The following is a 66,986-nucleotide window of genomic DNA, read 5'->3' as shown; positions in this document are numbered from 1 at the left end:
GTCTAACATAGAAAAATGTCGTTAGTTTTAATAGATTAAGTATTTTCAAAAACATTTTATCGTAATAAACTAAAACAATGTATGAAAAAATTAATATTTCTTCAAGTTCTTTTTTTTCTTTATTGCGTTTAGATGTTAATATATTAATTTTTTTTTTACAATATGTAATGTAAAAGAAAAGAGTTCCATTAAATTATTTATTGGCTATCAAGTATTGCAATTCGTTAATAAAAAATCTGTATCAGTAACCTCATACAACCAAAAAAGTTTAACTTTAAATAAAATAAAAAAAAAGCACCTGGCTAAATAAAGTAAACAAATATTAATATAAACATTTACAATAATAATTACCATTTTTTAACCTGCACACTTTAGTTTTCGACAAAACTTAACTTTATTGATTTTTTTAGGTTATCATTACAGGTAAATAATAAATATGTTATACAGTAAAATTTATTACATACAAATTCAACAAGACTGAGTCATTAATTTAAATTTAACTTTTTGCCTAGCCTAATTACATTTTGAAAAATGAAAATCTAACATAACTAACAATAGCAACTGAACTTTTCTTAGTAAAATAATAAAAGTTTGCCTGCAGTAAACACTTATGTGTAAAACTAGCGACACTTTTTTTCTTTGACAAATTTAAAACTTTTATTATTCATAATAATATTTTCTCTAAATAACTTTTGTAAATAATTTATGTTTATACAAAATCACTTAATGTAAAGCATACTCCTTATATATTAATCTATAATTACTTTCCATTATAAATTGTTATCATAGCTTAATTAGGAGCAATAAAAACAAAATACTATTAATTAATACAAAAATGTACTAATTAAATGATAAATAACTTGTTTTGTTTAAGTAATTAAGACTTAAATAAACAATAAGTTATTATTTTAAATTTTTTGTTTGATTTAACAAACAATGTATCTACTAACAATTTTATAAAAACTAACATTATGTTCTAACTTTATAACAATTTAAAACCATAGAGCTAGCTTATAAGTATAATAAAGTAATTAAAATAACATATCAAGTGAAATTAAACTTTAAAAAAATACTCAGAAATTAAAATAGTCAATAGTTAAAACTCGGATTAAAAAATCCACATAAACTATTTTATATTATACTTTACATAAACGGTTACTGAACTTCTATTTTAACAGTTATCAAAAATAATTATTTTTTGAATAAAATTAGTCAAATGTACAAAATAACACATGTATAAAAATAATTTAGTTTTAGGTTGAAATGGTGCTTAACTAATCTATATATGTAATTGGTTTACTCAATAAATGTCTTAATAAAATTGTTAATAGTAATTTTCAAAAAGGTATATTTTTAATACAAGTTATCAAAATGATATAGGGTTATGCGTAATAAAAATATTAGTCAAATAACTTAAGTAAAGATACCAAACACATGTTTTAAGTAAAGCATTAATAATTTGAGATTATTATGAGTTTCCCAAATCATTGGATTATAATAAGTTAAACTACTTTTTTAATTTAAGCAGCAACAGAAGCTAATGTTTAAACATAAACATAATTGAAGCAGGTTTAGATGGAAAGTATGTAGTTATCAAAAAATCTTAATTCCGTAAGCTTTTATATGTACTAAACATGTGTCGTACACATAGTGACAACAACAATAATTGGGTATAGTTTTTAAGTAGACTAAACTTTTTTAGACAATCAGAGAAAGGATTAGTATTTCAGAAACTTATCTGATGAAACAGATTATTTAATTCTTTAAATTAAAGAAACCACAAAAATAGTAGTATTAATAATTCTTATAGTATTTGCATTTAAATGTTTTTGTATATTCTCAAGTTAAGCATTTAATAACAATACTTAAAACAAATTTAACGGAAAGAAGAGATGGATGGCTTTAATGAAAAAAAGTATAAGACAGAACTAAAATATACCTAGTTATAAAAAGTTTAGGAAAAAATTGTAAAAAAAATGTTTAACTTTAGAACAAAACTTAAACATATATGTAATGTAAATATTAGTAACAAGTAATAAAAAACAAACGAAAATATTTCTTCTTTACTTTTTAGCACTTGCTTTTTAAAATCTATAGTAGTTATATATAAGACTTGTTGAATAGTAATTGATGTAACACAACGTACAACTTTGAAAAAATTATAAATTATAATAAATTTTTATTCCTAGTTTTACTCCACAAAAGTTTTGTGATAGTTTAAATTTTTATTTTCTAAAAAGATCTTTAAGCTGAAAGGTAACTTAATATTTTAAAATGTACAAAGTGTCTTTTTTACCAAGTCATAACTGGTTTTTAAAATGTATAGGGTATCGACTAAACTAAATTTAAAACCAAATTGAACTAATATGTTTTTTTTTTCTTTGACTTGAGCTATAGACACTTACAAAAAAACAAACCACAAAAGTAAGTTTTACTGCACTTAATGAAATAAACTGTTTTGTAAGCATGTTGACAAATAAGACTTCTTAATTAACAGTTTTAGAGTTATGTCTAACTTTTTAGTGTTTTAATAAGTATACGATTACTCTTTTTTTAAAAGAATTATAAAGTTTAATAATATTAAACTTCTGAAAAAAAAACTAAAAATAGATTACAGTACTTAAAAATATTCATCAAAACTAATCTAAAGACTCCAGGAGTATCAATTAAAACACTTCTAATGTAAAAAAAATTAGCTAATAAGTAAGCATACTTTTCAATATTCATACCTGTTAGTTAGTCAAAAGCAACTAAAAACTTTCTCTATTTGTATATTATTTTATTTTGTTTATAGTACTTTGAAAATAGGTATGTATAACTTAAGGTTGCAATAAAAAGGAGCTTAAAATTTAACTTGAAGTGTTGTTAAACATTATTAAATTTAAGAAACTAACTAATTGAGTGATTAAGCTTTTACTATTTATAGATTAAGTTTAATTTGTGTTGTTCATTTTACTAGTTATAGCATAAGTTTTATTTGTTAAACAGTAAAAAAAAACAGTTAGTATGTTTAAAAAAACACAAAAAATTATTCAAACAATTTGTTTAGATTTAACCGATTATCTCAACTGGCATTAAGTACTTTAGTTAAGGTTTTATAAATGTAGCTTTTATCTTAACAACGTTAAACGAATTATGTTTTTGTAAACAGTGTCGATAATTTAGAAGACTTTATGTTTTAAATTTTTTATAATCTTTTACCAATGGTGGTTGATTTTAAAAGGAGAATTCATTTAATATAGTAATGGTTATTATGATTAATTTTTACCGAATCTTAGTCTATAATACTTGTTCGTCAAAAACTTATAAACTAATATAGTTTTTGAACTAATAATTTACATATTAAAAGGTATCTTGAGCTTAAATGTTAATATTCTAAAAACAATAATAGTTAAATATAATAATGATAAAACATCACTCTTAATATAATTGTGTTAAGTATTTCAATGAAAATTTAATAATTTTGTTTTGAATTAGCAGCTTTTTTTTTTAATAAATTGTTAATCAAGCTAAAACTTATATTTTTTGATCGAAAATAAAAACACTATTTTGTTATTTGAGGCTGAACTAACTGATATTGTTGTAAAAAAAAGTATTTCTGAAAAACATCTTAAATTTACGTGTAATACTTTCAAACAACTTGATAATTAAATTGAAGAATAAAAAAAGCTTTTGTTTTAGCAACATTTTATAAATAATAATTTAAAACTAAAAAAATAAATGTTGAACAATGCTGTTTATATTTTTTCAGTATTTATAATATCTTTTATTCAACAAACTTGTAAGTATAATATTAACAAGTTTTATATAATTTTATTAAAGTTAGCTAATATGCTTTAAAAAATTCAAAGTTTGTAAATCGTTATTTATCAGTAATAAAGTTACAACGAATTATATCTCGAAGATTCAAAAAACATAACTCGATCGAAAACCAAATCAATAACTTTTGTATGAATATACATTGTTTACTAACTTAATTTAATGCAAATAAACAAAGTATTAACACCACTATCAGGTGTACATCCAAAACAATGGGACAAAAAATAAAATAAAATGTAATTGAGTCAAAGACCTGTTCTGGACATGAAATCTAATTGTATCCGTGATGTACGACCCAAAAACCAAAAAGTTTTGTTGGTACACCATGTCATTAAACCAAAACTTTTTGTGAATTTTTTGTCTCTCATAATTAAACAAATTTAAAATCTTTATTTAACTATGAAAAATCTAAAGTTAGAACTGTTAATAACTTTCTTTAAAATTTATAGAAAAATTATTACGTAAATATGGCTTTTGTTTCTACAAGAGTTATTGAAAAAACTGTATATTAAAGTTATTGAACGACAAAAAAACGTTTAAAATATTTGGTCCTAGGACCTTATGCAAGAAGAACCTTTCGGTTATTGGGTCGCATACTACATGGATACCTTTTAACGTCTTGTTTATGACATCTACTATTTTTTATATGTACATAAAATGTGGATTATATTTTTATACTTAGGCGTTGCTGACTAATAAATTCACTAATGCAATGGTTGGTTTTTAAGATACAATATTGTCTAATTTGACATGTAGCCAATTAGTTTATTTAAAGAACCATAATATAATTCAAAGTCAATAAAACAAAGTTAACATCGATTGGTTTTTTTTTGTTGAATTCGTGTGATTAAAATTAGCTTGAAAACACAATTTTGTTCTTTAAATTTAGCTAACATATTCTCACAATGCTAATAAAATGTGATAAAGTATTAAAGCTCTTAAAAATTTTAGTTATTAGAAGAAGCGAAACTAATATGCTTTTAGAGATTCTTTTTACTTTGTACGAATAAATTTTTAAAAAAGTTAATAAAAACTACAGCCCATTTGTATGTCAGCATATTATACTTGTGACTGTCTTAGTGAGCAATTTTTAGTCGGCGGGCTAGACTTAGCTGGTATTTGTACATACAGGACAGGATAGATTTAACAATCAGGAGGGCTGCCGTTTTTTTAAACTTATATCTTTTTATGTATAAATTCCAAGTTATAACAAAATAAAATTGAAGTAAGCATCACAGGTAATCGAAAAAAAATGTATAATATAAATAAATTGTTCCTGAAAAGATATTTCTTAAAATTAATTATTTAAATTATTAATAATTAAAGATTAACTATTTTATTTAATCTTTAATTGTTTAGTTTTTAGAAGTCTTTCTATAAGTAACGCGTCGGATAAAACTTCTTGACAGGGGCATCATACCAACAAACCGTATGTTTCCACTTCTGATATAGATACAGTTGTATTAAACTAAATTAGTAATTTTTCGGTTATTTGAGTCGTACCTTTTTTACATTATATGCAACGATTGGTGTAATGTTATAAAGTAAACTTAAGTTATACTTTTACCTTTAATAAAACCGTATTATAATAACTGTTTAAAATAGTTTAAGACAAAACAACAAGTTATCATGTATAAAATGTAACTTTAATGATGTAAAAATTTTGAACACTTTTTGACTAAACCTTGTAACTTAATTCAAAAGTCGACTATAATGTTTAGATAATTGTGTAAAGTATAAAAGAAATTGCTAAAATAAGATAACATTTCTGCAAAAAATACTACTAGTTCTTTTATACAACACATATTACATGGAAGAGAAAAAAAACTATTATAAATGACGATCCAAAATAGATAAAATAAGAAAATAATTAGTGCTTAGTAAAACTTCGTATTAAATTTTTTTGATTTGTTTAATTTTTATCTGTGATTATGGTCCTGCTAATAACAGGGTTGCCGAAGGTTTTTGAGAAATTTCTTCCAGATTTTTTAACCTACAAGTTTTTGGATCTATTTTTAGTATAAAATTAAGTTTTAGGTACAAATTGTCTTAAATAGTATAAAAACAATATAAAGATACTATAAAGCCACTTTAAATGTTGTTTTCAATTAAAAAATATCAATATGATCTAATTTTTGTGTCAAATCAAAGTTACATTACTTAACATATAAAAATTGTTTAGAATACTAGGTTTATATTGATTTTTGTTCAAAACTTCAGATTTTTTCAGCATAAAATGTCAAGTTCCAGGTTTTTTGACAACGTAAATAAGATAAACAGTTTCTGGTCTATTTACCGTTGTAAAAAAAGGATTGACGAAAAAGGGTTTGCGGAAAGAATCTAGGCCAGATTTTATCATTTATTAAATAATATTGTACTAAACCATGAAAAGTTTGAATAAAAACTTTAAGTATGATATACATCAAGTAAACTGTGATACTAATTTCTTGCTTATGTTGCTAGAACTTGAATTTAATACAAAAACAGTTTTAAAAAGTAAAGCGGCCCGCGAACGTCTATGTCGAACATTTACAAAATAATTTTTTGCTAACGGACTAGAGGAGTTGTCTAACCCTTTTATTCTACATAAAAATAATAATTCAAAGAAAAATAAGAATTGAAATATATAACATTGAACTGGTACAAAAAACATTTTGATGCACTATAAAATGAAGTAGGCAAAATTAGTATGAATCAATGACATACTTTTAAGTATTCAATTAAGGAAAAAAATTATAGTAAAGTTTAAAATGAACTTTTTATGTATATGCGTGGACTAGTGGGCTTCAATATTACAACGTTCAGTTACAAGAGTTTTAAATGATGTTCTTAACACCTCTATGCAAAGCACAACTTAACTATTTATTAAACATTTTTGTAACTTCTATAGCAACGCAAAAAGATTTATAAAACTACGATATATCAACAACAATCTCTTAAAAGTATCGAATACTATGGATTTGCTTATGCTTTATAGTTTATTTTGTATTTTCAGGAAAAAATTTATTAAAAATAAATAGTGATTGTTTTTTTAATGTATAGACGCTTTGTTTCACACAAAATATTTTCAATTATTTTATTCCGGTCGGGTTCATTCTCAAAAACAGGTTTAGCTAAAAAACCAAACCAGGTAGATCACTTTCATATCACTAAGTAACACGACACATTATTAGTTTTTTATTGATCTAAAACATTTTTCTTTCATTCATAGCGCTGAAGTATAAATCATGCTTAAAAATAGTGTTTGTATTTGTTTAAACTTATAAGTTTTATGCAAACTTTATTTTTTATTACTACTAACACCTTTTAATCTTTTTATTAATTTCAACGAACCCTATTGAACTTTTTGTCACCTAAAACATGGCTAAAGTAAAAAATAAGTATTTAAACTTTATAAAAATTATAGTTGAATATGGTTTAAATAACTTATTTGAACGTTATATAATTTTAAAACGAAAAACAAAATAGGGTATCAACATTGAAAAATAAACAAACAATAACAGCTTATCTACAGAGTATAAAATAAATTAACAGTAGTGAAGTAACTAATTATAGACAATTAAAAGCACAGTATAACAAGGTTTTATAAAAGAAAACTGGAGGTACTGCTTACAAAACAGGCTGAAATTTAACACAGTTTTAAAATTTCAAAAAACAATTTGTGTTGAATTAAACGGTGAAATAAATAAATATTGCAAATAAAACATAATATGTTTATTCTAATAAGAACTAAAATCAATAAAAAAATGCAAACTTACTCATAAAATTAAAACACAAAAACTTAAATATAACTCTAAAACTAATACAAAAAAAAAAAAAGAAAAGATGCAGAGTATGAACTAAAGTTGAATAGGAAGATTGGACAAGATGTGAAGTTGAGGACCAGTAGCGCAGCTGATTGTAGTCACGTCATGTGGTCCTATGTTGGCATGATCGTAATCCAAACTGTAGACACCAGTCTTCAAATTTGATACCAACCCAGATGTCTGTTCAAAATAATATTTATTTTAATCGTAGTTTTGATAAAAAAAATCAACTTTAATAGAGGTATATTCTACTGGTTAAATTCAAGTAATTATTAGTTGTACTAGAATCTACTTAAATTATTATTAATTAACACATCTAAAAGTTTTTATAAAATGTAGGTAATTATTAAAGCAAACCAGCTGTTTTTTAAAGATAAAAGTAATAAAAAATGTAACCTCTAAAGTTTGTTTATTTAATATTTTTAGCATATTTTGATCGCTCCCAGCACTCATTATGTGATGGTTTCCAAGAAACTTGCTACAGTAAAGCTGTAAATAAAATACATACTAAATAAAAAGTTTCAGTAATTTTTTAAAATTATGCTTTAACAACTAGTAAATTAACATTTATTACTACCGTTTTTTCCTTTTTTATTCAGCTTTTTTATTTAATTTGTGTATACTATGATGATTATTCTTTTAAAAAATATGCAAAAACAAGTATAGAACGTAGTCGAAACTAAATTGTAGAGTAAGAAAATAGTTGCTAGGTTGGTATATAGTAATAAAAATATTTATCTACATTTAAGTTTCTTTAAAGGAAAATAAAAAGTATTAAACAAACCAATAGTTTTTTTAATAAAACAATACATGTGACGTCATGGCCTAGGGGTTCTAATTACGTAGAAAACTTAAAAGTTGTAAGCATCAGACACATATACAAAATATGTATAGTAGTTTTATATAGTCTTAAATAACTTAAAGTAAGCAAACTTTGTTAATTTTGATTAATTGATTTACTTAAATTTCCAAGAGACAAAAGTCTGTCTTTATCAAACTACAACAAATTACATAAATTCACTTTTTTACAACTGTTAAATAAACAAATAAGCTAAACAAAAAAGGGGAATAGGTCACTTTTGCACAAGCGTAACTTTTCCACGAGGGAACACTTTTGCACGAGCGTCACTTAAGCACGAGGGGACGCTTTTGCATGGCGACACTTTTGCACAAGTGGACAATTTGCACGGCGACTCTTTTGCACGAGCGTCATTTTAGCACGAGGGGACACTTTTGAACGGCGTCACTTTTGCACGGAGGGTCATTTTTGCACGAGAGTACAAAAAGTATATTAAAAAAAAAAAGTTCTACAAAAAAGTAAAAATAGTTAATATTAAAAACAAAAAAAAAAGTTACCGACCGAGGGTAAGGGTTAGTGGTAACAGTGATAGTAAAAAATATAAAGAAATTATAATACAAAAATAAATAATAAAGCTAGAAAAAAATACGAAAAAAAAAGTTATCGACCGATGGTAAGGGGTGACAGTTATAGAAAAAAAATACCTTATAAAAGTTATAAATCAAAAAAAAAACTGGAAAATAAAAAAGTATTTAAAAAATAAAGTATACAACAACAAAATAATAAAATAAAAATTTACCGACTGACGGTGAGGGTTAGGGGTAATAGTGAAAGCAAAAAAAAAAAGTTTTTTTTTTCAATTTGTGCAAAAGTGTCACCTCGTGCAAAAAGTGACACCCACCCACAAAAAAGGCATACTTAAGACGCTGGTTTTTAGTTACCTTTTTTTTGAAGACAATGGACCAAACTTGTCATTTTTACTTGCCTTTTAGACCTACAATCAGTACATATAAGTTATTATTTTAAACATAGCTTATTTAAGTTCTTAATGGTTTGCATCCTATAATCAAAAGCTGGCACAAATGAATAGGTCATAATTTTATAATTATACGTTTTACACTTTCTTTGCCGGAATGAGCTTTTAGAGATTATTAAGCCCAAGATAGTTTATTTCGATTTCCTAAAAACGAAAAAAACTTTCAACTATTAACTATGTAAATATTTATTCACAAAAGGTTATTGTTATTATAAAATTGTTAATATTGAAAAAAGATGTTAGCAGTGATCAACAAAAACAATCAGTAATGGAGATGGGTTTGGAAAAGTTTAATTTAAAACAAATGAAACGCTGACCGTTTAGTGACATAAATTTTCAAAGTGAAACCACTAGCCCGACTAACAACAAACTGACTAAGTCACTGCAACCTAGAATGATTTATAATAGCTAAAGAAATAAGCAAATATATAAATTAAAAAGTGATTTCTTAAATTTTAAAACAATCAAGCTGAGTGATCTTGAATAAAAAGCGGCTTTACTGACAATGGTAGTTATATTTTACCTATACCACAGTTTTTACAGAGATAAACATCAGCAAAAAATACGTAAGTATCTGAAATGTTTCAATACTAACTTGTACTTTTTATATTTATTTCTTAAAAACATTCAACCATTTAGCAGTATTAAAATATCATACAATTACATTTAATGACTTACATAAGAAGAGCCGTGATAGTCAGTTCTAATAGACTCAATTAAACTTCCAGACTTGTAGTCCCAAACCTAAAACAATACAGTAGTAAATGAAAAGCATAATATACTAAAATTTTTATTTGTAGTACTCAATTTTTTACAGAAACTATTCAACTTAAAATTCAATAAGACAGTTAAACATTTCTGACAAGGTAAATATGTGCTTGATGGTTTAAGTTGAACAAATAAAATTTTACAGCATGTTTAAATATTATAAACAACCAACTTGCAGTGTGTCATTCTGTCGCCATGATGCAGTTAAAATGTGATCATGTTTCGGATCAATATCAATCCCATCCCCACCACAAATATGCGGGCCGTAAATATGCCTGAACATGTTTGAAGAAATTATTTTTACAGTTAATGAAATGCATAACTTAAGTTCAAATGCCTTTTTAGACTGCTAATTAAAGAAGAAGTTTAAAGGTAGCACTTATAGAAGTCACTAGTAAAACTAAGACAAAACACAATTAATTTCATTTTAAATATCTTACTTATAGAAAACAGTGCAGAGTTGGTTTACTTTTGCACTCACGTATTTAGAACTTTTCAAAAGTTAAAGAACTACTTGTGTAGACAATTAAACAACTTTTTTGTGGTCCTTAATCTCAACAACAGGTTTATAAAAAATCAAAACATTCAAACAAACTATTATAATCACTTTTGACAAAGTCTCATAATTAAAAAGCAACTGCAACAGCAGAGTAAAATAACAAGTATTTTAGAGTTAATATTTATAAAATTTTACAAACAGTTTAAATATGTATACATTACTTAAACTAAAGAAACAACCAAATTTATAAAGCACAACACAATAGGACAGGTACTTAAACAAACAATACAACATGGTCACTGGTCATGCAAGGAAAAGTGAAGAATCAAACCTGACAGAATGGTGTTCACGGACATCCCACATGTGGACAGTGTTGTCCCAACCTCCCGATATGAAGTTACCATGGTGACTAGGATGCCACTTGACTGATAACACGTTCAAACGATGACCATCCATTACATCCTTATTTAGCCTTGAAATTTAATAACTTTTTAATTATTATAAAAGTCCTTAGGAAAACCTTCTATTAGAATATATGCATACGTAAATATATTCAAAAGTAGTATATTTGTTTGGAGCAAGTTTAAAAATTCAAATTACACTTGCTAGAATTATTCTAATTTTAAAAATGATACATTTTTTAAACATAAAAAACGAGATTTTGGATCACATTATCATGAGCTTTTAAAAACTAGCTAGAGTTACAGTCTTTTTTTTTTTTGAACCTCTTGTACAAGTTGTATATAATCTTAAGTAAGTTTTAATTAACTTTATATAAGTCTAAGTACAGCACGGGTATTATATGTTTTCAGTATTTCAAAAGTTTTTAATGGGTAAGGTGTTTGACAAGCGAAAAAAATGATGGCGTGCAAAACATCTCAAATTTATTTGACATTTAATTAATGGAATAAAGTAATTAAATAAATCTGCTTATATCTTGTCTTGCATATAATTATCATACAGTTTATATAACTATTTTAATTAAACTCAAAAGTCAACTTGAAATAATGAAAAGTTAGCTATATTTGCTACAAACCAAAAAAAATAAATGTTGCTATATATTAAAGCTCGCGAAAAGATCTCTAAAACAAACTACTAATAATAAAATTTAAACTTAGAATATATGTTTGTTTTTCTTAAGTTTGAGTTATTATATTGTGTTGATCATCTAAACTACGATTAGATTTAAGAAAAAAATCCCTTACTAATAATCTTACAAAGTTAGGCATCAATTATAAAACTTCAATTTATTTTCACGCATGAAAGATTTTTTAAACTTATATATGTCATAAAAGTCTAAAATATAGTATCTTGTTATAACAGGGTTGTCACTGGTTTCTGATAAATTTCTTCCAGGTTTTTAAAACTACACGTTTTGGGGTCTATTTTTAGTTTAAAATTAAGTTTAAAAACTGTGTTTTGTAGTATAACAACAATAAATAAGTACTGTTAAGCTACTTTAAATGTGATTTTTAATGAAAAAAAATTCTGATGATGACATTTATTTTTAAATCTATATCATTATCATTATATTGTTTATTGTGCAATGTTGGACTCAGGCATCAAAACCTGAGCCGCTTAAACAGGACACACAAGAATAAAAAAATATATATATATTTAACAAAAAATAAACACTAACAAAAAATTAAAAAAAACTCATTAATAAGTTTAAACTTATTTGTTTAATACAAAAGGCTATAACTTGATACACACAAAAAAGAAAAAGTTAATGCACATCCATAAGAAAGTATAACCAAATAAATGACCTCCAAGAAGCATTGTTTATAAGACATAACACATTTGTACAAAATTAGTAAAAGTAAACTAATAGTCTGTTAGGGGGGAGCGTAGGGAAATAAAATAATTAAATTTACAAATAGAACAAAGAAAGAATCATTAGTTAATTTGAATGAGATAAATGTAATATATATACTTTTTTCTATTGTTTTTAATGGAAAGTTATTGAATTCTACTGATATTAATAGTATCTAAATTAAATCGTTTTCGTTTTATGCGAAAATGTTCCACCCTCTCACACGATACCACATCCTGTGGTAACTTGTTCCACATAGTCTTTGCTCTGTGAAAAATTAACCTTACCATTGACTGTAGTTAAAATTATGTATACATTTTATTTTTCTATTATTTCCTCTTAACTGATACTTATTATGGGAAAAACTGAAAAAACCTTATATTTGCCATAAATAATTTTATAAAGAGTTAACAAACTCAATTCCCATTATCTATATTCTAGGAATTTAATCCAAGTTTAACCAATCTATCATCATATGATGTATTGGATATGTTACAACGAACACATATAAAACGGGTAAAATTTTATTAAATTCTTTTTTAAATAGGGTGACCAAATTTGTGTATTGTATTCAAGCTTAGGACGAACGTATATTTAAATAGTTTTGTCAGAATAGTAGCTGAATAAGTTTAATTTTTTTTTTGATTTTTTATAGGATGAAATTTGGGTAGTTTCATATAAATAATTTATGTGTTCATTTCATTTATATGTATTCCTAAATCCTTAAAAACACTTATTGTTGGTATCTTAGTGTTTCAGGGTTGCCACTTGTTTTTTCAAAAAAATTTCCATGTTTTCAAAATTTCTTCCAGGTTTTTAAAAGTACACATTTTTGAGTCTATTTTTAGTTTAAAATTTAGTCTAGGGTAAGATGATGATGACAAAAATTTTTTATTTATGTGATAGATTTTTTGAGACAAATTGAAACTTTACTACTGAACATGTGAAAATTGTTAAAATTCCAGGTTTTTTCAGGTTTTTTTAGTGATTTTTGTTTAAAATTCCAGGTTTTTCAAGGTTTTTTCAAAAATTTCTGAAATTCCAGATTTTTCCAGGTTATTTTTGCCTAAATTATCGAATTCCAGGTTTTTCAAGGTTTTTCCAGGTAAAGTGGCAACCCTTTGTTATTGATAAAAAGTCTTTTTTATTTTACAAAAAATCTAAAAATTATAAGTACTCGTTACATTGCCTAAAGTACTTTCAAAAAAATTCGTCTTCAGTAGGCAATTATATTAGAACTGAATTAATTCAAAATTTTCTTGCATACAAAAAGTTTTAAAAAAGTATATTATGACGTAGTAATTATAAATCAAGTTTTAAAGTAAACTTTGTTTTAAAATGCCTGGCTTTAAAAATTTGAAAAGTTTTTCAAATTGTAAATCTTATTAATATCTCTAGTTTAAACTCGCAAAACTAAATGAAATAAATTTAAAAAAATTTGAAATAAAATCAAAGACAAAGGACTAAATGAAATTAGATTGTTAAACTTTGATGTGTTTGATTTAATTTGTTAAAATACTTTAAAATGTAAAAAGAAAATAAAAGTACTAATAAAAATAGTAATCGAGCTTATTGTTGGTTAAAGTTAAAAAATCAAAAATAAATAGAGTAAATAATCATAATAAATAAGTCGAAAAAAGTAGTAGTGCGTATTATCTTAACTTGTTAAGATATTTAGAAATGTATAATCAAAAACTTTATAAACATTAAAACATGTTAAATAATAGTATTCAACAGGGTTGCCACTCGTTTTAAAAAAAATTTTTCCAGGTTTTTCAAATTTCTTCCAGGTTTTTAAAAGTACACATTTTTGGGTCTATTTTTATTGCAAAGTTAAATTTAAGGTAAGAAACTGTGTTCAATAGCATAAAAAGATTGAAAAGTAACTGTTAAGCTACTTAAAATGTATTTTTTAATAAACAAATTTTTGGTGATGACAAATTTTTTTTATCTATATGATAAATTTTTTGAGTCAAACCAAAATTTTACTACTGAACATGTTAAAATTCTTAAAAATTCCAGGTTTTTTGTTCAAAGTTCCAGATTTTTCCAGGATTGCAGGTAAAGTGGCAACCCTGATTCAAATCAATTATCTGTAAAGTGGTAATATAGTTTTGTTTATATTTATTGTTGCTTCGAGTTTTATTGATCCATTTACTTTCCAAAAAATCTAAGTCTGAATAATTATTAGTGGTGTCTACAAAGATAATTAAAAAGCTTCTTTTAATTATTTTTTTGATGTTTTGTGTTTTTTGGCGTAATGTAGTTTAAGTGCTGCTCTATCACTAACATCATCTGTGATTCTACTCTTCCAGATGCGTTTAAAACTTATTTTTAGAAAAATTTCTCACCAAAGTAAAAACAAAGAGTTGGAGTTTTTAGATGTCAATCACATCATAGATGAAGAAGAAAAAGGTGGGTTTTATGTAAGAAATTACAAAAGCCTAACGCTATCAATAGGGTTTACATCAATGGAAGATCTTATCATCCTCGCTTAATTAACAAATCTATTGTATTTAGCGAATATATAAGATTATGAAAGTTGTGTGAACGGGATTGTGACTATTTGGAAGCTTTGAAACTATTGAAAGATAAGTGCATAAAATCATACTTTTGCGAGAATTTAATTGTAGAGATGCTGAAAAAAACAGAAAAATGGAAAGATCGGTTCACACCACCAACAAAAAGAACGAAGAAAGTAATAAAAACATAAGCATTTGGACGACAATCTTTTCAAACTTGCTTAAATTAACAGAAAGAGAAAAACAATTGAATCAAAACGTGATGATAACATACAAACGACCGCAGACTATTGCAACTTTACTAACTAACTACAAGACATTACCTCATGAGGTTAATAATGAAGAAGGAATTTCATCCCCTTGTGGTAAATTTTTGCTTTGCAAAGATACAATGGTAAAGAAAACTAGCTTAGTAAAGTTTAAAAACAAAAAAAAAACGATAAAATTGAAAAAAACTTAAATTGCAAAAACTTTGGGATATATGCGGCGAAATGTAGTGAATGCGAAGAGTTCTATGTCGGCCAGACAATCACGTCCTTTTCGCAAAGATGGTTTCACAAGATGGATTCACAGACACATCTGGAAGAGTAGAATCACAGATGATGTTAGTGATAGAGCAGCACTTAAACTACATTACGCCAAAAAACACAAAACATCAAAAAAATAATCAAAAGAAGCTTTTTCAATTATCTTTGTAGACACCACTAATAATTATTCAGACTTAGATTTTTTGGAAAGTAAATGGATCAATAAACTCGAAGCAACAATAAATATAAACAAAACTATATTACTACTTTACAGATAATTGACTTGAATACTATTATTTAACATGTTTTAATGTTTATAAAATTTTTGATTATACATTTCTAAATATCTTAACAAGTTAAGATAATACGCACTACTACTTTTTTCGACTTATTTATTATGATTATTTACTCTATTTATTTTTGATTTTTTAACTTTAACCAACAATAAGCTCGATTACTATTTTTATTAGTACTTTTATTTTCTTTTTACATTTTAAAGTATTATAACAAATTAAATCAAACACATCAAAGTTTAACAATCTAATTTCATTTAGTCCTTTGTCTTTGATTTTATTTCAAATTTAAAAAAATTATTTCATTTAGTTTTGCGAGTTTAAACTAGAGGTATTAATAATATTTACTATTTGAAAAACTTTTCAAATTTTTAAAGCCAGACATTTTAAAACAAAGTTTACTTTAAAACTTGATTTATAATTACGTCATAATATACTTTTTTAAAACTTTTTATATGCAAGACAATTTTAATTAATTCAGTTCTAATATAGTTGCCTATTGAAGACAAATTTTTTTGAAAGTACTTTAGGCAATGTAACGAGTACTTATAATTTTGTAGATTTTTTGTAAAATAAAAAGGACTTTTTATTTAAAACGATTTTGATAAAGATAAAAAAATCACGAAGAACAACACACAACAAAGAAAAGATTTGAGATACTTAAAACTATAATATATTAGTGTTATTGATTGATAGGTCGATAGGGTCAAACGGTTTGTTTTTCTTAATGGTTAGAATTTTGAAACTGTTAAGATTTAAATAAAATTGTCTTGTAATTAGCTATTTTTAGGTATTATCTAGAGTAAATTGTAAAGAGATATTTGGATCACTAAAAATTTTTGTGATCTCCCAGTTAAAAATTTTTGAACCGATTCATCAACGATTCATGTAGTCCATACTGACTCAATATTTTTTAATAATCTTTTGTGTGATACTGAATCTAAAGCTTTTTTAATAGCAGTGTAAACTACTTTAATTTATTCGTTTTTGAGATAAGGATCTATCAATGAATGTAAGCATGTTAACAGTTGAATGTTTGACGAGCGGTTAGGGACAAAACCAAATTGCTTATTAGATAGTAAATTATAGTCAAAAAGGTGATTAAGAATTATTTTAGATATATTGTGTTCAAAAGTTCGAGAAAAGCCACTAGTAAAAGATATTGGCCTATAGTTTAACGCGTTGTGTTTGTTACTTTTCTTATGGACTGGAATGACAAAAGACATTTTCCATTGTTTTTGTACTTCAGCTAATTCTATATAGCAATCGAATATTAACGAAAGTGGAAATATTATTGATGGAATTCCATACTTTACAAAATAGGGCGGGATATTTTCTGGGGCTCTAATGATTTTATATTTTAGGTGGTTATTTGAGTATTCAATGTCTTCATAAGTTATAAAAAAGTTTTCCATTTTACTACAATCTTTTTAAGTTAATTTAAAATTTTGGTGGTTATCGTCTTTTCAATGGCTAATTGATGTTCTTTTGACTTTTAATTTTTAGTCTTTAGAAAATAATCTATTTGTCTTACTTTTTTGAACAGAATAAGTTTTTCTTTAAATTTTTTTTTAATGTGAGATGGATACTTCTTATTTTGTTATTTTAGAATAAAGTGGTACAAAACGTTTAAGGGGAAAGGGGGATGGGTCCCCCTTGATTTTTATAAGTTGATATTATTTTATAGAGCATGGTTGCCACAGATCAAGCTGAGAAAAATTTCCTGACTTTTTACTAAAATTTTCCTGACTTTTCTAAATCAAAATCTCAATTTAAATTTATTCTAAAATACATAGTCTTATACTTTAATAAATAAACTAAATAGAGCTTTCAATATAATTTTAATACAGGTTAAAACAACAGTTTTTTTTGCTAAATTCAATCAACAAACTTCCATTACATCACTTGAACCATCTGTGTATGATTGATGTATTTGCAATAAACAGCTCTATCACCAAAATACTTATATTATTACCTTTCAAACACAGCTTGTCTGAAAAAAGACACAACTATTAAGCATTTCCTAACATAAATGTAACTAAATAAACGAAACGACATATAAAGAACTTTTACAATAAAAACCTTAAATTAATAACGAACTTTCACAACTAAAATCTTAAAACAATAAAGAACTTTTACAACTAAAACCTTAAAACAATAAAAAACTTAATCAAACACTGTTTTTATATTATATGTACTAAAATTTATTTTCTCCGTTTGTTTATTAACACTTCAACCTATTCATCTAATGAAGATATGGCTTCCTTCATCTGGTCCCCTGTCTCTTATAACTTACTTCAAAAATTTAAACAACTTTGAAAAATCTATATAGAGGTATAGTATACACATCAACTTGTTACATAAAATACTAAACTAACTACTTAATTATAAAGAACTCAATTAATTCCTTAAACAAAAAACACTTTGATTCCAAAATTATGCTAGATAAACTTTTGGTATATATCACAGTTTCACTATGGAAGTGTCCTTGCAACAGATCAGTAATACTAAAAAACTTATAAAAACTGCTTGTTCGAGTAGGTTAGTTGTTCAATATGTTAATAGAAAAGATTTGCAGTTTTATAAAGGATATCTTATTAGTTTATACCAGATGAAGGCATTAGAAATCAAATAATTTTGTAAATTTCTAGGAAAAATTTGCAAATTTAGCCTCACTTTAAAGGATTTATAATTAAATTTAATACCATTTTAAGGCTTTGGAATTTAAGGAAATTTGTAAATTTATACTGACAAAATTTGAATTATTTTTAAACTTTGTCAATTTTCCTAACTTTTCCTAAATTTTTATCAAAAACCCCAATTTTCTCCTGACTTTTGTCATTTTTTTCCCTGACTTTTCCTGATTTCCTGACCTTGTGGCAACCCTGATAGAGTTTTATCTGAGCTATTACACATTTTTAATCGCTCAAAAAAATTCAAAGTAATTTTTGAGATATAAGCGATCAAAGTTGGTGACCTTAATAGGTTCATAATGGAAGGTGCAAACGCAAATCAAAAAAGACTATTTCATCAAAAATCTATCTTCTCAATTCATTTTTTAACCAATCTTCTTTAAATTTTCACAGAAAGTCCATTATTAAATTTAAAAAGATTAAATGTATAAATTTTTTAAATCAAAAAAATAAATAATAAACCACCAGTTTTTTTGGTTTTTTAAATCTAAAATTTTTATTTATTAATATCGTTTTTCGCAACATTCAAAGTTTTATAAACTATAAAAGGAATATCAACTTATAAAAATCAAGGGGGACCCATCCCTCTTCTCCCTTAAACGTTTTGTACCACTTTATTCTAAAACAACAAAATAAGAAATATCCATCTCACATTTAAAAAATATTAAAAGAAAAACTATAAAAGGAAATTTTGAGGTCTCTAGCTCAAAAAATAAAGATAGAGACAGATTTTTAGTGATTTTTAAAATTTCCAAGAAAAATGAACCCAAAAAATTTGCAGTGAAACTTTTTACAAAAATAACAATAATAAGTTAAATAATATTTTTTAATTCTATAAAAACTGGCTGTTTGCACTTAAAGATTTCATATAAGAGCCATTTTTTTTAGTAAAACTTGTTGGATAGTCTGCAAATCATTTTTAGAGCTTTTAAGGAAACTAGTGGTTAAACTTCTCCACTCAGGGGTGTAAAATACAATTACATTTATTGTTATTTTTTTCTTTTAACGTTTGTTTGTTTTCTGCTTCAATTTTTACGGCAACTACAATTAATTTGGTACTGATATTGGGAAAAAGTCTGTTGGTTTGCTTGTTTTCTATTGCATCAGCATATATAGTAAATTTTGATTCAAATCTTTTAAATGTAGAAGAAAACTCTGTTTTAAATTCTAAAAAACTTCTTTGTAACTCACTGATTTTTTTCAAAGAAAATAACTTTGTTACTACACATCAAATTTTGTCATGTTTCTTAATATCAAGGATACTCTTCTCAATGCTCTTCATTCAATCAATGAATTCATTGTCTTTTCTACTTCCAAAGGCAATTAACTTTTCTTTCAGTTGTTTTTCTATTTTAGAACTTTTAATCAGGGCTTTGATCTCCGCTTCCAAGGACATTTACTTTTTTCTCTACAAAAACCTTTTCAATTGAATTGAATAAGATTATAATAGATAATAGATTTTTCGTGTCAAATCAAAATTTTACTACTTAACATGTAAAAACTGTTTATAAACTCCAGGTTTTTTAGTGATTTTTTTTCAAAATTCTAGGTTTTTTTCAAAAATTCTCAAATTCTTTGGTATAAATGTTTTCTGTAAGAATTATAACAGTAGAGTACTCTGTCTTAGAAACTTGAGTCACACAAAAAACTAACATTCAATAAATTTGTTCTATAAGCATTGAAAATTCTTACAAAACTATTTCCATAAACTTATAAAGAAATTTTAAAAAAGTTTGAAAAGAATTGCTGAAAAACCGTGGGAATAAAAGACTTTTAATAAAATAATTATTTTTTATAGTTTTAGTTTGCTTCTCCTATTTATAAACCTAAAAAAATCCATAAAAAATCCTTAATACCTAAAAAGTTACTCTGAACTTTTTACAGCGATTATAAAACAATTGGTAGCCTGCAAAGCATTAGCAACTTAAGACCAAGATGTATGGACTTTATATTATGGTTATAAGATATTTCGCAAGATGAAACATAGATAAACTTGAACTAATTTAACAAGTTAAAAAATATTCTTTCTTTATTACACTAACACATGATTTGTGTGTTAATCCGTTAACAATGTGTTAGTGTAATAAAGAAAGAATTTTCCTGATCCAGAAAAATGCAATATAATCTATAAATACAAATGCCACTGTGATAGTGAGTATATTGGGAGAACTTCGCAACGATTTCACATAAGAAGGGACCAACACGTGACCAACGCCTTGAAAAACTGGATGATCTATGGGACTAATAAGCCAATAAAAAGTCAATTAGCAATAGGTGAACATTTGTTAAATAATTTAGAATGCGCGAAAAACTATAACGATAATATGTTTTCAATTGTTTGTAGGGACGTAACATGTATCATTTAAGTGTTTTAGAGTCTATATTCATTAAAACTACTAAGCCAAGTTTATGCAAACACAAATTTATTTATAACTCTAATTTGTTTAAATTATTGTAAATTCGCTATTAAGTTTTGTTTTTGTTGTTTAATTTTATTTTAAGAAAGTTTAAATAAGTCGGTTTCCTCTTATTAAAATTGCTATTAATACTTTCAATTTCTAGTACTTAAGCTTTATTTATACTTTAAATTTTGTTAAACAACTTTATATTAGCATCGGCTAGTACATGTAATTTTATTTACCTATTATGACGCATAATCTTACAATTTTATTAATTTTACTATTTTAGAAAAACCTATTTAGTTATCTACAAAAACTATTGAAAAGGGTAGATTGAAAAATTTTTAGTTCACAAAAAATAAAATATACTGCAAAATGAATTGTTGTCTCAAATTTTTATATAAAGTTAGTACCGAAAAGAAATAATTTAGTAGAAAGAATAGTATTTAAGGCCATAGGGGGGGTCCGACTTTTTTTTTACAAAAAATAACTTTGGCTTTTATATGAAAGCTTTAAATACAAACTACAAGCCTGTTTTTATAGAATTCAAAAATATAATTTAACTTTTGAGATATTTTATTTTTTGTAAAAAGTTCCCGATACAAACGTATGGACCGCAAATTTTTCGGGGTCAATTTTCTCGGAAATTTAAAAATTCACTAAAAACCTATCTGCTCCTTCATTTTTTGACCTAGAGACTTCAAATTTTCAGGAAATGTTCCTTTTAATATTTTGAAGAATCTGAATGTTGGAATTTTTGAAATTTCAAAAAACAAAAATTTTATCCACAAAAAACTAAAAAAAAGGGTAGTTTTTTGACAATATTTTTTTTTTACTCAAAATTTAAAAAAATCCTACAATAGATCTCTTTAAAGTTTAATGATACACATTCTGTAAAAATTTGAGAAAGATTACTCAAAAAATGAAGAAGAAGATAGATTTTTAGTGAAATAGTCTTTTTTTGCATTTTTAGTTTTCGCCTTCCATAAGGAACCTATTGAACGCCCTTTCTTTGATCGCTTATATCTCAAAAGTTACTTTAAGTTTTTTTAAGCGGTTAAAAGTGTCTGATAGCTCAGATTAAATTCTACAAAATAAGATCAAGTTGTAAAAAACAAAGTGGACCCCCCTATGGCCTTAATTTGTTACTATTATATATTCCAGTGAGCTTGTTTCGCTCGGATCTTTGTTAAGAAACGCTTAAATTTATATTTTTAAATAGGTAAACTTGACATATGTGAAAATTAAAAGCCTACCTAGGTTCAAAAGTTTTTACAAGCTTGTTTGTTTCAAGATCGTATTGATTTAGTTGATCTGACTTTCCAGCTGTAATCAAATATTGATAACTTGTAGATAGTTCGGATGTGAGTGTTTGCCTTTTTTCTTTTATAGTTGACAAAACTTTTTGTGTTGCTACATGCCAAATTTTTATCAGTCCTGAGCAATCTATATAAAAAACGTTAGAAATTAAAATTACGACAAATAAAGTAATGAAAAAGTTAATTATAAAATATAACAGAAACTTTAGAGTTTATTTAATAAAAAAGAAGCTAACTACACTTAATTTTTTTTTTTCATAAAAGGAAAGTACTAACAAAATAAAGGTGTTATTGTTCATATTTAAAAGACAGTGAAATTGAAATGTTCTTAATAGTGTTTCCTCTCTAAACAACTAGTACACACTAATTTTGGCAACTGGTTTATAAAATACGGTAAAACCATAGAGCTTAATAGCTAACATACCAGTTATAAAACATTTGATTTTATTTAACTACACATAGAGTAAAGAACGTTACTTTCAAAAAATAGTCAAAAAATATGCAACTATTCAAAAAATGTATTACTTCTTTCAGGAAGTTAAATTAAATAGGAATACAAAAGGGTTGATCATGCCAATTCGATCATCAGACCACAAGTTTCGGTAGACTGAGACGGGTTTCGTCCTTATTAGGACTCATCAGTCAGTCACAACCGAAAGACTTGTAGACGTCAATCTACAAACGGTTTATCATGCTTTCGCATGTAGCAACCATTTGCTGGCAATGATTAGTGACGTCAGCATTGTCTTTGCCGTGCAACGTTTAAAACATTGTCCACTAGGCAAGACATCTGGTACGCTCGTTTTAGTACAATCAACAAAATCGGCGAAAGTCTGAAGAACAAGTCCGGACTTTCGTTTGCCGTGAGACAAGCTTAAATTTAACAAAAGGGTTGATCATGCCAATTCGATCATCAGACCACAAGTTTTGGTAGACTGAGACCGGTTTCGTCCTTATTAGGACTCATCAGTCAGTCACAACCGAAAAACTTGTAGTCGTCAATCTACAAACGTACCAGATGAGCGTGCCAGATGTCTTTCCTAGTGGACAATGTTTTAAACGTTGCACGGCAAAGACAATGCTGACGTCACTAATCATTGCCAGCAAACGGTTGCTTCATGCGAAAGCATCATAAACCGTTTGTAGGTTGTGACTGGCTGATGAGTCCTAATAAGAATGTCGCTATCACGGGCTTCTACTTATACCCTGTTGTTGGCCTGGTTTAAAACGCAACGTGCGCTTTAACTTGTAAAGTAGAAGTCTCCAAGATAACGCTTAAATTATAGTCGGCTTAAATAAACTAATATGAATTACTTACTGTTTACTAAAGGTTTAATAAATCAGTTACTTATACTAATTTAAACTTAGTTCGAATCTGTGATAATGATTATATTTACAATGAATTTGCGAAACGAAAAGATGATAAAATACTGCACAACATTACACTAATAAACCAAATTATCAATTCTTTTAAAAACGACAATACTCGAATAAAAGAAACTAAAAACTAAATGTTTAAACTAAAACTCAAAAAGTGTTCTAAAATCGAAATCAACTCGACAACAAGATTGAAACGATTAAAACTTAAGTGCAGCGAAAAGCTGCACTGACTTCAGTCTGCTGCAATGCAGTAGAAACTAAAAGAAGTCTAAATTACGTGCGATTGTTGAATTTATACTCGCTTGAGAAAAAAGAAGAAAGTAAAAAAGAGACAATTACCGCGTAAGCGGCACAAGGACGAAACCGGTCTCAGTCTACCGAAACTTGTGGTCTGATGATCGAATTGGCATGATCAACCCTTTTGTTAAATTTGAGCTTGTCTCATGGCAAACGAAAGTCCGGACTTGTTCTGCAGACTTTTGCCGATTTTGTTGATTAAATAGAAATAAAGCATATGTATAAATTTACTCACCGTATTATTAACATTTAATAAAGTGTTTATGGCTACTTTAACAGAAATATGCACAGATCCAGTGATAGTATTTGTATAAATAAAAACATTAAGAAGTTAAACCATGAAAAGCAAAACTTGATTATTTTAGAGGTTATTTAGTTATATATTTACAAATACACTATTATTCATGATTACAGTTTCCTAAATTGGAAACCTTTTAAAATATAGTACATTTAAGATAATTGACTTTAATGAACAAAAGTGTTTAAAAATTAGACATATTAGATACAATAAAGAGAAAAAATATTTATATAGAAAAAAATACTTCTTAAAATACAATTAAACCTGGTGCTTTTTTTTAGAGCAAGTTTGAAAAGAATGAAAAATAAAACTATCCAATAAAGGCAGTGTTAGGTGCTACTACTTTCTGTGTATAGAATTATAAAACATGTAGCTCTGTAAAGTGTGTTTGTATTTATACCCGTATTTGTTTCAGGTTGGTCATAGTTAAGGGCAAAGGGGGTAAAACACTTTTTTTTCACAATTTGATCTTTTTTCATATAGATTTTACTAAGCTAGAAGATGCTTTTTAATAATTTTAATAATTCAAAATAGTTTTTGAGATATAGTTGGTCAAAGTTAGAGGCAACAATAGGTTCCTTCTGGGAGGCGCATGTTATAAAAATTTTATTTTTTTTATTTTTGAATATTTTGTTTTGACAGAATTTTAAATACTGCAAAGAACATTTCTTTAAAATAGGGTAGTTATCTCAAAAAACGTAAGAAAAGATAAATTTTTAGTGATTTCTAATTATTTGCCATTTTAGTTTGCGCTTCCCATTAGGAACCTATTGTTGCCTCCAACTTTGACCGGCTATATCTCAAAAAATTATTTTGAATTTTCCAAATCTGTAAAAAGCATCTTGTAGCTTAGTAAAAACTATATAAAATAAGATCAAATTCTAACAAAAGTGCACCCCCCCCCCCTATGCCCTTAACAAACAATTTAAATAAATAACAAGGAGTTATTATTCATTAAAATATTATTAGTAACTAAAATTACTTGTAATAAATTGCCCAATCTTTGAATAAGAGTACCAAACGCCAGATCAACCTTGTGATTTAGTGTGAAGACTTCTTGACCTTCACTAAGTTTAACATCAGCAAGACTATAGGTCATCCAGTGCTGAAGTAATGCTAAACGCAACTTTACTAAATTGGCCCAGGGTTGACCATGGGATTAGTCAAGAGACATGGCTTGCCTTCATTTGCAGGTGGGAGAAAAAAAAACTTGACTTAATGTAAGCAACCAAAGTGCAGGCATACAACTTGCGCAGGACAAACTTGGCGATCTTATGTTTGCAAATCCTAGACTGATGGCTAAATCTGAGGACATGTGACTAAATTGATAGAGTTAGTAGCAGTCATAAAAGTTGCAATTGGTGTTAAAAGATAACACATGAGCCAAGACCATGATGAACCGTTTAGAACGTTTGCAACCTGCGTTTGCAAAAAAAAGAAACCTTTAGCGTCATCACTACAGTCCTACTCTGGAAAAAGGAATGTGACAAACTACACAGAAAAAGGAATAAAAGGTGTGATGCTGGCAGGTGTAGGTGTCAATGAAATCAGAAAAGAAGTTCTTAGCACTGAGAAAATCTTGTCTAGGTCATCATTTGATATAGTTTCCTTTACTTAAAGCAATGAAATGGGCCAGAATGCAACAGAGAACTCTTGAACTACTGTATCACTAGTCTCTTCTTTTCAACGTAAGAAAAGTAACATTTAAACCAAGGAAATAATTCCCAACATTTCCCTTGATATTCCTTTAAAAAGCTATAATATATTTTCAAAGAAAAAGGTGCTCCAAATATTAAACCATTCAAATGTTGTCTATCTTGTTGGCGCAGCCAGTCAAGAAAACTTGATGCTGTTTAAACCCAACATGATCATTTCTGTTTTATCAACAGGATACCAAGACAGTGTTATTACACACTAGTAAAAGTATCAAGTTAAAAAACATTATATTAAACAAAAAAAAACCTTGCATAAAGCCAAGTCAACCATGTATCATTTACGTGCATCAATTTAAGATTCCTAAATGCAGCACAAACAAGTTTGCACGGGTAAGTGTGTAAGCTATTTTGTGCAAAGTAAAACCTTTTTTAGGGATAGAACAACTTTCAAGATGCTGGTTTTGGTAAGAATGATAATAATAATAACTCAGGCAACCAATAAAATTTAAGTAAACCATGATATGGGCTTTAAAGCTACTTTTTGTCAAATGCCTCTAATTTTTTGTGGAACGTCTCTAAAGATTGAGGTAATCAGCTGTAATGGCTTATGTCAAGAATTCAGTGAATGTGTTTTATTTCTCTCGCATGAAACCATGGTTGACTTCCCTGTTATCCATAAAGATTTTCTCACTAATATATCTCAGCTACTTCATTAGCTTTCTAAAGTTGTTGCAATTTAAAATGAAAAAGATCTAGGTAAACTGAACCCACATAATGTAACCTGTGATTGCCAACTAAGCAGTGAAGTTCAGAATAAACAACACAAAATTTGTAAAGAATGGCAGAAGTTGTTGCTAAGATCTAATGTTGATGCATTATGAAGCCTGGACAATGATAAGTTTTGATGTGCGATGCTTCAGTTTAGAAATACCCCTGATAATAATAATCTAGTATCCCTAGTTGAAATTATATTTAGACGTCAGCTGCAAAATAGTTTTGAATTTTTAAACAAGCTGGACAAATTCTCTAACCCTGCTGTGCAAACTGTAAAAAGAAAAGCATAGAAACTAAAACAAAAGGCACTGGGTACAAGATTTATAAAGAATGCAGAAGCGCTCAACCAGAGTGCTAAGGAGTTGCGACCCCCTACCATGGTGTCATGAGAAGTGTTTCTCAAAGCTTGCAGTCCATAGTAGTGTGCACAAAAGTTAGTTTAGTTTACTTTTACAGAAACTTTAATGTGTAATGAATATATGTTATAGATAATAACGTTCTAATCATTTACTGACTCTACTTCCATTCTAGAAATTATGATTATTACACCAGTTACAAACTGAAAGTATTTCAATAAGTTAGTCTTGAAAAGGAGTTCTTTTTAATCTTAAATTCTGGTTTTTAGTATAAAAGTTTAAATGAATATTAATGAAACTAGAATTATAACTATTTTTGAAAAAAAAGATATCGATTAAGGATAGCAAACTTACTTTTCTAAAATACTACAAAATAACTAACATGTTACAACTAAAATTTCTCCTTTTGTTGATAACTGTGGTGGAACAAAATTTAAGCTTGTAACAGCAACGGATGAAAAACTCTTTGCATCTCCAGCATGATTTACTTGATATGATGGGGCTGGAAGATAATATATTTGTTCTCCTGTTGAGGACTTGCATACCTTAGAAGTTTAAATTTAACAAAATTTAAACTTATGTTTTGTTTTTAAGCAAATATTTAAATTTAAGAAATACTGGTAATTTTTAGTTTAAGTTCTAGTATCAACTAAGATTTAAACTAAACTTTAAACTTTATATTTAAATGTTTTAAATTAAACTTAAGTAATTCACAAGGTCAAAAAGTTTGACTAAGAACCTTAAAAATCGTACAATATTATCAAAACTAGTTCATTAATTTTCAACATAATAAAAAATTAATATTCTTCATCAATAATTATTGTACAAGTTGCAGACATTTAACTTTTTAATTCTTTTAAAGATTATAAACACATTAAGATATAAGTTAGATTCGAACAAAAGATAAACTGGCTTTGAAGAACTTACAAATAAACCAACTGGAAGCATTTTAGAAATAATGTGCAATCACTTAACAATCCGGGTTGCACAGAACATTGCAACCACAACATGTCAACAGCGTTAGAAATAGAAATAAATTAAAACTATCTGACCCTAGTAGAGTATTTAAACATAACTAACTAAAAGTTGTTAATAAAAAAACTATTTAAATTACCTTAAATTTTTTTTTTTTTTGATTTACTATTTTAATACTTTTTGAGTGATCAAAAACATTATTTTGAATATTTTTAAAATATTTTTTAAATAACACTTATACTACACTACTATTTGTGCAAAATATTTAATAATTTTTAAATATTTTGTTATTTATATAGTACACAAAGTGACTCTCTTTATAACTTTAAAGTTGAATCTAGTTATAAAATTTAGTATCTAGTTAAGTACTTAAGTAGATTTTTTTAAACTTAAATACTAACAGGAAATGTCTGCATATTTATTTTTAAGGCAGTATTATATTTTTTTAACAAAAAATACTTTATAAACAAAATTTGTAAGCAACCTTTATCCGTGAATTAAATTGGTTTTTTAAGCTTTTACTTTAACTAAATGTAGAAAAAATAGGAAATCTTTCATAAACTATTTAGTATAGTTTTTTTTAGTATAAATATACGAACAACCGTATACTTTAGGTTTAAAGTGTAACAACTAAAGTCTCAACTTCGGTTTAAGAATATAAATACTAATATTATATTTCAAAAAACTCCGTAATAAAACAAAGTTATACTTTACTAAAGATATTTAGTTATAAACAAATTTATATTGAACAAGAATTTATTGTAACTTATAGCTTTTAACAAAGTTAAACATTGTTTTATAACAGAACTCTTTGTAAAGTATTTTAACATTAGTATAAAAACATTAAAAAATAAATCCAAATGAGTATTTACATGAAATTTACAAATATAGTGACTTAGTAAATATTCATAAAGGTTTATTATATAACAAAATTTGTAAAAAATTTTTAATCTCTCATTTAAATTAATTCATCATTGTTTCTGAAGATTTTTTTGGTTAAACATAAATAAAAAGGTACATGGTTCTATTTCAATTGTACTTTTCTATGAAACTTTTATAAAGCATAAAATAAAATACAAAACTAAAACAAAGACCAAAAGAAAAACTATATGGTACATATATGTTTTAATACTTTATATTGATGTTATCTTTAACTATCAATACAATTATTTTTTTTAAAAACCTACTTACTTTTACACTTCCATCTGAAACCCCTACAGCAATTTTTTTTCCATCATGTGAAAATTTACAACAAAGAGCAGCACTATTGAGATCACTAAAAAAAAGTCTTTAGTTTAAATTAAGTTTAGTTTTCAATAGTCTTTAGTTTAAGTTAAAAGCAAATATTAATTGAGCTTAACTTAGTTAAAGCAGTAATCATTATTAGGATGAAAACTATCATAAAGAATCATTGAACATCAAAGCTAAAATACCAAGTAACAGGGACGTAGCTAGCTCAAAAAGGTTACGAACCCGTAAAAATCAAAACGTCTGAAATGACGTGTGACAACATCCTAGCGGGAACACAGCAACTTAAACTACCTCTAATGTAATTGAATTTAATATGAAAATATGCAGTTATGTTAATACTTCAAAAATGGAATGTTTAAGTATGGGTGATAACTGTATACATTATATTGTTTTCAAAATCAATCATTAAACGTAGTCAATAGAAACAACATTAAATTATGCAAACTTTTTTAACATAAAATTGCATGATTTTGATTTTTGAAGTAAAAGCTAAAGCTTCCATTAGAACCATTTTTGCATTGCAATTTTTTTTGACAAACATGACTAAAATCTTTAACGCGCTAAATGTATACAATTTAGATGTAATTAATTCGTTTAATTTTTAAGACACTAAAAATGCTAAAGAGTACATATATGTCAAAGTTATCTCTCAGGAGTGCATGACTAAGTATAAATGATTACTAAAAGCTTAGAAAGCAGAGTCTTTTCTTGCTGAAATAAAAGAAAGTTTTTCCACATTAAGGTATATGTGCCTGCTAAGTTATTAAAAAAATATATATTTATAAACTAAAACATTAAAATATTTATAACAAATCTTTTTGTCAAAGAGTTACTAAAACGTACTTTTTATCAAAAGTCTGAAAACCATATATATTAGTATTAAATGAAAGTTTTCAAACTTGCTGTCAATTGTTTCAGTGGTACTTGCATCAACTGTCAAAGCAAAATAAAGTGAAGTTTAATAAGTGAAACACCACAAACTTTATAATTATTATTTATTACTTTAGCAAATTAAAAATGTTTTATTTGATATTATTTTAAGTTATTGGTCATTGATTTTTTTTTTGAAGTAAATTTTTTTATTATGAAGGCAGGGTTGTTGTTTTTTTATTTTTGATACAAAATAAAAAACAGACAACATAACTAAAGTTTACGTAGACTCAATTGTAATAAAATATTATAAAACTACAAAAAAATAAAACACTTGCAAAGCAGCAACTGACTAACAAAATTATTTCTTTTAATATACCATAACTTGTACACTTGTAAGATAATAACACTTCACTTAAAAAACTTTTACTTTATTTTGTGTAAGTAGCACTAAAACAATTGTCAACAACTTGAAAACTGTTGTTTTTATTAAAATATATTTAGTTCTGTAACTTTAAGTTGCATAGAAGCATTCTGATTTTTTTGAATTTCAATGTTAGTCAATCTAAAAAACAATGCTAATATTATTCAATATATGGACTAGGCCTCATTAAATATCAATTAATCATTTTTACATCCAAAACACTTTACTTACATTGGCTTTTTCACATTTTAAAATTAGAAAAAAAAATTTAATTTACCTCAATATAATGTATTTTATGTATATATATATGTAAACACAATCATTAGAAATAAATTTGTATAATAACAATTGTATTTTTTATGTATAAGTACTTTGGATAAGGGGCAAAAAACCTTCTGATATTTGCTTATTTTCAGGCCTTACATATGTAGCTTTTTTAATATACTGTGGTGTCAAGCAATTTAAACTACTTTAAATATTATTGTACTTTATGGAAAAACATCAGATGTCCTAAAACTAAATACAAAATATTTCAAAAGAAGATTTAGGTGTTAGAGAAAACTGTATACTTAAATAGTTCAAGTTCTAATGCAACTCCTATGATGTTGTTACAAGCTAATCAGAACTCTATAGTACAAACAATTATGGTTTATCTAACTTTTTACTTTTTTTAAGTGTAAGTAAATAACTCAAAACTAACATATAAAGAAAAATATACTATGAGACTATAAAATTTAAATACCTTCATACTTATATATGACTTATAAAACTAAGTAAACTTGTTAGTCATTATTCTAAAAAGAAAACAAGTATTCAAAAAAACTGTAAGGAAGCTACTTATTTAAAAAACTTTATAATTCTATGACAAAAATTAACAAACTGGATGTTGAAAAAATGAAAAGTTAAGATAAAAACTGTGAAAACAAATATTTGAATATGGTAACCTGCTAAATTTGTATTTATTTTTAGTTATACCTTTAGAAATAGTAATGTGTAAACTTTATTTTATAAATCAATACACATTTGAAACTGATAATTCAAAAATGGCAAACTTATAGTTCTTTTTAACTGTGTTATTTAAATAGCACAATTAATTACAAGCTTATAAACCAAAGCAAGATACCTCTGATTATTTTTCAATCATAAAATAATTTGTTGCTTTTTATACTTTTATTGCTTCATTAACATCATTACTTAAAACAATGAAAAAAGTATTTTGAAATTTTGTTGAACTAAAAATGTCTTTAGTTCATAAAGTTATTTAACTAGAAATTTTTCATAAACATTTTTACTGTATCATCAAACTTAACAACTAGATTAGTACAAAACTACTTAAATAACAAATAGTTGTAACAGTAAGTAGCTAAAATACATTAAGAACACAAAGTTTTATTAAGAATCTAAAAAAAAATTGAGTTTAATTTAATATTAAATAAAAATCATTTAAAACAGGGTTTTCTTAAGGAGGCAGTAGAAATTATAAATATTAAATAAATATATAACACAATAAATTTATCATTAACTAAACAAGCAAGTTTCATGTTTAAGTAATTCTTTTAAAATTATGCTATTGAATTCAAAAGATACAATAGCAAGGATTGTAAACAATAAATAGCTTTCAAATTGAAATAAAAAAGCTTCTTGAATTGGTTTGTTGAATTATAACCTTCATAGCAGATTCTAATGCTTATAAATAAAGTTTTTAATACAAAAAGCTCTTTTTTATAAACTAACATTGTATGAACTATACTCAAATTTCCAACAAAATTAAAATCAGATTCTTCTTGGATGTCTAAATTTTTTCTATATTTATTAGAATTTGTTGGACTCTTTATTTTTCTATTATAAGGTACTTCTTCAAAAAAGTTTTTAGAGCTCTGTTCAGATTGTGAAAAACTCATTTTAAATCTACTATTAATACAAATGATACTTAATTTTAAAGCTTATATTCTTTTCTTAGCATCTTTTGTAGTCAGTAGTGAGTAGTGTCAAATAACAATAATATCTAGAAATTTTCTGTGTTCAAATTTTACATTATTTTACCGGAAAAGAAGTGTTTTTTGGAAAATATATAATAAAAGTAAACAAGGAGTTACAAAAATTACAAATTACTACATAAGAACTAGTATAAGGTCGAACAAATTAAAATAAAAAGTACTCTATGAAAGTTTTCATTAAAATTTGTTAAATTCGTTTAGCACCACTCCAATGAATCTTAAAACTAAATAAAGCTTTAAAACTTAAAAAAAATTAGAACTTTGTAACTTATGCTAGATTTTAAGCTACTGAAAACCAAAGGTTTTTGTTATAGATATATGAATACTTACGAACGTATAAAGTTTTAAAACTCTGCTGTGTAACTAAAAGTTTTATTTTTAATAACATCAATATACATTTTCTCTTAAACAATATATGTCTAATTTTTTTGTTAAATTAATCATTCACGCACGGCATTTACTGACTAATAATAATTACTAAAAATATCATATTAAAAACAATTCTTTAGCAAGTTTATACTTTAGTAAAAAGTTTTAAACACTTGACACACTTAAACACTTAAAAATTTTCAACACTCAAAGTAGATAGGAGTACTTAATCCAAAAAAATAACAAGTGTGTTACTTTTAAGCTATTTTTTGATTATTTAATGTCTGTATAAATACCATCTCTCAGAAAAAAAAAAGTTAAGTTAAGTTTATTGAACAAAAATTACGCATAACAATTTTTCTTCAAGGACCTGAACTGGTATACGAAAAAACTTTTTAGTTATCAAGTCTTACACGAGAAAACAGTTTAACGTCTTTTCCAAGATGAATAATTATTAACTTAAAATAATAAAAATTTAAACACTCAATGCTAAAATTTAACAAAGATAACCAATTAAAAAAATAAAAATAAAATTGCATTTTATATATTTTAATGTTTACTTTATAACACATATAATATTTTTAAATATCGATGCTGTACTATCAACAAACAAAATCAATTTTTATGTCTAAAAACTATAATTATAAATTCGAGCAGTAGTTCGAACTCCGAAGATGTAGTTCGTTAGCTCTTATGGCCAACAGAACCGAGTACAAACAAACTAATTAAACCAAACAAAACAAGCTTTGAAAAAAATTGTTATAAACAAATAATAGCTAAACTACTAGCTGTTGAAGTTGTTTTGTTTATAACAACAAAGCTAAACTAAGTTGCGAACTTTCGTTTAACAACTTTTTTTTTGTGCACCAGGTCCTAGAACCAAATATTTTGAGCGCTTTTTTTCGCTTAATAAACAATAAAACCTTTATAAATAAAACAATAACTAGTAATATACACAGTAGATTCTACTTATATCCACAAATTACTAGATGACTAGCTAAATATTTTTAACAACGTGTGCTTATAGATATATGCTGATAAAAATGCGACATTCGAGTTTTCAGATTTAAAAATTTTTAAAGTGATAAAAAAAAAAAATACATTTTGCAAAGCTTAAGTTGATCTGAAAATAATTTTAACTAAGTTTCGTTTGATAAAAAAAAAACTAAATTAAGATTAACTTTCACTTTAAACTATTGAAAACTATCCGCTTATTTTTCATTTACATGGATGGAAATTTGGATATGGATCTGTATAAAACACTTACTGTCAGAATATATGTTTCTTAACTTTCTTATTTTCTAGTAATGGGCCATAAAAGTCTACCCGCAGTCTGTTTTTAGTTTTATTCAGTAATAGACTGCGCTTTCATTTGAAAAAATGCAAGCTAGAGAACGGTGCTCAAAAGTCAATTATTAATATCAATTATGACTTGTTCTAATTAAAAAATATAAATTTTACTCAATTTTTTTAATTTTGTCGATTATAATTTGATTGCATATGTTTTTTATATATTATACACTAAATTTTGTTGTTTAAGTTTAATTCAAGTGATCTTTTGAATTGTGAAGACTTTTATGAACTTTCAAAAAGAATTATTTAAGCTTTATATTTTAGATAACAATAACTGTACTTTATATATGTTGTCACCTTTAATAAACTTGAACAAAATACAGGTTTGTTAAAACATATTGTACCAAAGGTTAACGATTTATATTTTATATGAACTCAAATTACTTCTAAATAAGTGTCAATTGTAACATAAATAATACATATTGTTTCATAAAGTAGTTATGTATTAAAACTTTATTAAAACTTAGTGTTTCAAAATTAATTTATAATGAGTACTTTTTACTGTATAATGTACTGTAATTTATACTGTGTAGTTTAGCCTAACGTCTTCTTACATGTTTAAATTTAAAAAAAATACAGATTTTATTCAACTGATGATCTCGTTTGATTGAATTCAAACGTGTGAAATTTTGTTTTGTTCAAAAAATTTAAAAAATTGAATAACATTTATATATATTAATTAATTTAGGTCGTTATTGATTTCAAAAGTTGTTTACAAAATTATAATTTATTTGATGTAAACCAATTTACACTGTTTGTTTATCTAATAAATAAAACTGTATTTTTAATATTCGTTTATATTAATATTGTATTGTTTGTATATTAAATTCAAATTGCAATATTTAGTTTTATTGCAATATGTGAATTGCAATACGATTGTAAAACATATGCAACTAAGTATTTATTATAGTTACTTAAATCTATATATTTATTTTATATATTGATATTATATTACTAGTGTATTAAATATAAATTGCAATATTCTAATTTAGGCTAAGGTGTTAATCTTTTATGCTGCTAGCGTTTTAATATAATTAATTAAACTCAAATATCTAATTTTAGAATATTAAAGTGATTGAGTTGCAATATGTTATAAAAAATACGTGCAATTTGATATATAAATTGAATACTTTTTTTACATATTATTATGATACATAATAAATATATTTTTTACAATAATAACTATATACAGTAGACTACCGCTTAAGTACGCAAATTGAACCCGACCAAAAAGTGCGTACTTAGCACGGGTAGTGCGTACTTTTTGACGACATTGTATAATATGAAATTTAGTTGTTTGTTTTCTTTCTTACAACTAGCCACCAAATAATTAAGCCAAATAAACAAGTCTTTTTATTTTAAATAACTTTTAATACGTAATTCTAATCTGCAAAATATTTTAATAGATTTTAAAATTATTTATTTTTTCTATAAAAAGTTTCTACATAATTAATACATACTTTATTTACGTTTTATTTATTACTTAAAACCATTTTTCTGTTATTTGCTAAATTGTTTCGGTGTAGAATAAACCTAGTTTTGTTTTTTATAGCTGAGATTTTTATTAAAAATTTAATTTAGAAAGTAATTATTTTATTATAATTTTCCATTAGCTAAAAAGTGTTTGATTTTTTTTATTTGAAAGTAAAATGTTTCAGGACTGTTTTTGTAAGAAAGTTTATATCAGTAGAAACATTTAAATTATAAGTGCACAATGATAAGATGCTCATTATATATTTTTTAACTTTAGTTTTTTGTTGTTGTTGTTGTTTCTTTTTATATGTTTATTTTGACTTTATAAAATTTGTAACTAGTTTTTGTTGACAACTAGTTTTATATTATGTCACATTAAAATTAGCCTTTCTTTTGCATATATTCTGAAAACTTTTGAATAAAAAAAAATTAGAAAAATCTAGAGAAATTTAGAAAAATGGATGGAAAGCGTCAGAAAATGGCTCTATGGAACAAGTCTAAGTATAAAGGTAAAGTTGCACCACCAAAGCCAACATATGTCTCCCGTGATAATATGAGGAAACTTATTTGGATTTTAAATGCTGAAATGAGAATGGATTCTCGATTTTGTCTTTCTGGATAAGTGCGTACTTAAGCGGGGTGCGTACCAAAAAAAGTGCGTACTTAAGCGGTAGTCTACTGTATTATAAAAGGTAGCCGTGATGTACGACTCAATAACCGAAAGGTTCTTTGTATCTTACACCAGGTCTTAGGACCAAATACTTTGAGCGTTTTTTTTGTCGTTCAATAAACTATATTATTGTAAATTTTCATTTAAGATTCAGGCCCTGGTAATAAAATAGTTTGAATATAAATTTGTAAGATTGGATATCAATATTAAAGTTATGTAAACAATATAAACAGGGGACTTTACCTAACCTGAAACACACTGCGCTTAGAGTTTACTTTCCCTATTAATGCAAATCTTTAGTCTTAAAAAACCTAAACGTAGCGCAACTTCTTTAAGCTCACTTGCCTTTTCCTCACAAGTCGCACAGCAGGGATGGATAAATTGTTCATGAATAAAAACATCTCGCAGATGACGTCTATATATGATTTCAGCTGGGAATAATGGACTACTGTTATAAGGAGTGTTTACCAAACGAAGCATCGCACTTAAAATTTTTAATTGTCCTGGTTTTTTGATGCTACAACAATTGATGATACAACATAATTTAATATTGTTTTCAAACCTAAAACTAAAGTATAATTTTTTATTTATGTTAGTCATCATTAAGTACTGAGTTTTCTCAACTCATATTCATAATCTCGACCTTAAACAATAATAATAATAAGTTATAACATTGTTTATGATAATGATACTTTACGGCTCGTTTTAAAATTAGAGTGTTTTATTACATTAGAAAAAGACGTAAAATTACGGAATATTAAAAATCATTTCTAAAACATTTACAAAACAAAAGTATAAAAATATCACAAAAATATTAAAAACTTTGCTAATTAAAACAAAACTAATAAAAAAAAACTACTTATAATTAGTAAACTTTTAAATTTATCATGAGTTTCTTAACACAAATTAAAATAAGCCGAATATTTACCGTAACCTGACACCTAGGTTAACTAGGTTGACTTCCAAGGTACGAACTGCCGGAATGGTACGTTACGCTATTTTCAGCCCAAAAACGCTGTGTTCAAAAGGCAATTTTTTTCACTTTAAAATTTAAAAACCAAACCTGAAATTTTTACAGTGCTTATTCATTTATCCGGACTTCACTTACCCGAACAGTTTCAGTAAAGAACAAAATTCAAAAGTTGTTCGATATTAAACACTAACACTTTTGTGTGACACAAATATTTAAGTTTTCATGCTGTAAGAAAATTTTAAATGACTTTATAACTTCTGCAATTTACTTCACTATTATTACGTAATTATACTACTTAAGGTTACAATCAAACTTTGTTCAAAACTAGTTTAGTTATTAAAAACTTTTGTATGCAAGCTCAAGTAATTCAGTTTTTTTTAAACTCTGTTATTTCAAGTACAACTTAAACTTTTTTATTTAAACTTCTAAAGTTTTTTCGATAGTCGATTAAATTCTATGTATTTTAGAAAGTTAATGAATTCGAGTTCTTGTATGTTTTATTTTTAATTCAAACTACATATATTATAAAAGTTACTAATTCAAACACTTTATGTTTAAGATAATATGCATGACAGTTTTTTTTTTCAAGTTATATAAGTTTGACACACTTAAGATACCAAGTTTTAGAAATGGACAAGAAAAAAAAAAGAGAAAACACTAACCATTGAAAATAAACTAGAAGCTTGTAAAATGGTAAAAGCTAATGTGCCAAAGTCTTTTATAATGGAGCAGTTTAGCATAGGTAGGTCGACTTTGTACGAAATTTTGAAAAGTGAAGAAAAGTTTTAAAAGTTTAAAGCAGAAAATGAGGAGCTGGGATTAAATTCCGTGATTTTTCTGCTCAAAAACGTGAAAAAGTACAAAACAAACGTCTATTCTTTCTTATTATAGTAAAACTTCCAATTAAAACTAATTTGTTAGGTGTGATATGTTTTCTTTAAATTAAAGTCTAATATATGTATCCTAATTCAAGTTGTTAAATGTTGTAGTCTCTAAACTGTCAGCAGTGCACAAAAATTATATTAGAAAAAATTACTGTTTGTAACACCACTGTTTTAAAACTCTTTTATTCGTTTAAAATATTAAAACTTATATTAGAATACATATTATTACGTTAATTGAGTTATGTACAAATAATTTGATTAAATTGGTAAACTGATAAAATAAGTCAAACTATAAAAATTTACATGAATTTTTCAAAATTTTTAAAACTATTGTGAGTTTCTCATAAAAAATCAAAATAGTTTATTATTATCAAAGCTCTAAATTTTCAGCAGTAATGACTAGTAAATGAATAAATTTGCACTGCATAGTCTTAAATAAATACAGTTATGATAAACATTTGTACGTAAAAACAGATATTTTTCTATTTCATTAGAGTGAATAGACTAATGTATGTTTAAGTATTAACTATTTCTCTTCGCAATTACTATTACAAACTAGTTGAATTAAAAAAGTTATATATTTACTCTTATACAACTTCGGTTGGCGGGCCAAATGCTACCTTAAAACCCAAAATATGCGGTCCGCGAGGTACTTTTTAGCTAAAAAGGTACCGTTTAAAAACAGTTATAAGAAAGGTTTTTGTGCTAAACGCTTACATTAAGTTTTTATTTAAAAACTATTCATTACTAGTGCTCTGATATTGCTGAAATTATCAAAATGTTGATTAAAAACAGTATTTTTATATTGATTACTACATGTACTTAGAAATAATTGCAGCTAAGGGAAGACTCTTTTTTATAGAGTCCGGCATCCGACCAACTTTTTGTAGAATAGTTGGCCCGCGGCTCTTAAAAGGCTGCCGAACCTTGGTTTATAATGTCTGTAAGTAATTTTTAACATTTTATTTACAAAAAATAAAGACGAAGAAAAAACACAGTACGTACTATAAAGTTTGCACCCAAAAACCAGCAAACAGAAAACTTTAAAAATAGAACAACTTTTAAAATTATAATAAAAAAATTGTATATAAAATTCAAACTTATAGCATTACTAAACTTACATGTTTCTATTATAGCATAAAATTTATTTTAAACAAAAGTAGGTATCTGGCACTTAATCAAAAAATTGTAAAGAAAAATTTGAACGGCTAATCTGGTTATTTGTAAATAATTTAAACTTAACAAAATTGCTCTTTTGGATTTTTGCTCTTAAGACAAAAAAAAATCAGACTTGTTAAATCATAAACTTGGTATATAGAAAATTTTTCATTCCTTTCTACGTTTTTACGTCAAATGAATAACACATTTATAATTCTTAAACCTTATTTTAACCTTATTCAAATCTATTTGAAGCGTTTTGCAAATCTTTTGAAACAAATTCTGCATACTCTGATCTATTACATTCATTTTAGAGCTCTAGTTGTCATCAATGCTATAATTATAACATAGTACAAAACTAAAAAGAAAAAAGCTACAATGGGAACCATAAATAACATTATAAAATGTTTATAAATAATGTTTAAAAGGTATTTTATAAGGTTTAGGAAAAGTAGAAAAATAGTTTAATTTTTATATACGAAGTTGTCCTTTAGCACATAACTTTATTTCTCTTGTATCTTTATACCGGAGCTCAACATATGCTCTGTACATACCCTGTCAAATTTTTTTTAATAATTTTTAATGTTTTTACATCAATTTTTTTAACGTTATATTTATATAAGATCTGGCTTAATAGTTTAATTCAGTGATTAAGACACTAAAAACCTCTATTTTAGACATAAAAAACCTATATACCTGTAGAAATAAACAATAACAACAGTAGAAACATCTTAGTAGGGCTAATATTTAGACATCTAGGACATTCCATTAATGAGTTTAATAAAATAATTTCAGATTTTTTATGGAAAACAAAAATACTTATAAGGATATTTATAATATAAAAAACAACTAATTTTCGAATCGTTTACTTAGTTTCAATGTTTAGCACATATCTTCAGAACGAAATAAAGTACAAAGCAAAATTTTTAAAGAATCAAACAAAAAAACACATTGTGACGTTTCGAATAAAATTGTAGGATTTTAGTTAGCCTTTTTTAAAAACAATTTATGTACATATAAGGATATATGTAGTTTTGGAGACTTACATATTAACTCTTTAAATGATAACGTTAATTCAGTGAAAAGTTACTGAAATCAAATCAATAGTTTTGGTCTAACAAATCTTATTAAAGTACCAACTAGGATAAATAGTATGGGAGGTACATTGGTTGATCATTTTTATTGTTCATGTCCAGAAAAAGTAACTAATTCTTATGTATTACGATCAGAATAGTCCTGAACATGACTTTAAAAGGTATACGTGGTGTACGACTCGATAACTGAAAGGTTTTTTTTTTGTACACCAGGTCCTCGGACCAAATATTTCGAGCGCTTTTTTTGTCGTACAATAAACAGATATATAGGTATAGTTAAGTACCTAAAACTTTTTTTTTGAATTTGTATTTCAATTTCAAGTAGCTATCTTTAAAAATAACCTTTTTTAAATTTTTCATATAGTCTACAAAGAAAAAGTTGTATTTTCAATAAAATTCGAAATTATAAATTCTACAAAACTTGAAGTTTAAATTTAAAAAAAAAATGTTATACCAAAAGATCGAAAACGTAATCACTGTCTGTCGAAGTTGGGAAGTTTTCGAAATATTTACAAATAACTTTTATTAGTAAATTCATAATCTTGAAACTTTCTCTTAAATAATTTTTATAGTTTTACTTTACAAGGTTTTACAGCTGTATTATTTAAAACTACATTTGAGTCTCAGATTACCACAACATTAGTCCTTTCTATAATACTTGAAGCTATAAAGTTGTTTAGTTTACCTAATTTTTTTTTTAATATTAAAACTATTGTTTTACAGTAAATATCAGATCACTTAATAATAATAAATCTAAAAGTCTTACTCTTGGAGCATATTTTGGTAGTTGTTGTTTTCTGTAGTACGACCTGAACCCTGTGATAAATTTATTAGAATTATAAGAAGTTTTTAATTCTGTTTGAAAATTATTTTTGGTAGATTTAACTTAATAAGTTATTAAAATAATACTACATTTTACTCCTAAAGAGACGTATGATATGTATTCAGTTGTTAATAAAGTATTATTTAAACAGGTATTCTAATAATACTTCAATTTAGTATCATTTAATTCACTGTAGAAGCAAAACATGTTTTCGATAATCTGTTAAGTAAAGTCTAATCTGTCTCCTTATATGTACGAACACAAGTTGAGAATTTTGTAATGTTCAGTTAGAAATAAACTACAATATCAACTGTAATATTATAACTATACTACTGTTTTTTTTTTTTAAATTTGTTTCATTGCTTTTTTTTGTAATATTTAATTTATTTAAAAATGTAAATTTGAAACATAAAAAAATCACATGGTTGTAAATAGGATTTTTATGAATTCAGATTTAATACTTATTGTAATGTCTTACTTATGTAAATAGTAAGGTAGTTAAAACAACAAATTTCACATCAAAAAAAGACAAATATTGTTTTATTATACATAAATTATACTGCCTTTCACAATATAAGAGTCAGTTAAAATTTAAAACAAACATTGTGCTTTAAAAAAGGTAAGAATCTAAAATTGAAATAAGCTTAAAAACTTCTTTAAATACTTTTAGTCATTTTGATTCAGTAAGTCTCAAACTTTTTTTATCGATATAAATCTATTTTAGTTTTTGATAAAAAGTTAAAAAATACATATAAACATTTATATATTTGTTTTTTTTATTTAAAATATCAATTTAATCGTTTTTTAACAAATGATTCTAGCGAAACAAGTTCACTGGAATATAGAATAATAACAAATTATACAGTATCCTTGAATGAGTACTTCCTTCATTTTCATGTAAGTAGTTTATATTATGATTTGTTATCTTATTTTGTACTTTTACTTTAATTTATTTAATTTAGACTTAATAATTACAAATATTATATAGTTTTATAACAGTCGAATTTAACATTTAGTATTTTATCTATTATTAAATTGTAAAAATCTATAGAAATTATTTTTATTTTTAATGGATACATGTATATACCGACTTTAGTTTCTATTCTTTCCTTACAGTATTAGTTTTTTTTACAGAGCTCAGTTAAAGTGTGTTGACTCGTTTAACACACAGAATCATATGTCAGTGTAATAAAAGAAGGAGACTGTATAATTTGTTATTATTATAGTTGTTTTTATCGATTGTCGTTACCAACCTTACAAGAAAACAACTTTTAGATATCATCGTTGTGTTCTTAAACTTGCTAAGTTTATTATCAGTCTACAGTTAATTACTTCGATTATTTTATTAATTTCTACAGACTCTCATGATTTGATACAAATTATTGTACTAGAATGTAAATTTAATCAATTCACATAGTTTCAGAAACAATATTAGTTTAATATGCATTAGGACGACTTAAAATCAAATTTGTACAAAAGTAGAACTTTTTAATAATAATACATGTTAACTTTTTTTAAGTTTGATAATACTAAAATATTTGTTAATAAAAAGCTTACAAAATAGTTTTATACTTTTTATACTTTTTTTTGTAGTAGCTCTTAATCAAAAAGTTATATGTAGCTCTATACTTTAGTATTTAACCATGAATCGTGTAATTTTATTAGCAAACAGATCCAATCTTAAATTAAATTTTGATTTATTGAAAACTAAAAATAAAGTCATTTAAGTCGTTTTAAATAACTTCTTTTGCCTTATATAGTATTTTTAACTTCAACAGTTTTACCTTTAATTATCAGTTTATCTAAAACGAACCTTTTGGTATTGGACAGTTTAAAGTTTCTTCATCTAAACTACACATTGGTTGCACCTGGTCAAGCATTACTATTTTACCAAATTTTATCAATATATATGCTTCCCCTTTAGCTGCAGTTATTTCTACATCTACAATTTTAGTGATTAATTTTACAAATATAATGTACTCTAGTTCAATTATATTATTAATTGACCTGATTTCATAAAAAAAAACTAAAGTTATAATTGAAACCGATATTTTAAAACTGACCTGATGTATAATTAACTTGAACAATTGCTTGCAATGAGTTTGAATTTTTTCCTTTTACTAAATATCCAACGCCGTATATTTTTAATGGATCATCTAAAGCAATATTATATTCTTTTATTAATAAGCAGTATTTATTACGGCCGTCATTAACAAAATTGGGATGTTTCGAGTCATCACAGATAAATAATAAACTTCACCACACAACCACCAACAACAGTATTCGAGACAATCTACGACCGATCGTAGGTTTACTCGGATACTGTTGTTGATGGTCGTGTGGTGAAGTTCATTATTTGTTGTATATTTACTTTTATTAATAAGTATTTATTTTTATATAGTTTATTTAGTCAAAAAATCGTAGAAAATTTTACGTACAGACACATTTTAGTTTTATTGTTTTAGCTTATATAAAAAATTGATACATAAAATAAAGTCTAAAGTTTAAAAAAAGTTGAACTTTTTCTAAGTAAAATTATATGTTTTACATCCCTCAGAAATTATAAATTTAGTAATTTCAATTTATAAGTCAATTTAAACAAACAAGTGTATAGCCGACTTCGACAGATTACAGGCAAATTATTTACTATCAAAAAACTACTACTTAAAATCCAACATACTACAGTCATCAGCAATATAAGCAATTCTTTTTCCCTGCGCATTCTCAACTACTCGGTCCCACTCGAGTATTCCAGAATTATTTGTCAGTGTCGAGTTAGCATTTTCGCGAAACTTGCTCACATCGACGGAGTATTCATCTAACGGCTGCTGCAGGAATATGTAGTCGATATCCACTAAAATGTATTGATAAGAACCGTAAATGATGCAGACAAGGATTAAAACAAATAAAAAAGACAATTTTTTTGAAGCTTTCCACATCAAGTAAAACAGACTACTATATCTATCTGAAAACTAATTTTAGTTTAATTAAAATGTATAATTTATTATAAAAAAACTGTTTTATGCTTTAAAACTTACACGGTTTTATAAATTCAATCTTATTATTTAATACCAAGAAAATAACGTTTTTCAATTAACATTATATTTCGACTTAAGTGTTAAATTTGTTTTAAGCATGTTATATTTTTGTTTTAAATTTGAAAAATATATGTTTAACAGTGGAGTTGAAATCTTATAATTTGACCGAAGTTTAATTAGTTGAGATTAAACATCTAAAAAAAAACAAATATACAAAAAATATCAAATATCACGAAACGAACGATTGTCTTTTCACTTAATATGGTTTTTTAAACTTTAGTTTAATAAGAGATAAACATCAGTGGTTTAAAGTTGTACTTAATTGCTTTTAAAAACTATTTAATTTATCAAAAACTGATTCTTAGAATCATTACGTACTTTAAATATATAAATTGTTTATTAAAAAATAAAAAAAAGAACTCAAAAAGTTTGGTCTAAGGACCAAGTGTACGAAAAAACCTTTCGGTTATCGAGTCGTACACCACTAATTAAAATGAATAGTTTAAATATTCTAACAAAATTAACAAAAGAAATAGCTAATTTTATGATTGTAGTTTATCTGTTTTAGTAATACATCAGAACAAATAAACCGATTTCTTTTAAGAAAATATTTTTTAGTTTAATTTTGTCAAAAAAGTATCAGTTATCTAAAACAAATAAAACTGTTATGACTTGTATTTTTACTACATTTGAAAAATATCAAAACACTTTATAATAATGATAATAAAAACCTCGTGATAGAGAAATAATGTTTACTATAACATTTAAGAAAAATAAAATAGAAAGATGACTTAAGTTTGAAGTTTTCTTTTTCTTATTTAAACAATTTATTGGAAGTAAAAGTTCAAAAAACAATTAAACTGAATTTTTTTTTTCTTTACAAAGTTCAAACCCCAGTTAATATCTAAAACCGATACTTGTAAAACAAAAGTCTAACCCAAAAGTAAAAGTTATGTAAAATTATAAGTTAATAATATAAAAAAAAATTCTAAGCTAAAAAATCTTTATGTGGTCTAAATAAACAAATTAGTGAATTTAAGAACGGTGGTGTATGTCATACTAGCTTTTTAACTGTCAAGAAATAAAAATAATAAAAACATTACGTCTGTTGTTCTAGTTCTCTTTATTTTTTTAAGAAACTACGTTGTTTATTTAGTTATAAGTGTTGGTTACTGTAAAAATAAATTAAAATAAAATAATACAAAGAAAAAATTCTAGTTGAAATTAAAAAGAGAAGTTTTTTTCAATTTTTAAAAGAGTATTATAAATAAAACAAAAAAGTTTTGTTATAAATACAAAAAAAAGCTTCGTCTGTGATGATAATATCGGTAAAACTAATTAGTTTATACCACATTATAACAACAAAGTTCAATAAATCTAGCATTTTTTAGTGGCAGTAAGGAAAAAAAAAAGATTTATATTTTTAAACTACTAAATGTCTTACGAATGATAAAACTTATACAAAAAGTTTATAGTTGAGTAAACATTGCAAATAAGTAACTTATTAACTATTTAAACACTATAATATGATTGGATTGTGTTTTTGATCAAAAAAAAAGATCCCGTGCTAAATTTGAAATTGTATCTTAGTGCTTTTAATAATTGTAACTAGTACATAACTTTAATTGAAATATTTTGTTAGTATTTTAGTTATATAGAATAACAATATTATTTTTACTGTTAGTATTGTAATATTTATGTTTATAGTTTCGGACTATAAATTAAAGTTGTTATTAGTATACAATTAAAACATTATAAGATAAATATATTAGTTTGATAAAACACAAAAAAAAAAATTTTACCTTTGTTTTTTACATTTTATTTTTTTCTTACTTGGTAGTATAAATCTAGTCTATATAAAAAGATATGTATATGTATAGCTAAAAACACTTAAATTTTTTTAATTAACTCTACTTAAATAAAGATTTCTCTTAGTTGTTCATAAAAACAATTTTTAGAAAAGAAAAGTTTAAAGTTTATCTGTAATTTAAAATAAAGATATATTTCGGCTATATAATTAATTAACATAACAAAAAGAGGTGTTATATACTCTGAAATGATTAAATGGTTAGAGTTTTTAGTTTAAGTAAAAAACCTTTACATCAAAACAGTTTACTTATCAAATAAGTTTCATTATAAGTATTTAAATTAATACTTTTAAATATTTATGTAAGAAACTAAAAACAGGTTTTGAACTCCTACTTTTTTAAAAAGAAAATCTATTAAGAAAAATCTTTTAATGAACTAATATTTTAAAGTTAAGCATACTAAGTTTACTTATATACTTTAAGACTTACTCTAAGTAATGGTTATGTTTATTTAAAAATGTGAAATTAAAATTATTTTACTTATGTGACAACACCTATTTTATAGAATTTAAAAAAATACAGCCTTTAAACAGGAGATACGTTCAGTAGTTTAACATATAAAACTTTTTTTTCTTTAATCTGTGAGTATCGTTTAAATAGAAATTTTAAAATTATTTTTATACCAGGGGCGTGTTTTGACTGGTTTCCAGTGAACCCCCTGAAAAAAAAAGAAGATTCTTAGAATATCCTTAAAAACGTTGTTTATTGACTTTGGTTTGGTTATTTGATAAATTTTGAATTTATAACACTGAAAGATTAAAAAGTTGCAGTAACAAAAAATGACGAGTGTGAAGTTAGCTTGACCGCGTTTTTTAAGAATTTTTATAAAATATCCAAACTTTGGACCTAATTATTTTCCTTATTTTAATAGCTAAATATTTTTTTTTTCTAGAGAGCGGTCCTTTGTGTTTAGTTAAAAAAAATCCATTAGATTGGGGCACTTTTAGTGTGGGGTCCCTTATAAAAAATGAGTTTTTCTATCAATTTTTACTTAGCTCGAATAAAAAAAAAAATAATATCGTTTTTTTTTTAATATTCATATTTATTAGTAAATTTATTAGTAAACTTATATTCCAGTGAAGTTACTTCACTAGGATCTTTTGTTAGCAAACGATTAAACCTATATTTTGAACAGTTATTTATTAGTAAATAAATTCTGTACAACACCAATTGTTAATATTTTGTACTATTTAGCCTTATTCTAGATATCCTGATTCCGAAATAAGGCTAAATAAAACAACATATTAACAGTTGAAAAAAAAAATTGTATAATATTATTCACATATAAATATATAAATTAAAAAAAAAAAATTTTTTTTTTTTTAATTTGAGCTAAGAAAAAACTATAACAAAACTCATATTTCGTATTGTTTGGCCTTATTCCGGAATTAGGAATTCTAGAATAAGGCTTAACAGTACAAAATATTAACAGTTGCAAAAAAAAACGTTGTATAGAATTTATTCAACAATAAATTTGAATATTAATTTTTTTTTTTAATAAATATTCGAGCTAAGTAAAAATTGATAAAAAAACTCACTTTTTCTAAGGGGTCTCACACTAAAAGTCAAACCTCAATCCAATGGATTTTTTTAATTAAAGACAAACGACCATTCTGAAAATAAAAGATTTTATTTAGCTATTAAGATAAGGTAAATAGTTGGGTCTAAAGTTTAGACTTTTTTTTTAAATTTTTGAAAAACGTTACTAAGCTAACTTCACACTCGTCAAAAAATGCTCGTTTTTGCTGAGCTGAAATATATTTTAAATAAAATTCTAATTGAGACGTCATAATAGGTCAAAGTTTTAAAGTAGCACTTTTTTTTTCTAGGAAACTTTTTACTAAGATGCTCTTAGTTCCCATTATAAATTGTTAATTAATGTAAATAACTTTTGATTAAGTATTGTTTTTGAACTAGTAAGTACAATTTTACTTAAAAAATGTCCAATATAATCACTAAAGTTTTATTTTACTTAGTTTTTTGTATATAATTATGTTGTGTGAAGCTTTTGTGTTATGTTTTTATACAATAATGTTATTTTTGTACTTAAACATTTATACTATTTGTTTATGTGTCAACCAACTGGGTTTAAAATTTGAAAAGTTCAATTCAGAAAGTTTTCAAAATCATCTTTAGACAGCTACACCACCTGGCAATTTATTCTTTTATAATTTAATGTTATTTCAATATTTTATTTAAGTTGTTTTATTTTTGTACACCTGTTAGCCACAAAGTTGATTCTTGATTTTTTGAAATTTTCAACTCAAAGAGATTTCAAAACCATCATTAGAATCCCTGCACCATCAGGCAAACATTTAAATAAAATTTAAAGGTATTTTAATTTAACTGTATAAGTCTAAACATTTTTTTAGTGAAATTTCAATTTTTATAGATTAAAGTACCTGAAAACTTTTTTTTATTATAAATAGATATAAAAATATAAGGAATTTAAAATTTAAAATATAAAATTGTAAGAACTCCATATATACTAAAATTTAAATCAAAATTGAAATTTTTATTAAATTTAATTTAAATGTTTTTAACTTACAAATTGTATATCAAAATTCAGATCTGTTATTTAAAACAAAAATATTACCAACATAACTAACTTACTCTATAAAATATTAACTTTTTTATCAGGAAACAATATTATAAAATAATTAAAACTAGAATAAATTTTTATAAAGATATTTTAATTCAATTGTAAAAGTCTAAACATTTTTTTTAGTGAAATTTAAATGTCTAAGATTGAATTACTTGAAGAAAATAAATTTATTATATGTAGAGATATAAATGTAAATAGTATAAAATGTAAAAGAAAAATTTGTAAGAACTCCATCTATACTAACATTTAATTCAAAATTGAAACACTCTTTATAAAAATATATTCTAGTTTCAGTTATTTTATAATATTGTTTTGTGATAAAAAAGTTATTTTTTTATAAATTAAGTTGGTTATGTTTGTAATATTTTTGTTTTAAAAAACAGATTTAAACTTTGATATACAATTTGTAAGTTCATAACTTTTTCTGGTTCTTATAGTTTTAATTTATTTAAACTTAATAAAGTATAAAAAGAAAAATATATCATATATTTTATTACTACTTATATGTTTTTTTTTATTTCTAAGCAGAAAAAATAATTTTAAACACAGAGTTTTTGGCAAAATATTGCGTACTTAACTGGCAGTGCATACCTAAGAAATGCGTACTTAAGCGGCAAATTAAGAAAAAAAAATTGTGAAAGCCCTTTGAAAAAAGTCTAGACACGCCCCTGTTTTATACTGTGTATAAAACTTAATAGTTTTTTATATAAACTGTTATAAAATATAAACTTAAAATTTATTAAAATTTTATTTTAGTTATTTATTATTATTATACTTGATTTCTTCTAAATTCACTTGTTCTTTGCAGTATTGTTTTCGCTTTACTCAATTTGTAAAATTATTACTTAGTCTTTTTAACATCATAAAATATACATTTTCATTAAAATAAACTTTTTGGTTGTAATAGCAATGTTTATCTCCTTAGAAAATTCAAGCTTTTGTATTTTTAAAAATGAGCTGATTTTAAATTTGTTTTAAAATATTTAACTGAATAAGTAAGTTTTCAAATTAATATCATTTTCCCTTTACTTATAAAAGTATAATATTGCCGCAAATAACTTATCTTAAAAATGAATTTCAATTTTTTTATTACTTTTAACTACATTTGTCAAATATTGTTTGTAATATGAACTTTATCTTGTAAAAATTTCAAATTTTGAGCAACTTTTATAAAAGTGAGTTTAGGGTTTTAACTATACTAAAACTATTTCAAATAACCAATTAAAATGAAATTAGCTTTTTGAAATATCGAAAGACTTAACAAACTTCTTGTCTATATATAGTTATTGAATGTCAAAAAAGAAAGACGCTTAAAAATTTTGTCTTAGGACCTAGTGCACGAGGAACCTTTCGGTTATCGAGTCGCACACTATAGATACCTTTTAATATCTTGTCCAGAACATATAACGATGCAATATCTTATTAAAAGAATGTTTAATGTAGCATTATATTTTTCACTTTTTGTTTTAACTTAAAAAAATTATTTTAATGATATCGAAGCCATGAAAATTATAAATAACTTTTCAACAACAAAACTGTCCAGTGTATATGCCTACCTAAAATATATAATAAAAACTAAAAGTAAAAAATAACAAGTTTAAGAAATTTAATAGTATATCTATCAGTAGTGTGCATAATTTTCTAAAAGCTTTTTCAAACAGCAGTGCATTTAAAGGTTGTGTTTTGAAAACTTTTGTGATGCAGTAAGTTGTACGTGAATTTAGCAAAAACTGCTTTTATTGCTTTACATAGACTTAAATGTTTCCTCACCTTTGTACTAATACACTTGTAACAAAAAAAAAAACTTTATTTAAAATATCAAAACAACTGACAAAATCCTACTTACCTTGCCAGTCGCAAGATAAATTATTTCCAACTTGTTTTGGTTTTTCATGTTAACTATTTTTTTTAAAGAAAAGCTATTTAAATTAAGATTACCACAGATGCAAAATTTAAAGTTCATTATCTGTACTTTTGTAAAGTTTATGCTAATTTTCAAAAAAAGCTACAATAGCCTTTGAACGACAAAAAAGCTCTCAAAGTAATTGGTCCTAGTCCTAGGGCCTGGTGTATGAAACAAACTTTCGGTTATCGAGTCATACACTATTTGAATTTAGTGTAACGTGTTGTCTATGACTTACATAAAAGTTACAATGAAAATTTCAATCAATATAGACCTTAAATTGTTTTATAAGTTGTTACGTATGTTTTATTTATTTTTTAGTTGCATTGTAATTGGAAGTACTCATAGATGCCAAATGTAGCTTAAACGCGAAAAATTTGTCTTAAAATAAGCTCTTTATCACAATAGCTGTTAGCTTAGCATAAACCTCTTTTAATTCAAGTGTTGATTTTTAAAGCATAACGGTCTAAAGGGGAATCCCGTTATACAAAACATTTTGAAAAACAATTGATCAAAGTTTATAAACTGTAGTAACAATGCTTGTAACTTACAAGTTGTAAGGCTTAAAATAATAAATTTAAATTTAAAAAGCAAAAAACAGGATGACGTAATATTGTGCATTACAAAAATTCAGTACAAAAATTGATCTTCCATCTAACTAATCAAACAACTAAAATTCACAAAGATCACCGTTAAGTGTTTTTTGTTTTTTGTATAACTTTTGCATCTATGTATAGTAAAGTGCTTTTTATTTTAAATTGAACTGGCTGATGATTAAAGTGTTTAGCTTTATGAAATATATGTACCAGTATTCTTAAAATCGTACTTTTCCATATATATATATATATATATATATATATATAATTCGAAACTTTAGTAAACAACACGAATATTAGTTGTTTTTTTTGTATTACTAATATATGCATATATATATACAAGCATGTACTAGCAATACACTGTAATTAACATTTAAAAAACACTGGGTTAAAAAAAGAGCTATGTAAGACACTATATTGTTAGCAATTTTTTTATACAATGTAAAAAAAAAATTTTTTCAATTGAGAACGAAACTGCTTTCAAATTAAGTAAATTTACAAACCCTGAAGAAGTAGTTGTCACTAAAAAACTGTGAGTTCTTTTCCAGTTTATTTCGAAGGACATCTGTCATTGTAGATTGTCTCCAATTTGAAATTATATCCTCGTGTGAGTTAGGTAGTTTTAAAGTTAACTAAAAACTTTATATTATTTTACAAATTTATAATTTAAAACAAATTTCGTTTTTAATAGTATCTACTTTACAAAGAGGTTAAAAAATTATAAACATATGCTTTTTAACTAAATTAATTTTGGTTATTTTTAGTCATTTGAATAAGTACTTACAAAATGAATTACAAATTCGGTTGTTTTTGTTTACCAAGTGAAAATATTATAAATACCTGAAAAAATTATTAAACATTATTTCTACTTAAATTTAACTTTTTAAATTCAGTAGCTTATTGAATTTATTTTTTACATACCATCTTTAGTTAGTTTAAAAATTAACGATCTTTTATCATACACTTTCTTTTTTTGTTGCTCAATCGACTTGTTGGATTACATATTGTCTTTAATTAGCTTGAGTTGAACTTTGAAAAACAGTACTTAACTGCATATTTCGTGCTCAGTTAATTAGTAAAAACTTGTATATATTTGAAGCAAAAAATTACATGTCTGGCAAGACACCCATATACATAGTCTAGTTATTTTCACTAGACTCTAGTATAAATGATACTACAGTAAAAAATATTTTTTCAAATAGTGGCTGGCTGAATGTTTTACATTTGTTGCATAACTTGGTTAGCATTCTTAATAAAATTTCTGACTTAAAGGCTAATAACTTAACCTCGTATAATTATATTTAAACACACTAACATTTTTGTGTTTTAGTAGTCTGGTAGTCTGGTAATGTTTGATATAATACCACAATGCTAATAGTAAGCCTATTTGAGTTTTTTAGGTTTTTCACAATAACAATATTTTTTTAATTATTTGAGTAAGTAGATTTATATATTTTATTTTTTAACTTAAAACTTCATAACTTTAGAAGATATTTTTAATTACTCGCTTTTATTTTACCAGTGTGCAAAGTTATGAGTGCCTGGATAGATGCGGTCAACTTAACCCGAACCTTGTACAAAACAACTGAAGACTGAAGAAAATGGTTGCCATGAAACTCGTCAGGTTTAACAAAGAAAATATTAAAACATACACTTTGATAAATTTTAAAATTTTGTTTTTTATTAAGCTTTCTTTAAAGAACTTGCTTAATTACTTAAGATCTATTTTTAAATTCAGTATTAGTCACGATTAAGGTTAGGAGTAATTTTAAGGATCTAAAATTTTAAGACGTTTATAGCAGTTTTAAGTGTTTTTTAAAACTCATATACTTTTAATAATATAACAGCTTAGAAATTACAGCTTTTTTAAGTTTTTTTTCTGATGATATATATAAAATAAAAAGGAAACCTTAGTTTTAAAAGTGTTGTCAGTTTGTTTACTGTTAAAGTCTAAAGTGTTTAGAAAATTTCAAGAATTTAAAATGGCAGTGATTTTGTTAAAGCTTTAATTTTAGTCATTTTTGGCTATTAGTAAAGATTAGTAAACGGCGAGTCATAATAAAAAAAAACAAAAAATGAGCAGTTTTTCAGTGAAACCGAAGCAAGTTAGTCATTTTGTTTGTTTGTTATGTTCAGTTGCTTATAAGCAGACTTCCCAGGTGGACTTTTACAGAAAGGAAAAGTATCTGACAACAAGCACTACTAATTACTTGGAAACTAAAGGAGAGCGCTTATATTACATAAATTAAATGTTTAGATTGCAAACAAGTGGCAGTTTGTTTTATATTACAACTTTAAGGCCGTTAAAATATCTCAGATTTTATTGTTATTAGAATAAACTATATTTCTTTCAATTAAACTTTTTGCGCCGTAAAGTAATTTAAAGTATACATAGTTTAAAGTAAATTAAATTGAACGAAATATTTTGAAAGTTTAAAACACCTAAAACACCAAGTCATTATTAACTATACATTTATATGATTTAATGTTGGTAATGATTAGCTCTAAAAATAAATACTATTATTAAATTGAATATTTTAAATCAAAGAACCAGTAAAAATAGTAAACACTTAAGACATATACTTTCAATTGTTGTTGTTTATAACTAAACTTTACAACAAAAATGTTTCAAATGTGTTCAAAATAAATTTTATGTTTTAAGTTTTGTTTTATTTTATGTACAGTTTAGATTGAAATTAATTAAATTTTACTCTAGTAATATATTGAAATTTTAATTAAGTTTTTATTTAATAAAAGATTATGCACATTTTTAGCACAAATGTACGACAACAGAACAAACAAAATAGGTTAACAAATTACAATAAGTATAGTTTGAGCCTACGCATTCTGTTAAGAATTCATAGTTGTAAAACTTTAGAGCTAGTTATCAAAGCCTAAGCGACTTAGCTACTTAAATGTAAAAAATAAGAGTGAGCAAAAAAGCTTGGTTTTAATGATAAACTAAACAGTTAAAAATGTTTTTTTATAAATCAAAGGTTATTTTGCAAATAAACATAAAGTTACGGGTGAATATATATATATATATACAGAAACTTATTATAAAAAAAAATTTAAAAGTAATAAAATATTTGTTTAAGTTTTGACATAATGCACATAATGTACATAAAGTACATAATAAACTTATTTAAAGCTGTTTCGGCATTAATTAGATAAATATCAATATAATTGAATTATTCAATAATGTTTAGTAGCTGTTTTAAGTATAAAATCAATAAATTTCAACAAATCTAACAAAACGTTATGTCACACACAAATTTTTTGTTCAAACAAAAAGTACTTTAATTCATTTCAAGAATTTACATGACGTTTATTTTAGCTAATTAGAAAGTACATTATTTAGATAATTTTTTTAAAATGTTTTAACTTAAATATAAGCAGAGCACATACCTTGCAAATGTTTTAAGTATAGAACTAATAACAATTATAATATCAATGGTTATTTGCTTTATGTGCAGTTTATAAATACCTTTACTAAATGAGGCTAGTATCAATATAAAAAAACTTTAAAAATATCAAAGTTATAAGACTTTTTTTAAAGTGTTATTCTTTAAGCATTAGTTATTTTTGTAGGTTTTATAAGTTAATTGATTTTTTTAATAAAACAACCTTAAGGTGTCTTGAAGCCAGTAAAAATCAGAAGTTAATACTAGTTATTCGATGAAGTTATAATAACACTTCAGTAGTTTATAGAATTTATAAAAAAAGCTGGGTTACAGGCTTGAGCTGGTTTACAAACTTTTCGAAGTAGTTTTTTAATTTCATCACAAAACAACACACAATATTATAATAAAATTTATTATTTTGAAGAAGAAAAAAATTGCTAAAGGATTATTTATAAAACATTTACAAAAAAAATGTTTTAGTTACCATTGCCGAAACTAAAACTTTTGTTATTAAATGTTTTTAGCTTTGTATGATAATGTATTTATCAGTTTACTTTATAAATAGAAAGAAAGTTTAGTATTTTTTTTGGTATACGAAAAGCAAATAAACTTAAGGTAAAATACACAAAAAATAAAAAACATTTTACTCTTTTTTTTTTCAGATTAAACATAATAGTTAAAGTGATTAAGTTTAGTTTTTACCTTGGAGATATTTAAAAACTTAACAGTTAAAAAAAGTTTTTCCTTTGAGGGTGCCTTAGGTAAAATACTTCTAAAAACAAATTAAACATAAGAGAAAGTAGTATTTTTGTTTGAAATACTCGTGCAGGTTTAATTTTTAACGTTGTGATAGTTAAGAAAAACCTGAAAAATACTAAATGAGAAAATTCAAAGTTTATTAATTTAAAAATTTATTTATAAAACAATGTTTTAATCAATTGAAAATAGTTTTATTCTATAAATGTCAATATTAAATCAAAATTATTCTAAAAATTTTGCCTAAGAAGGATCATTAGTAACAACACTTCTTAAAAAAAAAAACATAAGAGAACATATTAGATCGTAACTTAAATTTAAAACCTCAACTTGTTGGTGAAATGTATATAATATAAAGTAATGGATATGTTACAAAACTAAAAGAATAAATTAAGTTTAAGAACTTTACTTTTGTTTTAGTTATATCTTTTTAAATTGTATTATATAACCCCTTTAAAAAAAATCAAAAAATAAAATATTAGAAATTTTATGATTGAAAAATAAACTTTTAACTACAGAAATTTTACGAAACTACTCAATTAAACAGAGTTGTTTTAAGAAAATAAACATTTTGCTTATATTTAACTTGTTCTGATCGTTGCTCGCCAGTGCAGTGCTAAATGTCACGAAACCGAATATCTCAAGAGACCTGACGGGCCAATGGGCGCTTCGTCGTTCGAAGGAAGCTTGGGGAAAGCTACTTCGTGCTCTAGTGCAACAAAAAAAAAGCCTACAGCGGCTAACTATAATACATAAAACAACTGGTGACGTATGTGAGTTTTTTGGAACGCTCTTACTTATATTTGTTACATAACTCGTTTTTACAGCAAACAGTAAAAATGTTTGAGGTTTTAAGCTTTCAATTTGCAAAAAAAAAGAATCGTTTTAATTGTTATGTAGTAAAAGACACAATAATTGTGATCATTTATTGTTATTTAGCGGTTTTAAAAACAGGTAAATTTTCTAAATGTGTTTTATTACTTATACGGCGTTGTTTGAAAACTTTACTAGTTTGATAGATAAAATATTAAATATCAGTTCTTTGCTATGAAAGTATCATCGAAAGTACTTTCGATTAAAAGCAAGCAAAACTGACATGACAAAGTCTTTGTTTATTTTATATTGATTGTTTATACATTCTATTTTTTTATATGACTTGAAATATAAAGGATTATGTGCATTAGAAAGCTTTTGTAAACCGAAAAACTGGGTAAAAGAAGCTATAACTAATATTTCTGATTTAGGTGTATCGGATCCATCTGAGCTTACTGAGGGGTAAGTATTTTACTTTCTTTTTTCAAACTAAGTATAATCAGATGAAATAAGTGTATAAGTTACCCTTGTAGTCTGTTTAAAGTAGTAAGCTAAATTAAAACAAACTTGAAAAGCATAAAACAAATAAAGATACATAATTAAATACAAATATTTTCATCGTGTGTATATATATTAGTCATATAAACATTCAAATTACGATAATTAAAACTCTGATAATTTAAGTTCTTATTTAAAAAAATTATAAAACCATATTTTAAAAAGTAGTTTTTATTTGAAAATACAAAAAACGCTCATGTAGGTCTTATTAATAAGATTACAATGGTATAAAACAATTTTGAAAAAATAGTTCATTAAAAGAGATAGTTAAAAATAACTAAGAAATATTAGAATTTAAATTTTCAGAATTTGAATTGTCTGAACTTAAATAGTCGTTTACCATTATTTACTATAACACATTGTTTTTTGATTAAAATAAAATTCTAATTTTATTATAATTTTAGCAAAACTCTCGTTGAAAACTTAAATAAACTTTTAAGTTTTGTTACAATACAGAACTAGTTTTATTTCGATTTAATAGTAAAAATTTAACTTTGTTCAGATTTAAAGTATTAAAGTTTTTTGTTAATTCTTAAGTTTGATATTGTAAATATTAACATCTTAAAGTAGCGTTAAACATTTTTGTTCTTTTATACAATTAATTTGGTCATTCAACATTTATTAGCTGTGAATAATTGCAATTGATCTAGAGTTATTTATAAATGTTTTTATTATTTTCGATACTTATGTCTAGCTACGAAAAGTTGAAACAAATGTTGTTTAGAAAAAAAAAAGTTTAATTCTTAATATCTAATGTTAAACAACTGATTATAAATTGGAAACTCCCTTTCTGTTCATTGAATGAGTTTGTGCAAAATATAATTATATGTTTTTCGTTATAGAAAAATCTAATTCTTTACAGAGATATACCGATCAATGCTGAGTGTTGCGAATCAGATGGATGTAACAACCAATTGCTCGTTAGATCAGAACCATCAAGCGGAAAAAAAATTATCATAGGAAAACTCAGGGGTTTTTATTACTTTTTCTTGTTTTTTTTGCTTTTTGGTAAAGCGTTAAAGCTTTTTAAATAAAATTAAACCACCACAATATTGTCAAACAGTTTCTTGTTTTCCAGTTTCAAATTAGATATAAACATTTTATTATAACTTTTTTATATACTCTAACTTACTTGAAACATAAAAACACAGTTAAAAATTATTATTACTGAATTCTTATAACGACTCGTGTAGTTTTGTGGTTACAATAAACTTAAAAGATTTATGTATAACAGTTGTAGTAACTCTCCGTTTGTTTAACATATTTTTAATTCTTAAATTTTAACGTTAAAATAAATTAAATTTTTTCTAATTAAATTATTTTGTAACTTTAAAAATGTTATATGTTATAGCTTTATCTTGATTAGAAGTGAAAAATTTTCTTGCCGGCATCCAAAGTTATCATAAAAATTGTTTCACAGACTGGATTAAATAAAAAAAGTCTTACTGGGCAGTGGGAAGATTAATTTTGATAAATTGTACTTAAAAATAAAAAAAACTTATTTGAATCGCAGTTAAATAATCATTTAATAAACACTACTGTTGTATAGTGTGTTGAAAGTGTAATAGTGGCGACGTGTGGCATTTTTTTCATAGGGTGCAGAAAGTTCAAAATTACTAAAAAAACCCGTTAATATTTTAATTTTTTTAACTAATTTATTAAGACAAAAGCTTTACAATTACAAAAAATTGTTGTAAAAAAAAGAACAGTTTTTTTTTTGTAAAAAAAAAAAAAAATAGGTGGAGCATCTCCTTCCAATACTACAACCCATGCGACGACCCCTGGTGTGCATTAAAGTTCAAATTAAGATCACGATTAAATGTGTTTATTTCACAAAACTTAACATTTTTTTGCACATGAGGATTTCAAGCTACAAAATACCTTATAGTTTTAGGTCAGATATGACTAATTTATTTCAACGAAAGTTAACTGAATTAAAAAATAAAATAGCTTATAAGACTAAAACTAATAAGTGTCGCTGGTTCTGCGTTCATTATCTTACACTAAATACTTTTATTTAATTTATTAGAATCACTTTTAAAGTTTAAATACTTACAACTTTGCATTAGTTTGTTAGATTAGCTAAGTACATACCATCAAAGCCTAAATGTTATTTATTGTTGTTTAGTTTATTAACTTAAACTATAAGGACACAGCACACAACCAAGCTTTAACTGCTCACCTAAGCTGAGTTTTTAAAGAGTAAGCTATTGGTAATTGGAGTGGTTTGTTATAATACTTCAAAATAAACATGTTTAAAGATAAATATTACCAATAAGTAATATACAAAAGTATAAATTTACGATTTAAAGAAAAGGGCTGGGTTTACTTGGCCCAATTTTAAATTATTAAAATTCTTTACTTTGTAACATAAGTAAGTATAGATGTCAATCACACACATATTTAACTAAATAATTCTATTTATTCTATCTTCTTAACAACCTGGACTGATGATGAAATGCCTAAAGGAGAACAATCATAAACATCTCCTCAACAATCCTAGTTGTGCAAAGAATTACAAGGGTAGCAGATTCCAAATTTAGTTTAGAAGAGCAAGTTTTACATACTATCACTCAGTTCTAGATTTACTATTTATTAAAACTCAGGTGAACAATCTGCCAACAACATAACATGTATAACTTAAAATTTATTAAAAGATGTTTTTTTTGTAATATTTTACTTTTGATTCATTTTAAAGTATATTTTCCATATGCTAAAAATGTTTAAAAAAATGTTTTTATTTTAAATTATAAGAGATTAACTCAACCAAAACTAACATTCTTAACACAGACTTTATTTACAATGAACACTTTTTAATATATTTTTCTTACAAAATGATTTTTTTCACTATACTAATGTTAAATATTTAAAACCTTTATCTGGTGAGCAGCTAAACAAAAATATTAATTAACTTTACAGACTTTAAAAATAAGTCATTTATCAAAAAAAATTAGATAAAAATTAATTCATAGACATAACTTTTATTTAAACACTTTTTTTTTCGCTAACTTTCACAAGAAGTTAAAGAATTAAAATAAATAAGTTATTGAGATAAAACTTTTCAATTTTTAATAGTTTAAAAGAGAAAATATTAAAACCAATACTTTTGTGTTTGAAAACATAAACTAGTTATTTTTATTGTTATAATTTTGACTTGCTAAATTAATTTAGAATTTTGTTAAGTTTAGGTGTTTTAGTATGATTAGTAGTCACAGTAATGATGATGATTTAATGGTAGTAGAAAATAAAGAAAAAGAAAATAAAAGTTGTAGTAAAGGTATTTGACAAGTTTTTACTGTTTTTATTTTTGTATATTTCTTTCATTAACTAAATATTTTTATTCTTATTTTTGCATTGCAAAATAATTTAAATACTACTTTAATTTAAAAAATATACATATTTTAAATTGTGACTGAATTTGAAATTAAAATTCATCCCTCCAATATGTACAACATTTTGTACAAACTTCACACAAACTATTTTTGGCAGTTTATATTAATATTTAGTCTCTTTAGTTAAAGCTGTATAATTCTTATTATAAAGTAAATCATTAAAAAAAAAGTTCACACCATGTAAATTTTTAAATTTTCCAGAAATTTAATCTCAATAAATAGTTTGAAGTTTTACAGCAAAGTCAAATTAGTATTGAATAGTTATCTACTAATCTTGACCTGTGCAGTTTTTATCTTTTTCGCTAAGATAGGGTTCTGGCCTAATCCAATTAATAAATTGAGTATAAATAAGACAATTTTTATTTTGTTGAATCAAAATATCTATAGCTTATGATATACAATCTCTTGCAAATCTAGAACTCTTTGGTTCACCCTTGTTAACAATATATTTAATTTTTTTAATACTTTTTTTTGAATTTTAGTTTGACCTTCCATAAGGAACCTGTTGAGCTCTATGACTTTACTCTTTATATTTTAGATGTATTAGCTCCCCTTTATAATTTAAATCAAACAATGTTCAATTTCTCATAATACTTCTTAAAGATTTATTTCATCCCAATGAATCTCTTTTTTGTTTTTAGTTATTTTTAAGTTAAATTAAAGATTGTTCTCTAATACCATACAAGACAAGTTTAATATTAGGTGGTCAAGGTAAAATTGAAAAAAAAAAACTCAGTTTACACATTAACAGCTTTTATTATTATTTTTTACATGTATGTACAACTTTAATGAAAACAAGTTTTGAAAACAAAAAAGGAGAAAAGTCTTCAAACTGAATTTAATCAAGTACATTAAAAAAAAAACAGCCAATATGTTAGGTATAGGTGTTACCTCTTCACTTTTACTGTGGGCACAATGTGTAGATTTGCAAGAGGTGACTGTAATATAAATGTTTATAGTATAAAATGCCCCATGAAGCTCTATAAAAAACCAATCCATCACAAAAAATTCACTGTATTATGCATTTTGACAAATAGTAATTGACTTATTTTTAAAGATTTTCTTCTAAATATTTTCTTGTTGCTGTAAATATTACACTAATGACAAGATTTAAAGGCAAGTTTTTGACATGCACTTGTTTGGCATATATATATATATATATATATATAAGTTTAATCAATAAAAGCATGTTGACTAATTTACATACAGTCATTATCCTTCCTTCTTTAGTACAAACTGTTTTAACTATTAAAACTTATTTTTGTTAATTAAAATTTTTGATAGTATTTTCTAAATGTATTAATCTTTACATAATTTAATGTTTGGTAAGAAAATTGATCTGTTAAAAATCATTAAAGCAGAAACTGTTTATCTATTTCCAATAGTTTTTATATATATTGCATTTTAATTAACAAGGTAATAAAAAACCAAAAGTATATTGGAAATATAATGTTGCATTAACTATATTAAAATGTATTTTGATCCCTTATATCTTAGAGTTACTTTGATTTTTTTTTGGCTTTTATAAGTGTTTAACTAGCAAAAATAAAACTTACAAAATAAGCAATTTGTAAATAACATGACCCATCAAAATTAAAATAGGTAAAAAAGTAAAGATGGCTCAAAAGCGTAGCAATGAAACAATAATACAAAAGAATTTCTCACAGAACAATGTGTTAGTTTTAAGTTCACATATAGCTTATAGTAAGGATGGACAATTTTTCTAAAATAGCCTAACTTTTTTTTGTTTACATTTGATGTTTTCAAGCAAAAAATTACATCGCAGGCTGTCAGTGAGTTGTACAGTTCCCATCCTCAATCCTTAGTTTAAAGCAGTATTTTAAGCATTTATGATTTAGATAATGTTCTTTTATTTTTCATGTAAAATAATTTTGTAAGTAATACTATTTCATGCTGTTAATCAAAATATCGTTTGAAATCTATTATTGTAGCTACTACTAAAGCTTTCCTATCCAATATCTAGTATTTGTACTAATTAAAAGAGTCGTCATTTGAAGTTGATAATACAAACGAATTTGGGTAACATTTTAATTGTTTTACATGTTATTTTCATACTCTATTCTAGTTATATCTTTAAGACTTGACCCTGTAATAAAGTTAAACAGAGGGTTGCAACTTACTGAGGTTAAATCTAAGTTTTTATTTCTTTCTGTTGCTGACTCAGACTAGTTTAATTATTTTGCAAATATCCAACTTCGCTCTATTAAAATATTTTGTTTTTTTTAATATTATTAATTGTAACTTAAGTAATAATATATTTATAATTAATTGAATCTGTTTGGTTTTTTACTATTAAAGCCAAACTATCAGTATTTTTTTTTTACATTCCCCTAACTATTGCTCCAATAGTTAATTTAACACTATCTTAGTAGCTTGTTTAAACTTAGCCAAACTCAGACTGGATTTGTAAGCTTTTTTTTATGTAGTAACCTTGATATATATATATATATATATATATATAAATATGGATTATAAAAAATACAAAATTACACATTTTATTTTTTTCTTAAATTTATTTGAGTACTTTTGTAGTAAGTTTTATCAAAAATTGTATTTTACTAAATTAAACTGAATTTAAGTTGAAATAAAATTATACTGTAGTTTAAAGTTTTAAGATATAAAATGAAGTAATAATGAATGCAAAAACTAACTAAATGCTTATACTGTAGCACTTTGCTATACTAATAAAACTTATTAAATTATATCAAACTAAAATAAACCAGCAATAAAAATGTAAATAAAACTATACTTTGAAATGTTTTAAGAGAAACTAATCACTTTAAAATTACTTAATATAAGGATTTAAAAAGTCTAGTTTGGTATACGAACTTTTTCTGCTTACATAAACTGGGCCTTAAAGATTGAATGCATAAGGCTTCTAGAATGGGTGGGTGTCAGAATGACACAGCGACAAAATGACACGGTGCGTCACTTTGGCAAGGTGCGTCACTTTGGCACGGCGACAAAATGGCACGGAGGGTCACTTTGGCACAACGACAAAACAACACGGTGCGTCACTTTAGCACGGAGGCTCACTTTGGCACAGCGACAAAATGACACGGTGCGTCACTTTGACACAGCAACAAAATGACACGGTGCGTTGCTATAGCATGGATTAACAAACTTATAAGCAAAACTAAACTTCTTCGGTAATATAACTTTAACATGTAAAATTTTGATAGTAATTAGTTAAACAAAAGATTTATTATATTTTTTAAATATACAGATGCTTTTGTAGTAACTAGCTATTTATATTAAATATGTATATATATTTATAAGATGTAACGTTAAAATGTGTTAAATCCTGGAGATCCTGATAAGCTAAGCATATCGGAATAAATACCACAGATGTTCTTGTGCTAAAACTTTATTTCAACTAACGGCGCTTCACTGCTCTCAAATAAATTTAAGAACAGATCTACGGAGTCTATAAAATATTAACACACATTAGAAAAAAAGCAGAAAAAGTATGTAAAATTATGTATAGTGTTCATGTAGGTAGTAACTATAAATGAACTTTATGGTTTAAAAACAAAGTTTGGGATAAAAACATAAAATTATAAAATTGTCTACAAAAAATTCAAATTTAATAAAAGTAGGCACTAACCTCAAAAAGCTCTAAGAATAGGCAAGTTTTCAAATGAAAATTAAATTGAGATGTGCAGAAATATTACGTCATAATAAATTTAACAAATTGGTCAATAATTTATACAGCTTAAAAACATGAAGTATTAAGCTTGCAAGTGTATGTAATTGTAATGTGAGTGTTGTGAAATATATTAGTACATAAGTAGACAGAGTTATTTAAAGTAGAATCGTTGGTTGTGGGGACAAATATTCGATAAATCTTGCCGCTTATTCAGAAGTAGGTCTTTATCTTCTGCTGCAATTACTGCTCTTTCTGTATAGCAAGTTGGGCAAATTCTACTTACTCCGTTGGATGCATGTTTGATCTTTGAAACAATACTCCACTCCATGTTTGGCCTTTTACCGTACCTGTGAAAAAAGCTCCAGACATAATCCGATAAACGCGTGCTTTGTTTTTTATTTATATTTTTAAAAGTATGTTTATGGTTAGCATATCTATCCTTGAAACTACCTGCTGTACTTCCGATATAAATTTTATCTGGGCCCTTACTTTCAACTTTAACTTTATAAATTACATTTTTAATTAAACAATTACCTTTTAATGGGCATTTATCTTTGTTTAATTTACGGCAATTACATGTTTTAGGCATATTACTTAACTTATTACTATTAGGGTTAGTTGGTTTTGAATATTTATTTATAGTTTTATTGTTATGCATTTTGCTTATACTTTTAGCGCTATTATCACTTACTTGTTCTAAGTTTTCTTTTATCATTTTAGAAATACTTCTAGTTATACGTTGATTATTATAATCTACACTATTATTAGTACTATTGATATGGATATTTTCATTATCATTAATATTAAAGTTATCATTACAGCTTATATCTTTAATGTTTAAAGTTTTAGAAATAGCTGTATAAATTATTGACCAATTTGTTAAATTTATTATGACGTAATATTTCTGCACAACTCAATTTAATTTTCATTTTAAAAACTTGCCTATTCTTAGAGCTTTTTGAGGTTAGTGCCTACTTTTATTAAATTTGAATTTTTTGTAGACAATTTTATAATTTTATGTTTTTATCCCAAACTTTGTTTTTAAACCATAAAGTTCATTTATAGTTACTACCTACATAAACACTATACATAATTTTACATGCTTTTTCTGCTTTTTTTCTAATGTGTGTTAATATTTTATAGACTCCGTAGATCTGTTCTTAAATTTATTTGAGAGCAGTGAAACGCCGTTAGTTGAAATAAAGTTTTAGCACAAGAACATCTGTGGTATATATATTTATATTCAACAAAAATTAATAAGTTAGGATGTTTACTTAAAACTCTATATTGAAAATGTATAATAAACTTGTCTAAAAGCAAATAATTAAAATAAACGGTCCTGGAGCCGGAATTTATGAAAAAGTTAAAAATAGTATTATGAACAGTTGAGAAAAAATTAAGAGTCTAATGCAACCATTCATGCGCATTTTTATATTTATCACTTTGAAAAAATGTTAATCACGAGAGGTTATACATACAACATTGCTGCTGCAGCCTTCTAATTAAAGCTGCAGCCATTCTATTAAAGTTAATACTATAAGTCTTTTTTATTTTAACAAAACTTTGTAGTTTTAAATATAAAAAAAAAACTTAGAGTATGATAGATATGGAATTTACGCAGCTATATGCACAAAATGTAATAGCAACTATGTAGGACAAACTAAAAACAGCTTCAGTACAAGATGGACAGCACATAGATATAGTTGGAATAGATCAAAATCAAATTTTAACCCAAACGATATAACAGATGAAAATGCCTTATATAGACACTACTATGTTAAACACAAGAACGATCTACAGAAAGAGTGTTGTTTTGATGACGCGTATGAAGTTGTTTTTTTGGAAGAACCAAATTTTAAGAACCTTGACTATAAAGAATATTTTTGGATAAATAAACTCAAATCAAATATTAATTTAGCTAAAACACAATACAGTGATTTATAGGGGTAGAGTAGTTAAAGTACATATTGTTAGATGCATCTGTTTTGTATATATTTTTTTGTATTTCTTTGTGTTATTTAGTAGTTCTTAACATACATTTATATATTAATTGCATATGTAATTTTGTGGAGCAAAACTCTTTTTAATGTTATAGGAATAAAGTAAATGTGTTTTTTTAAAAAGTTTTTTTATATATAAAGTGTTTTGTTTGCTGTTAACAGATGTCATTTTATCAATTAAAAACATTTTTATATATATATATTTTATGTTTTAATTTTTGTTTTTACAGCCGTATTTTTGTATTGAAAATGTCTAATAAAGGACGAAAGCTTTGCAACTAAAGTGTTCTGGTTATTGTTTCATTGACAGCTATTTAAGGGCTATTAGTTTAGCTTTTTTGTAGTATGATAGATATTATAGTATTTTATTGCATATAAGGAATTAAATAGCATTTATATTTAATACAAAATGAGTAAATAAATTTCATAGTAATACAGTAAAAGCAGATTTTAATTTGATTGTAAAACATTTCTGCTACTTTATATTCTTGAATTTTATTACAAAGTTTTAAAAAACTCGGTCTTGTCTTAATCCTGTTATGAAAATAATATTTAATTTTCTATTTTTAATCTTGCGAATAAAAAAAGAAGTTTTTTGTAAAAATAAATACATTTTCTAGGATTTTTAAATACTTTTTTATAAAATTTTAAGACAATATTGTTTATTAATTAGGAGTTAATTTCTTTCTAATGAAAAAGTAAAAAAAAAAATATTTACTTTTGATATAAAATTTTGATATAACATTTTGAAAGTATGGGGCAATTGGGAGTAATTGGTGACAGCGATGTTCTATTTACCTAATTATCATGGGCAACCCGTGGTCTCCAATATCTGTATTGAGACATTGGAGACCACGAGTTGCCTGAGCTTTAGGAATATTCTAATAGGAATCAGACGCCTAATCCATTAAAAAACGGAGCGAGAAAATAATTTAGATAATAACTAATCAATTTTTGAACGAGTTTAAAATCTTGACAATATCAATTGCGATAATGTTTTATTTTGCGAAGTTTTA

General features: G+C 25.1%; 1 protein-coding gene across 1 annotated transcript; it reads right to left on the bottom strand.

The window, feature by feature from the left end:
• Window positions 1-7,302: 7,302 nt before the first annotated feature.
• Window positions 7,303-32,546, bottom strand: LOC145829408 (DNA excision repair protein ERCC-8-like). Its single transcript, XM_082937188.1, has 9 exons — window positions 32,308-32,546; window positions 29,220-29,304; window positions 27,436-27,598; window positions 22,231-22,420; window positions 11,059-11,199; window positions 10,401-10,503; window positions 10,139-10,204; window positions 8,022-8,114; window positions 7,303-7,805 (listed from the first exon to the last, which is right to left on the bottom strand). Exons 1-9 carry the CDS (start codon window positions 32,472-32,474, stop codon window positions 7,659-7,661), a joined length of 1,155 nt encoding a protein of 384 aa, XP_082793314.1. The 5' UTR covers window positions 32,475-32,546; the 3' UTR covers window positions 7,303-7,658.
• Window positions 32,547-66,986: the final 34,440 nt, after the last annotated feature.

Source organism: Thalia democratica, chromosome 2 (assembly GCF_965202585.1).
Source record: "Thalia democratica chromosome 2, ktThaDemo2.hap1.1, whole genome shotgun sequence".
NCBI classification, from domain to species: Eukaryota; Metazoa; Chordata; class Thaliacea; order Salpida; family Salpidae; genus Thalia; species Thalia democratica.
This window is presented reverse-complemented; position numbering and strand designations above follow the sequence as displayed.

Excerpts from the sequence above, each read along its gene's own strand:
- LOC145829408 (XM_082937188.1), bottom strand. The coding sequence starts at position 32,474 with ATGAGTTTTTCACAATCTGAACAGAGCTCTAAAAACTTTTTTGAAGAA. Across the intron at positions 11,200-22,230 it reads GTAAAAACTTTTGAACCTAG|GCTAAATAAGGATGTAATGG; the intron begins GTAGGCTTTTAA and ends TTAAATTTCAAG. Across the intron at positions 7,806-8,021 it reads TAAATAAACAAACTTTAGAG|ACATCTGGGTTGGTATCAAA; the intron begins GTTACATTTTTT and ends TATTTTGAACAG.